The following is a 72089-nucleotide window of genomic DNA, read 5'->3' as shown; positions in this document are numbered from 1 at the left end:
CAAGAGGATGTCTAGCCACTCATAGTAGTGATGATCTAACCCTTAAGGGCTAACTCCATGGCTGCTCCTTGTTGGTGAAGATCTCCTCCAATGGTGCTCTAGCTTCCCTCCTTCCTCCTCTCCAAGAAGAGCCTCCAAGATGATTTTCAATGTGTGACAAGAGACTCCCTCAAAAAGTGTATCATATTCCTTATATAGGTAGGTCAAATACACCCCATGATGAGCTGTGGTCGTGCAAGGTATATTCTCCAATGATTGGATGAAGGACGGAATAAATGAGCTGGACTCTAACTTTTTCTCGCTGGAGGAAGTTCGATCAATCGAACCTTAACTTGGATCGATCGAAAATGGGTTCGATCGATCGAACTGCATCTTGGATCGATCGAAGTGGTCTGACTCCTCCGGATAAGGACAAGGCTGGGATATTTTCAAGATATTTATGTGGAAAAAGACAAAAGTGGTTGGTAGGCGTACAGCTGTGGATAAGATCAATCATTTGAATAGGACAAAATAGGGTTCGATCAATCGAAGGTGATGTTCGATCGATCGAACTTGGAATTTCAGCAAAGGCCAAGGTTGGATCTATCGAGAAATACTGTGATCGATCATAGATGTTCGATCGATCGAACTCTAAGTTGGATCGATCGAACTCTAAGTTGGATCGATCGAACTCTAAGTTGGATCGATCGAACTTTTCAGCTGCACAACTTTGATTCCTTTTTACTCCTTTCTTTCTCCACTTTGCTCCCTCCTTTGGTTTATCTCAGGATTGCTTCAATTAAGCTCTTATTTGGCTGAGTTAGCTCAATTTTGAGATTAGTGCCTGAAAATATAAATAACACGTAATAAATCTAAAACGGCAAAGTAAGATAGATAAAGGTACTAGAATGCTTAAGCTTAACGGGTTTAAATGCGCACTTTTCAGTGCTCATCACATCCCTTCTGAATAGCCTTCCACATCCTTACTCCTCCCACCAGGGTAACCGGACGTGTAGACCAACCTCCAGCTTCTTCTCCAAACCGACAAGAGACTAACCTGCGCCATAGACGATGTCTTTCCCTCCCATATCTCTATAACCATTCACCCAAGAGAGCTTGATTGAAAGGAACTAAACATCTTATTCCAAGTCCACCTTATTTCATAGGGTTACAAACTTCCTCCCATATGACAAGGTGGCACATAATGATCTTTCAAAACCATTGAAGGATTTTGGGCTTATTGCTCTACTTGAGCTCCATGATTAACTTGAACAGTGGGAGGTAGTGGGACAAAGAGTGGCCTTGGCATTCCAAGTGGAACTTGGCCAATTGGTTGAGGAGGAATAAGTGGTCTAGGCATCCCTAAAGGAACGTGCATGTTATCATGTTGTTGCACATTAGGGTGGTAGATTCCTTGGTTGTTTACATGACCGAGATCCTCAACATGATCATTCATTGATGTAATGGGGTGATCAAAACTAGAGAGAATAGCACTAGAGGTACCTCTACCCTTTAGATTACAACTCAATATTAGGATTCAACGGAACAAGAGATGGATGAAGTGACCTCCTACTAAGCATACACAATTAAGCAACAACAAAAACCATAACTCCTCCATAACAACAAAGAATCAATCAACAACAAACCTCTACATACATGGTTCCCAAACTCCTATGCTTTGAATAATACAATAAATAAATTGGCCTCTACACGGGCCAATGATTTAAAAATATAAACAAGGCCTCCACGTGGGCCGATGATCAATTAAATATGAGGAGTTTAAGATACGCTCACGTACATAGGTCCTTAAGCAACTTCAAAAAAATTTATTCTTTTTGCTTTGCTTCTTCTCTTTCTTTTTTTATATACTTGCTTGCTTTTTATGCTTGCTTCAAGGCCCAATGCTTATTTTTTTTTTTGCTTCAAGTACCTAATTGACAATAGTAATTGTGACGACCCTGGTTTTTAAACCAGTGCGTCCTGTGATGAACCGAAGATTGACCCAATAACGGATCCAACTGCGAAAGCGGAAACAGAAAACATGACCCTAGAGATGCAATGCATCTCTAAGAAGCCAGAGTGACCTTCCATGAGGCCATGGATCTCAACAAGAATAATCCAGAAATGAATGATAAAAAATAAAAATAAAAATAAAAAAATAAAAAAAAAGGCCCCCGAGGGCATAATAGTCTTTTCACATGGAAGCAACGTCCTTAGGAATGTACATCATTCCTAAGACACATACGTGACTTCCCATGAAGTCATGGGACTCAAAAGAAAGTAGCAAAAACAAATTAAAAGAAAACTGGACAAATTTAGCCCCAAGGGCAAAATATTCATTCTAAAAATATACAATCGGGTGCTACCGAGCACACCACTGAAAAGACAGTGAAAATTTAATCAATTTAGACCCAATAATCACTTGATTCAGAGTCCGAATGAAAAAGATATGAAACTCCAAAGTTTCATAAAATCAAACTTTTGGGTTTGAAATCAATGCGGCAAGGGTACTTTACAAGAGGTAAAATGATCTTTTCAGATAAAACTAGATGCAACTGAGCATACAATTAGATAGATAAGGAAAAATTAATAAATCTAGACTCAAGAATCACTTGATTCGAAGTTCGGATGAAGAAGATATGAAACGTCAAAGTTTTAAAAAAAACCAACTTTTGGGTTTAAAATCAGTGCGGTAAGGGTACTTTACAAGGGGTAAAATAGTATTTTAAGATAGAATTGGATGCAACCCTGCATACCATTGGATAGATAAGCAAAAATTAATAAACTTAGACTCAAAAATCACTTGATTTGGAGTCGGGACGAAGAAGATATGAAACGTCAAAGTTTCAAAAAAAAACTAACATTCCGGGTTAAAAAAAAAAAAAAATCTGGGCAGGAATAGTGTTTTGATAGCAAGCACCCTTTGATTTTTTTCCCAGAACTGAGGCTAAAAACGGACTCTTAAACGAATTTTTCTAGAAAAACACAAGGAAGAAACCCCCCCTTAAAATCATGTTTTCTACCCGGCTACGTGAAAGGAAACAAAAACAACACGCTGTAAAATTCCTAAAATGCCCCTAGATCAGCATAGGGCAAGAGAGTCCAAAAAACTGCTACATAGATTTTTTTTCAGAATCTGTCCACAACTGAGAGCAAAAACAGGCTATCAAATGAATTTTTCTGGAAAAACATGAAAAAGACACCCCTACCGAAATCGAGTTTTCTACCCGGCAAAGTCAGAGAAAATGAAAAAAAAAAAACACACTGTGAAATGCCCAAATGCCCCTAGATCAGTAAAGGGTCAAAATCTCAGAAAATGCAACTTTGCACCAAGTATGCATTTGGCCCTAAATGCATTTCTAGGTTGAAAAGAATGTGCACGCAAGTATAATAGATGATTCTAAGCACGCGGGAATGGTCAGCGACTCCCGAGAAGCCCCGACTCAAAATCCGACCCCCCGACGGCCAAATATGAGAAAAATGGACTTGAAATGAAAATTTTGAAATCCAAAAATAAAAAATGGAGTCAAATTACCGTTTGGCTTTTAGCCACACTTCAAACATGATTAGCAAGACCCTATGGAAGAATAAAATTGGAATTCCCACACCCGATGCAAACGTGGTGAAGCAATGACTTGGCATTTTTCAATATTTTCATAATATTTCATGAAGTTAAAAGTTATATAGGATACATGATACATATCTTGGCCTCCGACCTCATCTTATACATGTCAAATATATCATAAAAGGTGTACTTATGTACACGTTACATATATGGAATCAAAGATACAAGTTTTGGCATATAAGGCAAAAAAAAATGACATTTCAAGCTAACATTTGCATAAATGGAAAACTTTAAAGCTACAAGTCGTCCAAGGAAGGATGTGCATCTCAAACCAAGGTATCCATACCTAAAAAAAATCCCCAGTAACTTTAGGGTGAGTAATATAAAGCTACCGTGGGAGATGAGCATGCATAGACGTAGCATTTTACAAATTTATCACTTTAAGGTAAAACATGTTAAAGGGGTTCATGCCACCTAACGTTTATGTCAAAGTGAGACTCAGGGAGCATCCTAAGCTACCTTCGAGTATTTCTAGCATAAACCATATCATCCATGCAATTTAGGCAACATAGAAGCATGCGATACACACAACAAGATATTCAATATACAAGTATACGTACACAAGTATACAATCAATATTGAAATGCACTTAAGAAAAGTATACAAGACACAAGTATACTAGGTAATCTAGAAAGTAAATCATCAATATGCAAGTGTACATACTAAGTGCGCTAAGCAATATTGAAGTAGAATACAACATATATATTCAAGTATACATTTCTAAGTATACTAAGCAATATTGACATACATGGCATACAAGTATACAAAGCATTTTTGATATATACAAGGCATACAAGTATACAAACACAAGTATACTAAGCGAGAAATGAAGTACCATGCGTCCAAGCACAAGTTAAAAGTAATCCACAATTACAACTAGGAACTAAATGTGAAATCAACCAATGGCGGAAAAACAAAGGACATATGGTCTCAATGACCAAACAAGTGATCTCGGGTTACTAGCCCGCAAGGAACTACCTAGTGCGCACTATATGTTGTAGAGGGAACTCTCATCCCCCATACTAGAGACATACTCTATGTGACAACCCTAGATTTTTCAACCCAGTGTGTCCTGTGATGAACCAAAAGAATGACCCGATAACGGATCCGAAATGCAGAAACGAAGGAAACTAAGTGACCACTAGAGATGTACGTCATCCCTAAGGCATCAAAATGACTCCCCATGGCATGATAAAATTGCATTATATGCTATTGTGTGATGATGTGAATATACACGCAAGTGTAAAATGGTATTTTAAACATGCTACAATGGCCCATGGCCTTATTACAACTCATTTACAACATTTGACATGTCAAACCTCCGAGTTAGAAAAATTATATTTCAATGGCAAACTCAAACATGCAAACACTTGCATGTGTACAAGAATGCTTCTAAAGAAGCTCAACTCAGCAAATCACCCAAGCAATTGCAATCTCCAATCTTGTATCCTGTACTTGAAATATGCCCCAGTATCGTAGGGGTGAGTAACATAAAGCTACTCGTAGGAAATTAGCATGCATTGACCTACATTTTACAAGTGTACATGATTTAATCATTGTGGTTCATTCCACCTAACGTCTATATCAAAGGTGAGACTCAGGGAGCACCTTAGCTACCTAAGATCATTTCTAGCATAAAACACATCATTTATGCAATTTCAACAACACAAGAGCATGCTACACATAACAATAAGATATAACATGCTTACACAAAGCAACTAGTTAGAAACATGCTTACACAAAGCAACCAGATAGAAACATGCTTACACAAAGCAACTAGATATAGATTCTCAAAGTTATCAACTTGAAATCTAAATGCTAAATCAACTAAATATAGCAATTTAGTATGGATGTACTTAACAACATCAAATCGCCAATAGCCAAAACCACAGTCACAATATGAACATGATTGATAACTTGGAATTGAATGCGAAAACAAATAGTGGGAGACTTGGACATCACGTCTCAGACTAAAGCAAGAACAAATTGGTTATTCCGGGCATTAACCCGCTAGGAAGACCACCCTAGTGCGCACTATCTCAATTGGGGATAACTCATACCTCCCGCACTAAAGCCGAACTTTAGCCATATCACAGTAACAATGTCCCAAGACTCCAAAATAATCAAATAAGTTCACAACTTATACGTAATTTATATAATGCACTAAGTCACCTTCCATGCACAAGTAGATTGTATCCACACAACACATGCTCTAAATCCACAACTACTATAGGATGACAAAGTCGAATCTTCAAAGTGCGATTCGTTACAAGGTATAACAATATAATCCAATATTGAAAACATAAACTCATAAATTCATTATAAGTCAAAAGTTATGTTTTAAACATACTATCAATGTCAAATACATGAGTTAATCAATAATACCATAGAAACGGAATTTAATCTATAAACTAATTAAATTCCCTAGGTTTCAAATCTCAATCAAATGGCCTCCAATTAATACATGATAAACACTATAGCATGGTCATTACATACACCACATCAAAACTCGATTAGGCCATAAGAACAATAAAGTGAAATTTAATTAAATCATAATAATTAAATCCCTAACTTCTAAAATAATATCAAATGGTTCCAAATTAACATATGCTAGAACATAAGTCATAGTTATCACAAATATCAAGTTAAACACTTAATTAGGCCAGTGGAACCCTTAATTAGATTTTCATTAAGCATTTTAATTAAAATCTCTAGATTTTCATACTTGTCCAAATGCTCTCAAATTAAAGTATGTTAAACAACATGTCAAGACATAATTTAAAAGTATATCACAAGTCAATTTCATGCAAGGTACGGCCATGGGATTTAATCTTTCACAAAAGATAATTATTAAATAAAATATGCAATTTTTATTCAATCAATACCAATTTAATATATGTTAGCAAACATATTAAAATATAATTTTCTAGCATGCCACAATTCAAATCAAAATTATATATCATCATGAATTTTAAATCTTATACAAAGAAATAAAAATTACCAACTTTCTAAATTTGATACAAGGTATACATATAAGTTGTATAATCATGAGAAACACTCAATACAATACATATAAATCCTAAAACATTTCCTACCTCAATTGGAATGAAAATCCCAATTACCACTGAAATTGAATCGCCCTAAATTGTTGGTCCGCAAGACAGATATTTCAGCTTGTTACCTTCAACTTGGTAAATTCATAAAAAATTCAATTCTAATCCACATTGAATGAATCCAAAACCCAATGAAAGCTTAAACACTTTAATTTTATAATATCAATTTAGTTTAACAAAATATTTTCCCAATTGAAACAGTTTTGACCCACAACTTTGAAACAAATTCTGCCCAGAAAACATATTTTCAGCCTGTAGCTTCCAACTTTGAAAATTCATGAAAAATTCATTTGACATCCAAATTAGGCAAACCTAATTTATTTTAGAAGTAAACATATGAGAGTGTAAAATTGAAAATTTAAACCATGATTCAATGTCAAAAGGTTAGTGAAATAAATCATCTAAAAATATATTTTTCAGCTGCAATAAAAACATGGATAGCAGATAGTCTCGGATTTTTAAAAAAAAATTAGAAATGCTCTAAAATCATGAAAAAATTCTATGTAGTGTAAAATCCAAGGGGAAAGTACCAGTAAAATTTCAAGGTAATTGAAGCACCAAAGTTCCATATAAAAATTCGTTTCCAGACCAAATAAGAAAAGATTTAAATTTCCAGCAACTAGCTTACAACTTCAAAAATTTATAACTAATTCATTTTAAATCCAAATTACATGAAACCAAAACTAAATGAAAGCTAATTGATTATATTTTCATGTTATATATTTAATTTGATAAGATTTATTTTAAGTTAAAACAGTTTAAGGGCAGAATACAAATCCTTCTCTTCTATGCATGTAAAACACTCAATAATGACATAAAAATTACTTCAAAATAATAGATCAATACCTCACTAGAGAATTGAATCCCTAGATACCAAAGTAAAACTAGGAGTTAGGCTAGATCCTTCAAGGGTTTTGAAGAGGAGGATGAGAGGAACAAAAAGTATTCCAAGCTTTATGGTCTAAAGTAAATGGAAGGGTCTCAAAGATCAAGGTCAATGCCTAACGCTTCAAGCTCCATCCATGGAAGCTAGGGTTTTCTTGTAAGGAAGAGAATGAAATAATGTGGTTAAGTGTGAGTGAAGGAAATAGAAATCCTCCACTCACTGTGTGTTTTTACATCATGGTCAACACACACATCTATGATCAATTGCACAAAAACCCTCCTTTAAAACCATAATCCCAAAGTGGCCCAAAGATATTTGCAAGACTAAATTGTGAACCTACACTTGTCACCAATCCATGGCTCCTTCCTAGGCTTAATCCCACACCTACACTTGTCAACCATCCAAGCCAACAAGCGCACCAATCCTAGGCCAACAAGTGAGTGAATCCTCACCTTCCAAATGTCATCATCCAATGCATTAAAGTGTTTCCACACAAATATCAACAAATGGACTAATGAGAGTATGACACTTGTCACACTTTTCAAAAATTGCAAAAAGGTCCTTTTTGAAAATATCTTCCGAATTTAATTGTAAAATGGTCCCCAAGATGAAAAATAATTACTTTATTTAATTACAATAAAACCACACAAGTTAAGAATAATTACACTAAAATATGCATTAATGCCCCTTTATGAAAGAAGTAAACAATCAACATGCTTTTCTAGAAAAGTAAAAATACCACTATCATGGAAATCAAATATCATGAAAACATGCATAACTGGAATCAAATCCGAGCACAAAAAGTGAGGTTGTGTAAGGAAAAAGGATAAACAAGAAAAAGACAAAATGTGAATAGTGTTCGGAAAAATAAAATATGGAAATGACACAATCCCCAAAGGAAGTTGTCAATTCAAGGAAAAGAGCCTCGGAAATCATTCCAGAACATTCGAGAAGACATCAAGTGATGAAAAACCGAACCCAAAAAGGAAAAGACAACGGAAAAAAAAAATATTCGTTAACATCTGAGAAAAAGAAAAGGAAGAAAAATGACCGGGTCATTATACTTTAACCTTAACATATTACAATGTCCATACAAGCTTTTCAAAAAATATCAAGTTGTGCAACAAGTATATCACATATACACAATGCACATTGTCAATTACCATGCACAACCAAGTCATGGAATACACACAAGACATGCTCTAGGCCTTCAAGCTATAATGGCATATTAAATGTCATACAAGTATAATGTGTATACAACAAGTTAAATCATAACTTCGACTCATGGAATACCATTTTGTAATTATACACCAAGTTGCAAATTATAAATTAAGCAAGAATATAACATCAATACTTAATTACTTCAATGAAAGCATACAAATGGAATTTAATTAAATTAAATAATTAAATTCTCAAGATTTCAAAGCAACTCTAAAAATTCTAAATATAATATATGTTAAAGGTCATAGTAAGGCCTAATTTAATTTCAAGTTACAAGCCAATCATACCTTAATTACAGCAAGGTAAATTAAGATCAATGCCAAGAAAATAATTAAATAAATTTCTCAAAACTCATTCAAATATCCTCTATTTAATATGTATGAAAGAACATGTCAAGACATTGTTGAAAATCAAGTTACAAGTTAATTCTACACTAGATACAACTAGGTGAATTAAATTTCATAAAAAAAAATAATTAAATAAAGTTTCCTAAACTCATTCAAATATTCTCAATTTAATATATGTTAAAGAACATACTATATTCATTACATATATCAAGTCAAATGTCAATTTAAATGAATGAAACACTTGAATAGAAATTAATTAAACTAACTAATTAATTTCTCTAGAATTTAAATTAATTTCAAATGACTCCAAATAATTATATGTCAATGGTACTATCATGGTAATCACATATATCAACTCAAAAACTTAATTAAGTAAGTGTAGCAATTAAATATAAATTAATTAATTCTAAATAATTAAATCTCTAGATTCTAAAACAACTCTAAATGACTTTATACTAATACAAGTTATAAATCAAGTCATGGCCTTCAAGAATATCATGTCCTATCTTAATTTCATGTAAGGTACTACAACCTATTAATTTAAAAATTAAGCATAAGACATGTAAATAATTTATTGTAAGCTATAAAAATAATTAAAACACTTAGATTAAAAACCTAAATCACCCCCTACCTCACAAGAGGATTGTTTCTCTTGAATCCAAAGCAAACAAAGGAATTTTACAATTTCCTTCAATGGTTATATAAAGGAAGGTGAGGCAAATGTTTTATGTTCCAAGCTTTTAAGTCTAAGGTGAGTGGAAGGAGATCAAAACCAAGGTTTTAAGCCTAGGTTAATGGTTTCCTTCAATGGTGGTTAGGGTTCTAAGTGAGGAAGAAGGAGTTTAATGTGTAAAATGAAATAATTAAAAACACATTAGTGTATTCCTCCACTCACTTGGTCAATGGAAGTCAAACACACCTAGTCTTGCACCATCCCCTCACACACACAAAAGCTAGACTTTAATTAAAAGCCTACATTTGTCATTAATTTAATGGTTTATTCTAAACTTAATCTAAAGCCTACACTTATCAACAATCCAAGCCAACAAGTGCACCAATACTAGGCCAACAAATGAGTGAATCTCCACCCTCCACATTTCATCATCCAAAGCTTCCAAATGTGAACCAATGAGATGCTTACAAGTGGACCAATGAGAATGCGACACTTGTTAAACTTTTAGGTAATTACAAAAAGGCCCTTTTTGAAAATATCTTTCAAAAAAAATTACAAAAGGATCCCTAAGAAATAAAATAATTACTTTCTATAATTACGAAAAATACCCCAAAAACAAATAATGTTTCCAAAGAAACTATGCATCCATGCCCTTTTTCGTAAAAGTAAACAACTAGCATACTTTTCTAGAAAAGTAAAAATACACAAAGCATGTAATTTAAATATCATGGATGGATGCAAAATTGGAACCAAATCTGAGCACAAAAAGTGAGGTTACGTGAACAAAATCATTATCGAGAAAAAGACGAAAAGTGAATAGTATCAAAAGAATGAAAATGTGGAAATGACTCGGTCCTTAAAGGTAGTTGTCTATCCAAAGGAAAGAGTCTCGGAAACCATTTCCGAGCACTCGAGATGATACTAAGTGATGAGTAACTAAACTCAGAAAAGAAAATTCAATGGAAAAAATTTATCCGTAAAATTTCAAAAAAAGGAAAGGAAGGAAAATGATCGGGTCATTACAATAATAAGTAAGAAAAAAAAAAAAAAAACAATGATCAAAAGAGTACTAATTCCAATTCAATTCCAAATACGACGTTGGCAATCCCCAGCAACAGCGCCAAAACTTGACGTGATCCTATTGCTAGTTGCTTCACAATTGTCAAATTGGGAGAGTGGTTGATTCAATAAGACTTTAGTCAAATTTAAATTTATAAACCACTACAACTACTACTACTAATGTAGCATAGAGAGTAGGGATCGTCCCAACAGACCGCAAGTGTATTTTGGAATCAAATTCGGATTAGTAGGTCGAATTATCAAAGAGAGGTTTGTTTTGTTTAATTAAACTACAATTGAATTAAAAACATGCAATGAAAATAAGCTAAAATAGGTTAAGGAAAGAGAATAAGAGAGAGGTCTTAAGGCATAGGAATCACCACTAAGCTCTTCCTCTAAACAACTAGTCTTTGACAAATTTGGGAAAATTTAATGTTGTAAACTAAGTGTGTGCTAGCAATTGAAATAATAAGTATGGAGGACTAAATAAGTGTGAATTGTCTACTTATGCTAGTGTGTAGCACAACCCATCAAGTAAAAACATTAACCATTCAATAAACCCATAATTGTAACATACAACAATCTAGATAAATGCACATCATGGGATAACAAGCATGAGTTATCAAATACAAGCATGGATTATCTACCTATCTAGGAAATCAAATGCAATTACACTACAATTACACTAATGACAAGAAAATTAAACTAATTGACTAAGGTTATAGAACAATTCATCAAGCATAAGTATAACCCATCAAATCAATTACAAGTATAACCATTAAGCACTATGCATGACCATCACTAGATTTACAATCCCAACACACATAGACATGCATTAAATTTATAGAATCTAATGTAGATACATAACCATCCATTTCATCACACAGACTTGTAAATAAAATTAGAACATTAATTGGAAGAATTAAATCATGAAAATCACAAAATTTATTTAATCACAAGGTCAATACATTATTTACAACAAAAATTCCCAAATAGGTCAAAAAACTAGAGCTTAGAGTGCAAGCCTAGGGCTTCTCCTAGCCCCGAGAAGATGATCTAGCCACTCATGGATGTGGTCTTGCAACCCTCAAGGGTTATCTTCATAGTTGAATTTATCTCCATCTTCTTCGTTTTCTTGGTAAAAACCCTAGAGAGAGAGAGAGAGTCTTTCCCAAAGTGTTTAATATTCTCTAATCTCTTGCCAAAAATGTCTAACCAACCAACCTCCTTTCCAAAAATGGCTAATTCCCTTATATAAGTAGCTCAAATGACACCCCAAATGGTCAAACCTTGTGCACTAAAACCTCCAAATGATTGCACCACGAGCATACCTTCAATTGGGCTTGAATTCTGTTCTGCACGATTTTTGAGGCAGTTCGATCGATCACACTGTTGCTTCGATGGATCGAAGTATAGCGGCACATTTATTTGGATAAGGACAAAGGTTGAAATATTTATACGGAAAATGACCAAAGTGGTTATGAGGATAAGATCAAAAGGATCAATCGATCGAAGAGAGGTTGGATCGATCGAATAGGAAATTTTCCTAAGGATAAGGACAAGGGCTCGATCCATCATGGCAGGTTTGGAACGATCACAGTGTGATCGATCACAGTATGGTTCGATCGATCGAACAGAGACAATTTCTATCTTTTTGCTTCCACTTTGCTCCATCTTTCCACTAGACTTTGGATTGCCTTATCCAATGCTCTAATTCAGCTGATTTAACTCATTTTGGGATTAAGAACCTGAAAAAGGAAAAAATGTAAAATAAAACTAAAGCGGAAAAATAAGATAGAATAAGGTCTTAAAATACTCAAGATCAAAGGTTTAAATGCGCAATTTTCAGTGCTTATCAAATACATTTCGAAGAGGCTTGTATATCCCCCAGTTTCCTAAGCCCTAGACCACCTCCAGTTTTAGTTCTAGTAATCAAGTCCCTACTTAAAAGGTGAATCTTTTTAGCACGTTCCCTGTTGCCCATAAGCAGTTGGTTTATAGCAGCGGTAGGAACATTAAAAATACTTCACTTTTTTTTTGAGCTTTTAAAGGATAAAGAGACGGAAATATTATTTTAGAATGAGGCAACCACAATATTTTGCGGATGTTTTAAGGGTGTCTCCTAGCATAATTATCTCACGAATCTCAGCGTTGTAAACTTGCATGGAGCCACTATCAAAAAGAGTATTTTCAAAAATACATTTGAGGAATACTCCAAAAATCATATTTTGTGAACTTTATATTTTAAGTTGACCTATAACACTAAAACCCAATGTTAAGTAGCGACTCCATAAATTTCTATTAAGGCCCTGCATCAAATAATTTTGTCGCATTAAATTAACCTTTCAATAAGCATTGTTCCATTTTAACCATCATTTTTTCCAAAACAACCCATTGAAACGTTGCGGGTCGAAAATCGGGGGGGCAGAACACAAATGAGTCATCCTTGTGGGTGAAATGGATTGCTTTCTACCACATTAAAGATAGAAGTATAAGGTATGCTAAGCATTCTAGTAATGCTTCATGGGGATGGAGAAGTGTTGAAACAGAGGGAATAATTAGAATGTAATTCAGCCACATTAAAGGGAATAGATAAAATACATCCATAAGGTATGACAATTGGCTCCCTAGTAGGCATATTGCTTTAAGAGTTATTGTCCATAGTTCCATGCCCTTGTAGGGATGATCAGGTTGTCTGGGTGCCTAATGAGTGTTAGGAGAATATTATCCAAACGAATTATATGTTCAATGGAAAGACATGGTTTGTTTAGATGTGGTGTTCCGAGGCATTGCCTTACTCCCTAGATAGCTGTTGAGCAAGAATTATACATTCGAGATGGCTAAATTTGGAATGATTTTCAATATTAATTTGGGTAAATTACACTGACCTCCCTTGAAGTATAATCAATATACATAGACCGTCAAGCATATGTGATGGAAAGAGTGAAATTATGAGTTTGTCCTTGTTATATTTATTTGTATTTTATTACCCCTCCTATGTATCATGTGCGAGCAGTCTCCGATCATCACCCTGTCACGACTGCTTTGTAAATCCATTTGTTGAGTATTATGAAATCGGAGATGAGGTCCCGAGATTCCTTACTAGAATCGTTGCCGCCAAAAGCCACAGTTGTTTCCCAAGTAGTTGACGTCGTGTTTTCGGTTACATTTATTCCATCTCACACTAGAGTTTTGATTTGTTCTCTCTAGAAGTTGTAGTGTGATTCGGAGATGGGGGACCGAAATCGACGGCGAGAGGGGAGGTTCATCCGCCTGGTGCAAATCTCTTCTTCCCACTATGTTATAGGCATTTTAGGAACTAATAAAGAAAGCTTACATCAGCAATTACCAGGATACCACTAACGATTGTTAATGGATGGCTGGTATATGTTATAAAGATACAAATGTTAAGGTAGGTACGTGTAATTTGGAGAGGTCCGTGTATGTTGACAATAAATTAAGAGAGGTTAGTGTAATTTATCCTGTTAGTTTTGATTTTTGTTGATTGAAATTTTTGGTCACTTATTTTAGTTATTCTCAATTTTATTTTTTGACCAAAGTTGTGGGCGGCTTTATTTAGTTATTCTATTTTCTCATAATTGAAAACAAGAAAATTGTATAAAAATTTGTTTGATCTTTGGAGAACTATTTTATGAAAGCTTGGCTAAAAAAATTGTATGTTTTTATAGAACTATCTTTTATAATTCTCTAAAAATAATTTTTTGTTCTGTTTTTATATAATTATTTTTATAATTCTTTGAAAACGGTTTTATGTTTTTTTCAACTCTTAAGAATCAAAAGTGACAAATCAAGCAAACTTGTAATATTTATTGGTGTCCAGTCTTCACTCTGACTTTATTCATCTTAATTAAATCCCAACAAGTGAAGTGCTAAAAAACACTCTTTAGTTTGAAAAGTGTGTAAATGACGCCCATCATTTTCAAATCCCACAATGTGGTATGAAAAGTGCACAAAGAAAGGCTTATTGTTAGTTAAATAAAGTGAGATAGGCAAATATATGAAAATGCCCCTTAAGATTCTCTTTACAAAAATAATAAAAGATAAGTATGAAGTTGAAATTACTTGAAACGGCTTACACAAAATTAGAGAATAGAATCAAATGAAATATATAATAATGTAAAAAATCAATATATATATATATATAGTCAAGGTGCCAAATTAAATTCCAGTGAATAATTATTGAATAGTAATACAAATAAATATAAAAATACTATATATTTTCGGAACAGAATAAATTATTTTCTTTTATACCGATGACAAACCCTAAATGCTTGACAAAAGATTTCTTTCTTAAAAGCATATAACAGGCTTAGACATTTAGGTGTATATACATTCGTCAAAGACATTTATATTTATTTTTATTTTTTAATAAATTAATATTTAATTATTTGATCACATGAATATTGAAAAACAAATTACTAACATAATATGTAAATCACTTTTATGTTTTAAAAAATATTATTATTTCTATATATATATTATTGTATATATACACACATGGACATGCAGAGAGACACAGATACACACTAGAATATAGGTAGAATTTTTGAAAAAATTCATAAATTTAATTTATTTATTATTAGTAGCATTAAAAAAATACAATTTAAAATGCGGGAGAGAGCCGTTAGAGTAAGATTGAGAATGAGAAAGAAAAAATATACATATAAATAAGAGTATTTATAGAGAGAAATAATGAAATTAGGGTACTATATATAAAAAAAAAAAAAGGGAGAAATGAATTACATCAGTTTGAAAAGCACAAAAGGTTAGTGTTGGTTTTGAAGTGTCTTTTTTGGTTACATGACCGCAAATGTTACCTTTTGGGATCAGAAACCCTTGTTTGCTCATTTTTGAAATTTGAACATGAATGGTATTGTATGCACACTATTCAAACTATAGGGTTTTAATTTTCACTTCAGGCCCTAAAGTCCCAGCATAATCTTTGACATTTGGGCTATAATTAATGGCAGTTTAAGCTAGCACCCGTTTTAAGCATATCATCTCATCTTCTCATGTCAAAGAGACACGTTTGATTCTTGCAAAGGACAGGTACTAATTTTCAGGTGTGTTTCGTATTTAACCTCCGATATATTGTCTAAAATATTACTTACTTTCTGATTGAAGATGAAAGCAGAACCATGTCATCTGCTCCATATCAGTCCCCTAGTAAAATAAAACACCACAGCAGTTGAAGCCGCTCTGCTTCAAGTCTTCAATATCCTTCAACAATAATACTATTACATGCCAAACATTGCAGTACCAATTGAAACAAATAGAGCCTTGCCTCAGGTTCTTCAACTAATCTGCGGACTAAAGATAAATATATGGCTATATTTCAGATGATCAAATTTAGGTTAGGGGAACAAAAAGTCCTATCAGGACTACTAAACATGCAGCGCTGAAAATTTACTCTAACACGTGAGCTAGACAACAGTACAAATCGAAGGTACTGAACATTGGGTTTTAAATGTTCTATTAAAGACGGTGAATGTTTAGAACTTAAATTTCTTAACTTAAGTGCAAGAACTGGAACATAGTCTTTATTCCTGTAGAAGCAAATGCTCCTCCCACAAAAGCCTCAAACAATTCCTACAGTTTTGCTCCAGAACTATAAAAGTGACTTCTTTGCTGCTTTAGAACTTTCCCCTTAAATAGATTGGACAAAATGCAGACAACAGTTATCACTTCGGATCCCAATCATTGTCCCCAAGCACACGCTCTGAATCCACGGCATGGAAAAAGAATAATATGAGCATAAGCATCGTAAAAACATGAATATAACCACAATACAAGGTAAAGCACATTTTAAATCAACAATTTATGAGAAAATGCTTCAGAATGAAGGCCTACCACAAAAGAGAAAGTAATATACTTCACCAATTTAGCAATTTAAATTGTCAGGTATCCAAAGCGAGGTCCTCAATAAAACAACATTTAGCAAGAAAATGAGAGGACTTCCAACATTTAGCAAAAAACAGGAGCTGACAATACTTTTTAGAATCATTAATTTGTCATTTATACGAGTGTCTACAATTTGTTCAATTCATATTTTGACCAGATACTACAGGATTTTAATAGCAAATGCAGAAATTAGAATTAGACTTCAATGCTACTTAAAGTTCTGCAAACATGCCGCATAGCCTTCTTAAAAGGTTGTCTTATGACACTAAAGTTGAAAGATTTAGAAACCATCAGATCTGTTATCCTTTCTAATTTTATTTTTTTTCTAAGAAAAAGAAAATTGACAATACATTGTCCATGTACCACTTCTGTGGTTCCATGCTATTTAACTACATACCAACAAAAGGAGTTCGTATTCACAGGAAAATAGAAAAATGTCATCACCCATCCAAACACAAAATAACAAATAAATTACAAAATCAAGAAAGTAAATCAGTAGCAAAGGTTGTCCAATAAGACACCACGATTGCGAGAGTAGGTTAGCACATAGGACCTCAACGTTTGGCTTGATTTACTCCAAAGTTCAACCAAATAGTCATCATACTCTGAGATCTCAGGGGAAAAACATAGCTTAAATCACTTAAAATTTGCTCGCTTATGTTAACCACCATCTACTTAAAAAGCTTAAGATGTTAGACAAAACTTTAATATTTAAATCGTCTAACACACTCCACGTGTAGCCTTCTTTTAATCCAACTTGTGTTTCAATTTTAACTATTTGGGTGACGGTGAGAATTGAACTCAGCTGCTCTGATATGTTAACCACCATTTACTCTAAAAGCTTAAACTGTTAAAAAAAACAAGAAGATAAGGAAACTTTTAAAGGGTTTCGCTGGTACTAGGGTTTGAAACCGCGAGGAAGACCACTTCGAGCAATGGAGGAGGGTCAAACCTCCTCCCATACACAGCAGGGAATGGCTCCAGTCCTTTCTAGGTCTTCTCAATGCACTGCATGGCGGAATTTGTTTGATAATTCTAAACACGTTCCCTGCAAAACTCAAGTTTTATGAAGGAATGCAGGCAGCAAGAATCGATTGTGATCACAGATGAAGATGTCCAGGACGACGTTGAGTATTGGCGTAACTCTCTGATTGGTTATGTCAACGGAAAGTGCCGTATTTCCCACAATTCCAAGGCTTTATTCAGAGAAAATGAGGGAAGGATCTGAAGATCATATCCTTGAATGAGGGCTTTTTCTTGATCAGATTCAATGCCGTGTGTGATATGGAGGAAATACTAGAACATGTTAACACCTTTGAAGGCCGACCTATTATTTTGAAGAAGTGTAAAAAAGCCAACTTGGAAAGAGATCTCCTAGACTCGGTTCCAATCTGGATTAAGATCCATGGTTTGCCTATTCATTGTTGTAATAAAGTGGTGGCATGTAAGATATGCTCATCTTTCCCAAAACCCCTTTTTCTAGATGAAGCCATGGCTAAAGAAAGTGGACAATTTATCAGGGTTATGGAAGAAGTTGATGTGCATCGAGTCTTGCCTGAGAGTCTTTCGATCAATGTTTCATGGTGAGGATTGTAAGTTATCCGTTGAATATGCCTGGAAACCTCAGATACATAAATGCCCCATAAAACACAGGAACATTTGTAAAAAGAAAGTTGCAGAGAAATGGGTGGTGAAAAGGAAGGGAAATATGATTGCCGTTGAGGATTGTTCAGGAACATGATACTGATACACTCAATCGTGGGAATCAAACTCGAGAAATTCCTTCTTCGCCTAATCCATTTAATGTGTGAGCTATTATTGGGGACGGTGGGACGAAACCAGTCCTTCCTCAAAACGTGACAACTTCTTTGGTGATAGAGGAAGGGGCTGCCAGTCATGATAATAGGGCTGACGGTACTGAGTTGGAAGCTATGTTACCCGGACCCGGGTACGGGTGTCGGACACGGATATGTCTCTAGAAGTCGGATCTATCCATCTTCCTAATTATCAAATACAGGGACACGGCTAAAAAGTGTCCAAAGGTTGGACACAAGCACTTGGACACTTCTAAGAAAATACAAAAGTGTACCCTTTTTTATGCATTAGACCTCAGTTTTTTAATGAATTAATAAATAAATTTATCGACGTAAAGATAGGAAAGGAAAAAGTGATAGAACTTATATAATAATATTATTTATTGTTAATTATATATATATATATATATATATATATATATATATATTGTTGCATTTGTTTACCTTATTTGCGAAGTCAAGGCATAAAGGGAGAAAATAACAAACGGCTAAAGATTCTTTCACTATATATATAACGACGATATACATTACTTAAAAAAATAGGTACGGACTGTAGAGTACAGTAGTAAACTAGTATAATGGTTTACAATACAACATGTACCTATTTTTTAAAGTAAATCATTAATCTAATTAAAAGACCACATTTTACATATCTTCACTTCCAAATAGACAGGTGGCATCAACGTGACCATCTATGTTACCTAGACTCACCAATGCAAGTTGAAGTGTCCATGTCGACACGATAGAAACACAGACACAGTCACTCGATCTAAGTTGGATCCTTAATAGCACCTACCGGACATTGCCGATCGACGACAAAAACACAAAAATAAAATAAAATAATAAATTTAAAATTTAAAATTTAAAAATTTTAAAAAAAAAAAAATTTTAAATAAAGAAAGAAAGAATGCGTAGGTTAATATGCTTGTGGAGGATTAGGAAATTTTTTTCATGTTTTATTTGTGAAATAGGCTGAAGCTCACTGGTTCAACAATGGCTATCTGGTTCGAAAATAGCGTCATTTGAAAGGTTGAAGACAACTTGTGTTTGCAGAATTCTGTTTTTTGCTTACTGAGCGTGTTTTCACATGCCTTTTATTACCCTTTAATGGTCACGATGAAGCCACCAATCTATTTGGAAGTGAACATATGGAGATTATGGTCTTTTAATCAGAATAATGCCTTACAGCTGTAAAACAATATATATATATATATCTACAGTTGTAAACTGTAGAATGGTTTACAACTGCAATGTACAGTCTGTACCTATTTTTTTTAAGTAATATATATCGTCCTTCTATATATATAGTGAAAGAATCTTGAGCTATTTTATTTTTTCTCCCTTTATGCTTTAACTTTTCAAATAAGGTAACCAAATACAACAATAAATAATATTATTACATAAGTTCTATGGCTTTCTTCTTTCCTATCTTCACGTTGATATATTTATTAATTATTTTATAAAAAAACTGAGGTCTAATTCATAAAAAAGGATACACTATTGCATTTTCTTAGAAGTGTCCAAGTGCTCGTGTCCAACTTTGGATACTTTTTAGCCGTGTCCTCGTATCCAATAACTGGGAAGATAGATGGATCCGAATTCTAGAGAAACAACCGTGTCCGACACCAGTATCGGGTGGTCCAGGTAACATAGATTCCAACTCAGTACCGTCAGCCCTATTATCATTATTGGTGCTAATGCTGCAGTTCTTGTCGGCTTTGTTGCTGGCAAGGATGATAGGGTCAAGCAATCCAAGGAAAAGAAGGGTTCTGACATCAATGCTGAGTCTCGGGGGAAGCAGATCCAATCGGTTTTCGTGATCAGCAAAGTGGGTATCATAATGGGGATGACATGTCAGATTGTTGTTTCCACCTTCTCACAGGACTCTGTTACAGAAGGTGTCTGCACTGAGAGGATAATTATCAAGTCACTGTCACTAAGTCACCTTACACATCTCAGAACCTGTCATTTCTTGCTATTGATGTGTATGCAAAGCTTGTTGTCCTGATTATGAAGTGCTGTGTGGTGGAGCATGGGCCAACTAAACTCCAACTTTTGCCTAGGATTGTTGTCCAGATAGATGCACGAGTTGAGGTTATCAATCAATATCTAGGATGTTTGATTTAAGTATCTTGTGGTAAACCGTCTAAACATATGCAACTTGTTTTTGCTTATAATGAAGTATGCTTAAACTAGTTTGACCAATCAATGTACAATTAGTTATTCTTCAAAAAAATTCAATAATCCATTTCCATGCGAGTCCATTGATCAAGTTCCTTTAATTCCATATATGTATTCGCTTGAATTTCTTATTCCTTTGTTCAGCTTGTCCATCATTTTCATGCTGATATGCGACAAGAAATTATTTTGAGTAAAAAGAATTATGAATTTACTACATATGCTCATCGTAGGAATCACGAATTTATTAAAAGAGATTATGTTATAGTTCGTTCACTACAACAATATTTTCCTAAGAAATCCTTCAAAACCATTCATTAATTAAGAAATAATGCATATTTTTTTGATTCGTCATTAGATATGAGTACTAATTCAACTTTGTTTTTTTATAAGTAAAGTATATTAGAAAGCGTTCAAAAGGGGAACGCATCCCAAGAGCTATACAGAGGCCGAAGCCAGAGACAAGGTCCTAAGGACCCACCGAACCCAAAAAATCAATAAACTCATCAATGGATATACAATTTCTCCCCAAAACTCAACTAAAAAGAGAGCTAATAATATGAAACTTCAAAGCCCCTAAGGAAGATTCCTCCCCTTCAAAAGATCTTATATTCTGCTCCTTCCATAAGCACCACCAAACACAAAGGGGAACCACCCTCCAACACTCACGGGCGCGGGCTCCCACACTACAGCCTCGCCAAGCATCAATCAAACCCCTCGAGGACCGAGCCATAACCCAATGGACGCCGAAAAGGCCAAAGATAAGGCTCCAACAGTCGTGAGCTACAAGGCAATGCAAAAGAAGGTCATCCATAGACTCACCACTCCTCTTGCACAAAAAACACCAATTGACTGTAATTTATCTTCTCTTTCTCAAATTATCCAGGGTCAAAATCTTGCCCCAAATAGCAGTGCAGACAAAGAAGGCCACCCTGAGGGGAGCCTTGGAACCCCATACCGTCTTCCAAGATAAATTAGAACCATGAAAATCAGAGAGACAACGAAATAGGGAACGAACCTCTAATTCAACTGTTGATGTGGTGTGTCTGTTACATAACCGAGGAACCTTTGAGCCTCCTATTTTGTTAGCATTTGTTCAGGAGGAGTTACATTTTCCTCAGCAACAACATTAGTTCTTCTGCCTTTTTAGCCATTTGAATTGAAGATAATTTTGACTATCAGAGTAATGCTTCTTATCTTGGAGAAATTCAATATTACCTTGTTCGATGGAAAGGTTATCTAGCTTCAGATATTATCAGAGTCTAGATGATGAGCTTTCTTGTGTTAACTCATACTTTTAGGATATGTACATATGCATTTGGTTCTTCTCAAACTGGGGAGAATGGAGAACCAGATATAGTCCAAAAGCTTGAAATGCACGTGATGCACCTTCACTATTAGGGACATGGAAAAGATAGATAGAATTGGGGATTTTTGTCTATTTATTATTATTATTTTAGTTTTTTTTTTTTTTAATAAATAAAATTTGTATAAAAGAAGCATTCGAAGGAGGCCTAATAGGGCCAAACTCTCAAAGAATCCAAAAAATCAACTATCCCCTCCATGGATTTACAATTTCTCCTAGAACCCAACGAAAAAGTGTGTTAACAATGGAGAACTTCAACACTCCAATATGATTCTCCTTTCCCTCGAAGGATCTCCTATTTTTTCACGCCATAAACACAACCAGATGCAGAAAGGCGCAGCCCTCCAGAATTCACGAATTTGAGCCCCCACTATACTTTTTTTTTTTAACGCTTTCCAATTTGGGCCCCCACTATACAACCAGGGCCGGCTCGACCCTTAGGCAACTTAGGCGGTTGCCTAAGGCCCCAGCCAATAGGAAGGCCCAAAAATTTTAAAATCGGTTGCCTAAGGCCCCAGCCAATAGGAAGGCCCAAAAATTTTAAAATTTCCTTATATTAAGTTCTACTATAATTATTTCCTAATATTATTAAACTCTAATAAATATAAAAATTTTATATTAGGCCTCAAATATTTATATCCTAAAATAACTTTTTTGTTTATTCACCACTCGTTTCGATTTTATATTAGGCCTCTAATATTTATATCCTAAAATAACTTATTTTTTATCTTTTTTATCTCTCCTTATTCATTCCGATTTTATATTAGGCCTCAAATATTTATATTCTAATTTAACAACTTCTTTTTCTCCTTTCTCTCTCCTCCCTCATTATGTTGAACTCTAATTGATACATAAATTTAATATTACCCTCCAAAGATTTATTTCCTTATGTGACTTTTTTTCCCTCTTTTTTCTACTCTCATTCACGTTTTACAATAAAACCAATATAGAAATTTAATTTTAGGCCCTAAAAATTTGTATCATTAAATTTTTTTTTTTCCCTCTCTCTCTCTCTCATTCATATTTTTTACAGCAGCACTAAAAACATTTTGGGTAAGATACACCAACAGTAAAATATTAAATATCTATTTAATGTTGTTTGGAAAAATGACGAAATTTTTTCATTATTTATTTTATTTTATTTTATTTTTTATTATGTTTTATGTTTTTCTTTTGAATAAGTCTTCTCCTCTAACTCTCATTACAAGTTTACAGTTATTATGAACGCATTTTTATTTTATTGAAAATTTGTAGAAGTATTGGATTTGGGTTTTCCAAATCAGGTTAAATGGTTCTTTTTCTTAAATTATTTTTTAATTTTATTAACTTTTGTTATTATAAATTTGGGTGTATATATATTTGTATATTTTGTTTTTGAGTTATGACTAATTTTATTTATATTATTAAAAAGGCTACCTTTTTTTTTCCGCCTAACGCAAATTAGATTGTTAAAAAGGCCACTTTTTATTTTTTTGCCTAAGGCCCCAAATTAGATTGAGCCGCCCCTGTATACAACTCCTCCAAGCCTCAATCAAGTTTGTAGAGGAATAGGGCATAACCCAACAACAAAACCCAGCAATCCCAAGCAATTGAGCAATGCAAAATAAATAAAGAAACAAAGTATAAAGAACAAAAGGCAAGGATATATGTGGTTCAGCCGCTAAGACATCCACAGCACACGAAGCCCTAAGGGCTACATCACTTTTATTATAAACTCTCTTTTTCATACTCTATACAATGGTGGAGGCTCCTCTATATAGAAGAAGAAATGATGAGAATGGAAAGAGATAGAAAATAGGAAACAATATCAATTTCATAAGTGTAATACTAGCGGATTTTTCTCTACTGATTCCCCTAGTAACAGTAAATCTTCAGTAATAGGAAAGACCATCAATACTTTCCTCCACTGATTCCTCCAGTAAATCTTCAACACATCCAAAGTCGTCTAATCCACAAATCTCCAACCCCAAAGACTCGAGACCATCCTATTAGAAACCAAGGCAAGTTTCGTTTCTTGCAAACACACCCCATGAACATCCCACTTACGAATCGCCAATGTCACCATCTTCCTCTTATCCAGATCATTTAGATCACAGACATTCCATGAAATAATGCAGCACTTCACGAGCAAACAATTGAGATCTCCTTCCCTCTCCTCCTCCCTCTACCCCTCTCCCTCGTCCCCCCACTCCTCCCCTAGTAATTGACATACGAAATGTGATTCCGGACCTCCCTTTCCCCCTTTTTGGATGGTATCCTTACCTTACCTCCCACCTTCACCTTCTAATTCCTCTTAACATGCCCACAGCCTTACAACACTGTCCTTTATAACACTCTCCCTTATATGTCACTCCAATGAGATTGACCACACACCCAAATTAAACCCTCACCCACACCTCCCTACAATCCCCATCCACTCCCCCTTCCCCTCCTAAAACATCAAAAGGAACATCCCCCTCCCCCTCAGGACCTTCCACTGCCAAAGGCAAAAACAGGCCATCATATGAGAACTTGCTCCCCTCCCATGGAACAATCCCAGTTTCCACAACCCGACAACCCATCCCAATCCTCTAAAATGGAAGCTGACGAAATACTGCCAGCCAAAGGGGTGCCATAGTCCCCATCAGAATCATCACCCTTAACTTCCAACCCATATACCGGCAGACATTTAAGCCCTTTCAAAGCCTTGTGAAGAGGGAGCTTCTTGACTATAACTGCAGCAGACCTGTCACTCAAATGAAACTGCAAATCCTGCCCTGCACAAACAGTGACCCCATGTCCCACCTCAGTGGTGACCAATTCCTCTAAACCACAGGTCAAATTCTGGGAATCCCCGGACAAAACAGAAGCATCATCAGTATTCTCTGTTGAACAGACCTCCAGTTCCACCTCTAGGCAATAACCTCCTTGCATCTGACAACAAACATCCCTTCTCGAACCCCACAACCCTCATCAACACCCTGCAATGAGTAGTAGTAGTAGTAGAAAGAGCGCTTCGAGATCTTGGTTCAGAGAACTTAACAGGATCATGAACTCTCAAATTAGCACTAACCCAATTTTGCTTCTCCAACTTTGACCATCTTCTAGATGAACTGCTGAGAGCTCTCTGTTTTCTCTGTGGAGGAACCAAAGAAGGAGAACTGGAGTTGCATACAAATTGATTATCATCCGACCACCCATTTGGACTATTTTGAAATGGCCCAAAATGATTACCTAAGATAGGCCTTTGATTATTAACTTTATGACATGCAGAGTTGGGCTTCCTTCCCTTACCATCTTCATAAAATGCTCCTTTGTTTGGCCCAAAGAAGACTGGGTCCGCAGTGATATCTTGCCCATTATACTGCATCCTGGAGAAGGGCGATCGCCACTGCTCAACCCAAAGTCCGTCTTTTGAGAGCCAAGTCTTACCCAGTTGAGTGTAATTTTTCGGGACCAAACTTTGTCTGCATAGCGTGAATGAGAACGCAGCCTTGGATCTGTTTCATCACACCCAGCACAGCACCACTAATGCGTTTTAAAGTTCTTTTGGCCTGAAAATGACTGAATTTACTAACCTCTTAAACATTCTGGAGTTTTGCAGACTGAGATCCATTACATGTGACTGTTGAAAGGTCATTTGAGAGGGGCGGAAACAACTCTAGACCGAGCAGCAGTGACTGGACTTTTAAAAAACATTCCAGATGCATGCCCAGGAGGATTTTGATCATTCACTGTTGGCCGACTCAAAACAGACCCATTCATTCTGTATTTGAAATTTAAAGTCCTCTCAGGTGACGTTCCACGTGAAGATCCAGCTGTTTCCCATCGTGAACGTGAAGGGTCTCAATGCTGGATGCATGTAGACCCAGCTCTCTTATGATCGACACGCTCCTCTCGCGCATGAACCATCCTCGGTCCCTGTCCTCTGGATTTCTTTGCCCTGTGCTCATTCGATCTGAAATCACACCAGCGACCATTGCGAGACCGCCCCTTCTCCGAGATCAGAACGCGTTCACAGTCATAACTTCCAATCAAGGATTCAGTCTTCTGCACAATGGGCGGAGCTCTCTCTTCCAACAAAGCAATTGTAAAGGCCACCAAATTGTCTTCAACAATGACAAACGCCAAAATCACACCTCCATCATCGACGATGATGACAACTTTATCAGTGTTGCTCATCTCGTAAGCCTCGACGTCTCGGAAACCTCCACATAAGTCTCCAATTTCTTCAAACAGCTTCTGACATGCAGATGTAATCCGTAAAGATGAATTCTCCTTATCTTCCTCTTTTTCAACAGACTCGAACAACCCACTCTGAGACACCAAGCGTCAATGAACAGATTTGCCTCTCCCCATCTCTTCTTGCCGTCCTTTGACACCCTCTGCGCTTCCATTTCCAATGGAAACCTGAACAACAACAGACAGTCAGGCAAGGTGGCAACCCTCACCCCACTCGAAAACTTCCATATCTTCAATATGCCCATTCCTCAATCCTTTGCAAACTTCCCACGTCTCTGTCAAATCTTCCAACCAGGCAAGATTTCAGCGCCACCTCGCACACCATAGTGTTAGGGTTATCCACCATCAACACACGACCCCCTGCTTGTGGGTTTGCTTTCCACCACTCTGTTCACAGCAAGACGAGTCAGTCTCACAAGTCAAGGAAAGAACAGTTCTCTCCTCAAAAGCTCTCATAACTTCCCAATGGAGGACGGACATAGAAAAACCCGAAAGAAAAGAAAGAAAATGGAGATCAGAGTACTCCGGAGTAGATGACTCTGGCATCCGAGAAGATAGAAGAGATAGAAAATTTAGAGAGAGAAATAGTCATGCTTAGTATTAGTTCCTTGGCATAAATAAATTCATTTAGTAAAGTTTTAATTTTAGGATATTTTAGTAATTTAGTATTTTAGAGTTTTATTTTTGGTAGTAGTATTTTATTAGGGTTTTCCTAGATGCTTATAAATATGTGGGTTGGTAACATTGTGAAGGACCTTTTGATGATTATTGATAATTGAATACATTGATTATAGATTAATTCTCCCTCATTCTTCTTCCCCATTCTTGTTCTCTCCTCTCTTGTTCTCTCATTTTCTCTCTTATTCTCCTTGAATTTTGATATCACAGCGCCCGCCATCACGCGGTTATCAATTTTGGTTGGTTGTTCCATGTTACGAGGGCTCAAATGGATGAGCAAAATCCTTGGCAGATCCAATAAGCAGTACATTTTTTTTATCACAAATTTTAGCTTTTTATTTTATTTTTGATAAGATCGTAATAAAAAGCATTCAGCTGGGGAAAACAGCCTACGAAACAAAAGAAGAACCAAATAGGGGCCCTAATCTCGCAATATATCCAAAAATTCAACTATCTCCCCCAAGGAATTAGAATTCCTCCCAGCAACCAAACATGAAAGAGAGCTAAGAATTGAAAATTTCAGCACCCCAATACGACTACGAGTCTCCTCACCGTCAAAGGATATCCTCCTATTGCATTCTCTTCATAAGCCCCACCAAAGACACAAGGGTGCCACCGTCCAAAAGTCACGGACTTGGAAGCCCACTATACAACCTCCCCAAGCCTCAATCAAAACTAGGGCTGTAACTCGACAGGTTGGAGGTATAGCTTGAGCCCAACCCGACATATGAAATGCTTAACCCGAGCCCAACCCTAACCCTACCTTCAACCATAACTACTTAACCCGAGTCCAACCCATCCTTATACTTTTAAACTCGAGTTTGTAACTCGGGCTTAGTTTTCGGGTTAGAAAGTAGGGTTAATTCGGGTTACCCATATGGCCAATCTAATTAAGTTACTCTAAAACAAAAAACAATTCTATCTCTTCTCTCTTCTCAGATTCAAACCTATCGAAGTCTGAGACATAAACAAGTGGAACCCAAACAAAGAAATAATCAAACCCCAACTGTCACAAGCAACCGGACAATGCAGTAAAAGATGATCATCTTTTCATCCCTATTGCAAATACAACACCAGTTGAAAACAATCTATCTCTGTCGTCCTATTTTTTGTAGATTTGCTGTATCGTCATATTCATATCGTGTCGTACCCATGTCCTTTGTCCATGTTCTTGTAGGAAAGCTGGGTGTGGTGAGAAATGAGGTGATGGGAATTTTTCATGAGTTTCATTCTAACGGAGGTTCAAAAAGTCACTGAGCGCATCTTTTATTGTCCTTATTCCGAAGAAGGGTGGAGCTTCTAATGTCAAGGATTTTAGACCTATAAGTTTGTTGGGGTGCATTTATAAGCTTATTGCTAAAGTTCTTGCGTTGAGATTGAGTGATGTTCTGGATGGAGTCATTTCAGAGTCCCAGAATGCTTTTGTTGGTGGCAAGCAGATTCTTAACTCAGCTCTTATTGCCAGCGAATGTGTGGACTCCAAGTCAATGAGTGGTGTTCCTGAAGTCCTATATAAGTTGGATATTGAGAAAGCTTATGATCATGTTAGCTGGATCTTCCTGCTGTATTTACTAGGGAGGTTGGGATTTGGTGAGAAGTGGAGGAGATGGATTGAGGCTTGCATATCTTCTATTAGATTTTATGTGTTGGTAAATAGGTCTCCATCCAGTTTCTTTGGTAGCTCTTGAGGATTGAGACAGGAGATCTCCTTTCTCCTTTCATATTTCTTATTGTTATGGAGGCCCTTAGTAGGTTGATGAGAAGGGCAGTGGATCTGGGATTTATTAAGGGATTCAGGGTGGGTTCAAACTCCTCCCAGCATATGGAGATTTCTCATTTGTTGTTTGCTTATGATACACTAGTCTTCAGTGATGCGGAGGTGTCCCTGAGATATTTGAGGTGTGTTCTGGATTGCTTTCAGGCAGTCTCAGGCCTAAAAGTTAATGTGGGCAAGAGTGTGCTTGTCCTGTTGGGGGAGGTTCAGGATATTGCTTCTCGTGCTGCAGTTCTTAGATGTGAGACGGGCTCCTTCCCTATTTCTTATCTGGGTTTGCCTTTGGGCGCCTCGTCGAGGAGGTTGAAAGGTTGGGATTCAGTGATTGAACGGTTTGAGAGAAGACTGGTTGGGTGGAAGAAGCAGTATTTTTCGAAGGGCAGAAAGGTTACTCTCATGAAGAGTACATTGTCGAGCCTTTCAACTTATTTCCTTTCTCTCTTCCAGATTCCCTCATCTGTAGCTAGAAGGATTGAGACTCTTCAACTAAATTTCATCTTGTCCGTTGGGACCAAGTTTGCAGGCCTCTTCCGTCGGGTGGTCTTGGCATTAGGAGGTTGGTCCCTTTCCTTGGGAAGTGGCTATGGAGATTTGGTAGTGAACAACATCGTCGAGGGTGATCGTGTGCCACTTTAAGGAGGAGACAGGAGGGTGGTCCTCTGGTCTGGTTAGATTTGCTGCTGGTGTTGGAGTGTGGAATTCTATTCGGAAAGGCTGGGACGAGTTTTCTAAGCACATTAGATTCAGAGCTCAAGAGGGTAGGGATGTTCGGTTTTGGGAGGATTTATAGTGCGGGAATTGCCCGCTATCTTGTTTGTTTCCCAGACTTTTCAGGATTGCTGTCGATAGACATGCCATGGTGACCGACTGTTATCGGCTTGATAGGGTAGATTTCATAGGACGTGCGTTTTCGGCGATCGTTTCAGGACTGGGAGGTGGAGGATGTTTCTTGCTTATTGGATTTCTCATATAGGCAAAAGGTTCTTTATTCTTCTCTCTCCGAGACTCATGGTTCTATCTTCCCGTGGAAGACAGTGTGGCGATCCAAGGCTCCTCTTAGAGTGGCATTTTTTGTGTAGACTGCAGTTTGGGGGAAGATATTGACCATGGATAATCTTAAAAAGAGAAGACATATTACTATTAATTGGTAATGTTTGTGTAAAAATAATGAAGGCTTACGATTGTTGGAGCCTTATTTTTGGTTTGTTCAGCATCCAATTGGTCATGCCTCGATCTGTGACGGAATTGATTGAGGTGTGGAGACGATGCAGCATTGAGGCCACACCCGTGTCTGTTGGAGGGGGGCCCCTCTTTGCGTTTGGTGGTGCATTTGGAAGGAGCGGAATTGTAGATGTTTTGAAGGGAAAGAATCTTCCATTGCACCCTTAAAATATGTTATTATTTGTTCTCTTTTTGGTTGGGTGATGGGTAGAAATTGTATATCTATACAGGAAATCATTAATTTTTTGGGTTCTTTGGGTCCTTAGGACCTCTTTCTTGGCTTCGTCCCTTGTATAGCCTTTGGGATGCGTTCCCCTTTTGAACGCTTTCTAATATATCTTCACTGATCAAAAATAAATAATTCTTGCATTATTACATGCATAAAATCTTTGACACAGATCGACTAAAAATCATTTTATTATGATTTGTATTGATCCTTCACATTCGAGAAAGCTCGACCTCAAGTTTTATAAACTAGGAACATAACTCTTGCACTATTACATGGATAAAATCTTGATAACAGATCTGGAAGCTACAGGAACAGTACCAACATCTTTTGCATCTTATTATTCAAATTTTTCTAAATTCGAAAATCAATAATCGATACGGCTTGCAAATCATGGATAAGCTTATAGTGACAAGGAATCAAATTCGGTCATTTCTTCATTTTCTTTGACTTCTTCGGCTATAGCATCTTGATCACCACTTTCCTTTGTGTCTTATTCAAGTAGCACAGAAGTCTCAACTTTTCATCTTCAACCGCTTGTCAATTCTTAGCTTCAATAGAATTGGAGACCAAAACAGATGGTAGACTAGAATTAGAGGATTCTAACTCTTGATTTGAATCATTTTAGGAGAACTTTTACCTAAAAGAGCAATTGCATTGGCTTTCAAAGTAGGCTCAAATAAATGCTTCAAACTCAATGTTTATACCACCAAAGAGGAGGTTGAGGGTTTAAGCCCCAATAGGGGCGTGTGTATGCAAGTGTACTTACAGATATAATTTTTTGTCAACCAATCTGAGTTACCGCCCAGGATCTATAATTGCCTCAAAAGGTCCAATATTTACATTATTGGACCTTTTGAATAATGGTCAAGAAAATCTTAAAGAAAATTGAACATTTTCACATAGTTTTGTAAAAAAAATAGTGGGGATTCTAGCAAAGCAGTTCGCAAGTGAATTATTGAAAAATAAGTTTTCAAAAATCAAAGGTCAAAATGGATCTGAATCTTTAGCACAATCCATATTTTCGGAATAGATCCAGATATTTTATTCACAATGGAATCAATTTATATATGACCAAAAATTAAGGATTTATTAATAGGTAATGTTGCACTGATTCCCAACCAAACTAAAGGGGTATTGCGATGCCAATCAAAAAGATGATTGTCGCTACTAGACAACAAAATGGATTTTGGAATTTGTTAGCATTCTCAAAGAAAAAGGTATTCTTAGTACTCCTGCAAGTACTGAAACCATTAAAAGAGTGCCCAATAACTAATTGGGTACTGTACATTCCTGTTATATTTCCAAAGGGATTGCTGGTGATGAACTGTTCATCCTATCCAATGTCTTCAATGTTCATCCTAGGTTTGGGAAGTTGTTAACCTAGAGTAAGCTTCTCTCATAGTGGATTTAATTTGTCTGGACTAGGTTATGTGGTTTTTCCCATTTGGGTTTTCCACATACAAATTGAGAATTCATGTGTAGTTGCATGGTTTATTTATTTATACTCTATATTTAACAGATTCATATCGATGTGTTTTACTTTTAAATATTATTTACAGTTTAAAAATCAGTAATTGCTAGTTAAAATTGGACAAGATCTCAATCACACCCTCTAAATTTGTTCCAAGCCTCATGCTACTCTTGTATCAGAGCCTTGGATAATGATCAAACATACTTTCACTAAATTTAATAGTTTGGAAATATGCTGCACAAGTTTTTTTTATAAACATGACATCACTAAAAGGTGCAAGTGTTAAAAGGTAGCATAACAACAGTAACAATGGCCGGCATTAGTTAGTATGTGTGGGTGGGTGGGTGGGTGGGTTAGTTTGAGGCATAACATAAACAAATTTTTAGTTGAGAAATTAAATTTAGGTCCAGACAAGATTTTGTCATCCGGAAAGATCATCTCCCCAATATGTCAGTCCTTCATGACAGAGGTAGCCAATAAATTATTCCTTCCAAATTTACCATAGTCTAAATGTGAACTTCACAAAGGTAGTCTTGCATAATTTACCATAGTCTAAACAAGAACTTCACTAAGGTAGACCTGCATGAAATTGAACAAAGTAAAATGTAAGGCACCTTTACTTTCGTTGCTTAGAGATAGAGAAGATAAGATTGACATTTAGGGACTGAATAAGGGTTACATTGGTTGTGATATAAGGTGATTTAAGGCTACTTTGATAGGAAATTAAAATAAAAGGCTTGATAGATTTTCTGGACAGCAACATAAAGTCAGGGCTTATATTAAAAATGCTACGACAATTAGGATGAGGTTCACGCTATCAAAAGGTTATGGGATTGACTTCCAAGTATAAAAATAGTGCTATTGAGAAGCTACTTATGGATATTATTTATTCACAACAGCACTGAAATTTAACATAAAGAAAAAGGACAAGATTAAGAAAAACAGCACAGAGAATATAAATTCGGTAGGTCAACGTCTTCTAGGAGTATTGCCTAGAAGAACTCAATGAAATCTCACCATTAAAATAAGCAAAAATCTGCAGAGTTCTCTAGAAGACTTGCTTATATGAAAGTCCAGTCAACCAAAATCTAACCGCTTCCAATCACAGTGAGCAAAAAGTGGGTTCAACCAGACTCTATTGAAAGTAGTTAGATGGGCTTTTGGCCATTAAAACTTATGGCAGGTAACATTGCTTCAATAGGCGATTTCAAGATTGAAAGAAAATCTGTATATTGCCTTCCTTTGAATGGTTTACAATGCTTTAGTTAAATAGGACATACAAGGGGCTAAAAAAAGGAAACTACAAGCTGACTACAAGCTGTGACAGCAAACTACAGGCTGTAATTACAGGCTGTATACTAACAGAAGCTACAGGCTGTGCACTAATAGAAGCTATAGGTTATACACTAAAATATCCCCTAAAATCTGGTCATTGACTATCTATATTTACACGCCCATCATATCCCCTAAAATATGGTCTTATTAAAACCAAATATCTCTTTTTCAACACTCCCCCTCAAGCTGGCTTGTAGATGTCTTCCATAGCTAGCTTGCTTCTTAAAACTTCAAACTGTTTCTTGTGTAGTCCTTTGGTAAGGATGTCTGCAGCTTGTTCAGTAGTAGAGACATAAGGAATGCAAATCATACCACAGTCAAGCTTTTCCTTGATAAAGTGTTTGTCAACTTCCACATGTTTGGTTCTGTCGTGGAGGACTGGATTATGAGCAATTGAAATGACAGCTTTGTTGTCACAGTAGACTCTCATTGGAGGAGAAACAATAACCTTCAAATCTTCAAGGAGTCTTTTTAACCATATAGCTTCGCAAATCCCATGGGCGAGTGCTCTGAACTCGGCTTCTGCACTACTCCTCGCTACTACATTTTGTTTCTTGCTTCGCCACGTGACTAAGTTTCCTCCAACGATGGTGCAATATCCTGAGGTAGATCGTCTATCAACTATACTGCCTGCCCAATCAGCATCTGTGTACACCTCCACTTGTAAATGACCTTGTTTCTTGAACATAAGTCCTTTACCTGGTGAGCCCTTTAAGTACCTCAGAATCCTGTACACTGCTTCAAAGTGTTCCTGTCCAGGAGAGTGCATAAACTGACTCACCATACTGACTGCAAATGCTATATCTGGGCGTGTGTGAGATAAGTAAATTAGTCTTCCCACCAATCTCTGATATCTTTCACGATCAACCATATTCTCGGGTTCGGCAGCTTCTAACTTCAGGTTGACTTCAATTGGAGTGTCAGCAGCTTTACACCCGAGTAGTCCTGTCTCATTAAGCAAATCAAGTACATATTTTCGTTGATTCACGAAAATTCCTTCTCTTGACTTGGCAAATTCCATTCCAAGGAAGTATTTTAATGCTCCCAGATCTTTGACTTCAAAATCTTTAACAAGTTTCTTCTTCAGTCTGGTCAACTCTTCAATGTCATCACCTGTCAAAATTATATCATCCACATACACAATTAAAATGGCAATTTTCCCTTCCTTTGTAGAACATGGTATGGTCTGCCTGACTCTGATGATACCCATGACTCTTCACAGCCTTTCCTAAACGTTCAAACCACGCTCTTGGAGACTGTTTCAAACCGTACAGGGATTTTTTGAGTTTACAGACTTTGCTCTGACTGTGTTTTCCTTCGAACCCAGGTGGCAAGCTCATAAACACTTCTTCTTCCAAGTCTCCATTTAAAAAGGCATTTTTTATGTCCAATTGATGTAATGGCCAATTAGAATTGACTGCCAACGACAATAAGACTCGGATAGAATTTATTTTTGCTACAGGAGCAAACGTCTCTTGGTAATCAATGCCGTACGTTTGCGTAAAACCTTTCACCACAAGTCTTGCCTTGTACCTTTCCACACTACCATCAGCTTTACACTTAATAGTGAAAACCCATTTACACCCAACAGTTTTCTTTCCTTTGGGTAAGTCAACTATCTCCCACGTTCCACTCCTTTTAAGAGCATTCATCTCCTCTAACACTGCTGATTTCCAATTCGGATCATCTAGTGCTTCCTGAATGTTTCTTGGAACAAACAAGTGAGAAATATTTGAAGTAAAGGCCCTATGTTTATGGGAAAGTTTATCATAAGACAAGTATTTGGCAATGGGATGCTGGGTACAGGTTCGGATTCCTTTTCTAACAGCTATAGGGATATCAAGGTCTACAGGAACTTGGCTAGGTGTCTCTGTACGATTAGAAATAGTAGGGACAACTGTAGACAAGTTAAGATTTAGAGTACCTTGAGTGTTCAGGGAGTCATTGCTCGGGACCTCTGATTGGCCTTGCTCAGGTACAATAGTAGGCTCTCTACTCTTTTGATGAGTCTTTTTTCTGTTATAAACCAGAAGCTCAGGATTCGGTTTTTTTGGAACCGTTGGTAGGATTTCTCCCCCTGTTGGAGATACAGTAAGGCTCGGCAGATTAGGACTAGGAGGCCCCGGGTTTCCTGATTCTAGAACATCATTTTCTTGTTTAAAAAGATCAGTGTTTGGAGTAGAGTGTGAGACAATAGTTTTAGGTAAGGGAATATTAGTAGAAATCTCCCAAAAATTTTCTTCACTCTCTTTCTCCCCCTGAAGAAAAGTTTTCTGAAAATAAGGATGATTTTCTAGAAAAAAAACATCCATACTGATAAACATTTTTTTTGTTATCGGATTGAAGCATTTGTACCCCTTTTTATTCGGGGCATACCCAACAAATACACATTTTTCAGCCCGAGGATCCAATTTAGATCGAAGTCTACTAGGTAAATGGACAAAGACAGTGCACCCAAATACTTTCAAAGGCAGGTTTAAATAAATCCGAGTTTCAGGAAAAGATTTTTTAAGGCTTTCAAGGGGTGTAAAATAGTTAAGAACACGAGTAGGCATCCTGTTAATCAAATATGTTGTTGTTAAAACGGCTTCACCCCACAAATACTTAGGAACATTCGTTGAAAACATGATGGCACGAGAAACTTCAAGTAAATGTTTATTCTTTTTTTCAGTAATTCCGTTTTGTTGGGGTGTGTCAACACAAGTGGATTGGTGAAAAATTCCTTTTTCTGTTAAAAAACTTCCTAAAACTTCATTAAAGTATTCGGTGCCGTTATCAGTATGAAGAATGCCAATTTTTGTTTGAAATTGATTTTCAATCATCATATAAAAATCCTTGAATAATTTTTCAACTTCAGATTTTTCATTCATTAAATACACCCAACACAAACGTGTATGATCATCAATAAAAGTCACAAACCATTTTTTTCCAGGAAGAGTTGTGATCCTAGAAGGGCCCCAAACATCGCTATGGATTAAATAAAATGGTTTTGATGTTTGGTAAGGTTTAGGAGAATACGTAGTACGATGACTCTTTGATAAAAAACAATTCTCACAATAAAAAGATGAACAATCCAATCCTTTAAACAAAGAAGGAAATAATTTTTTAAGATAAGGGAAACTAGGATGCCCTAGTCTAAAATGTCATAGCATTATTTGTTCTCTAACAGGGATAGAACGAAAACTACTCAAACCTTGAGCCTTTTTATTACTTGAAATATCATCTTCAAAATAGTAGAGACCATCTATCATCTTAGCACTGCCAATCGTCTTCCCCAAGCTCTAGTCCTGAAATTCACAATAGGATTCAAAAAAGATAACACGACAATTAGAGTCTTTGGACAATTTATTAACTGATAAAAGGTTACAAGCAAGCTTAGGGACATGAAGGACAGACTTAAGATCAATAATTTTTGAAAGTTTCACTAAACCTTTGCCTGCAATGGGAGAATAAGAACCATCAGCTATTCTGATTTTTTTTTCAGAGCCAGAACAGGGTGAATAAGTTTGAAATAAATGAGAACAACTTGTCATATGGTCAGAAGCTCCTGAATCAATGATCCATGGGGTAACACTGGAATTTGAACGACAAGATAAGGCCTTCGGGTTGTTACCTGTTTGAGCAAGAGAAACATTAGGAGTACCAGATGAAGAATTGAATTTCAGCAATTTTAGAAGATGATCCATCTGTTCTTTGCTGAAGGGAAGTGCCTCGGCTTCATGAGCTGATGGGGCTCGGTTGAATCTGCCTTCCTGGTTGAATCTGTCTTCCTGCTTACTCTTCCAATTCGCTGGTTTACCATGAATTTTCCAGCAGGTTTCACAGGTATGGTGAGGCTTGTTGCAGTGGTCACACCAAAGACGGGGCTTTTCATTATGTTTCCTGCCAATATTCGCTTCAGATACGACCAAGGCAGAGGTCTCAACAGCACCATTTGATAACTTTTTTCCAAGCATGACCAGCCTGCGACTTTCCTCTCTTCGAACCTCGGAGAAGACTTCACCGATTAAAGGCAAGGGTTGTCGTCCAATTATTCTGCCTCTCACTTCATCAAACTCAACATTGAGTCCAATGAGAAACTTGAAGATGCGGTTGTCTTCCACCTTCTTTTTGTAATGGTTGCAATCTTCAGGCGATTTCCACTCATAATCGCTGAACAAATCAAGGTCCTGCCACAAACGTTTCAGAGAGTTGAAATATTTTGTAACACTGTTATCTCCTTGACGGATCTCTCCGAGTTTCAGCGTTAGTTCATAGACTTGAGACTGATTTCCTAGGTCTGAATACATTTGGTTGACATTGTCCCAAAGTTCTTTTGCTGTGTGGTAACATATATAATTAGAACTGATGTCCTCCTCCATAGAATTCACCAACCAGGTCATCACCATCGAATTCTCTGCATCCCAGGTCGAGTAGGATGGATCTTCAGGTTTTGGTTCCTTCTTTTCTCCTGTTAGGTAGCTGATTTTGCCTCTGCCTCGGATATACATCCGCACGGACTGGGACCAGCGAAGGAAGTTTTCACCATTTAGCCGAATTGTGGTAATCTGGACCGAGTGTGTCTGAGAGTTTTGGACTTGGGACTCAAAGGTCTTGGTCTTGGACTCAGGTATGTCATCAGACATGGTGATTTGAGTTGTTTGGAAGAGAGAAAAAAAAGGAACAGGTAGGGGTTTTTTTTTCAGAAGAATCGGTAAGATGCTCTGATACCAAATAGGCGATTTCAAGATTGAAAGAAAATCTGTATATTGCCTTCCTTTGAATGGTTTACAATGCTTTAGTTAAATAGGACATACAAGGGGCTAAAAAAAGGAAACTACAAGCTGACTGCAAGCTGTGACAGCAAACTACAGGCTGTAATTACAGGCTGTATACTAACAGAAGCTACAGGCTGTGCACTAATAGAAGCTATAGATTATACACTAAAATATCCCCTAAAATCTGGTCATTGACTATCTATATTTACACGCCTATCATATCCCCTAAAATATGGTCTTATTAAAACCAAATATCTCTTTTTCAACAGCTTCACTACTGGGGCTCACATGACCTTTTTCCCCTTTTCCTCCTAGGATATATGTGCAGGGAATGGTAGCCATCATTGTGATTCTTCTCAGAAAAATAAAACTACACAAACAAAAATAACTATGTATAATCTCTTTTGACGACATAAATTAGCAAAGACACCAAAGGACCAAATGGCCCAACGGTATCACCCCTTCCTCCCTAAATGGAAGGTCGGGGGTTCGAACCTCGGTGGAGGTAGGTAGGGTGTGTACGTAATTGCTTTAACTTCCAAAAAAAAAATTATATATTTAAATTAGCAAAGACATGCGTATTTAACTTGTCCTCTTGTCTGCATTTTAGTGACACGGCATTCGGAACACCACATCAGCGTAAACAAATTACTGATCATGTGCATTTAATCAAACCAAACCATGAAAAAGTAGGTAGTGATGTCCATGATACATTAGCAAATAATGTTAAAATAATTCATTTTTTTAAAAAATTTAGAAAGCGTTCAAATGGGGAACGCATCCCATAAAAACTACACAAGGACCAAATATGGCCCCTAACCTCTCAAACTATCCAAAAATCAATTATCTCCCCCGGAGATTTACAATTTCTCCCAAGGACCCAACAAAAAAAGAATTGATAATAGAGAATTTCAGCGCCCTGATAAGAGTCTCCTCACATCTCTTATTCCACTCCCTCCTTAAGCACCACAAAACACACTAGGGCGCCACCATCCAAAAGACACGGGTTTGGGAACCCGCTGTATAACCTCTTCAAGCCTCTATCACGTGTCTTGATGACCAAGGCATTACCCAATGGACTCCAAACAACCCCAAAAGCGTAGCCCCAAGTATCCTGAGCCACTGGACAATGCAACAGAAGGTGATCTAACGACCCTCCATCCCTCTTGCACATGCAATACCAATTGACAATAGCCTATATTATGACCCAGTCATTTTCCTTATTTTTCATTCTCTCAAATTTTACGGATATTTTTTTTCCGTTGATTTATTTTTCCGAGTTTTCGTTTTTCGTCATTTTTCACTGTCTTTTCATTTTGCATAACCTATCGGGTCATGCTCGAATTTGATTCTGGCCTTGCATGCATCCATTTTACTTGATTTCTATGTATTGCACATTCTTACTTTTGTAAAAAAAGCATGCTAGATGTTTACTTTTGCCCATAGGGATATAAATGCTAAGATTCTTGAAAATTGTTTTCTTTACTTGGGGTGTTTGTCGTAATTATCTTTTGATGAGATTTTGTATTTAAAGTTCTTTTAAATATATCTTTTGAATGCCACTTCATTTTAGGCTTTTTGGGAAATTCACTTTTTGAGTTACCTAGTGGAGGGGCATTTGTGTAATTTTGAAAAAAATTCAGAATAATTTCTCATTTTCGGTTCAACCTTTCATGAGGGGTTTATTTTCACCTTTTCTTGACTCTGGCACTTCCAAAATATTTTTCGGATTTTTATTTCATTTATTATGAATTTTCGAACCCCGTTAGTCGTCAAACTTGTCCGAGGCATATCTCCTCGCTCGGGACTCGGTTTTTGACCCCGTTTCTTCCAATGATCTTAGAATTCCATTTCGAAACTTTTTCGTTCACAGACCATCTTCATTTGAGCGCGTCTTCATAGATTTCACTTTTTGGACCCGGACGGGGCCAGTTCAGATTATTCGAGACACCTTTTTGACCTATTTAGGGTAGGTGGATGAGAGAGACAGTCATTTCATCTTTTTCACTCTCCAAAAGCAGCAGCTACAGCCGCCACTAGAGGAGCTTGGAGCTGCCTTCTCTCTCTCCTCTTTTCATTTACTTCCTCTTTGATCCGGCTCTTCGCAATTTAGACTTTTTTTATCTCCTCGACGACGCGGTGATTTCTATCCGATCGGTTTTCGATTTGCAGCACTTTGATTTTTGGGGTGTGAGTCCAAGCTTGGATTTAGGTCTTGTCACTAGAGGATTTCTTGCTCTCCTTATTGTCCCCGTCATAACCAAAATTTTATCGCATTTTGTGGAGTTTGATTTTGGTGTGATTTGAGATTTTCATCTCAAAGTGAGGTAGGGGGTGTTTCATGTTTATAATCTAAGTGTTTTACATATTTTTGAGGTTTATATAACTTATATGTATGTTTAAAGTTTAGATCTAGAAATGGTTTTTATTTTAATTAAATGATCATTTAATTTTATAGTTGAAGTATGCTTAAATTTAATTAAGAATATGATATTTGGAGAGTCCATGACTTGTTTGTTTATCATATATTATTTTTAAAATTTTTGGATAACTTTTGAAATAGAGAGATTTTTAATTAATTAAGTTAATTAAAAATTAACTAAGTGTTTTAATAACTTAATTAGACTTTTGATTTGATATTTGAGTTATTCATGTTATGTTACTTATTATGTGTTAATTTCATGTCAGTTGGTGATATTTTGCTATTTAGATAAATTAATTAATTTTTATTTAATTAGTTTCCATTTAATGAAATTATGATTTATTTGCACTTTTGATGTTTTTAAGGCCTATTAAGTTATATGCCATAGTAGTTGAGAACCTATGGCATGTCTTGTATGTTTTCACAATTTGATTGTGTATGATATTTGATTAAGTGCATTTAGTATATATGTATATACTTGTTGTACACTCTTTGTTGATTTTGGAAGCTTGAGGATGTCGTAAAATTGACTATGGCTAGGGCTCAGCTCTAGTACGGGGGATTTGAGAGCCCTCTATTTTTAGTGCACACTTAGGAGCAAGCACCCACAGGCTAGTAACCCAAATGATGCTTGGTGTCGGTTTTATTCCGGCGTGACGTCCAAGTTTCCGTTTGTTTGATTTCGCATTTTAAATTCCAAGTTGTTTACTTTGTAAATTTATATTTTGTTATTTGGCATTTGATATTTCAATATTGTTTAATTGCTTATATATTGTGATTTATAATGTGGATGTTCTAATGTAGCTTAGAACGATCCCTTACTATCACCTTGGACATAGACGTTAGGTGGCATGAACCACATGGATTGATTTATATCAACTTATAAAGACTTGCAAAACTTTAGGTTATAGCATTTTCATTTTCTACGAGTAACTTGTTTACTCACCCTCGTTGTTTGGGACATTTTTCAGGTAAAGAACCGTGTTTTAGGGATACACAACATTCTTAAACTTGCTTGTGGCTTGATGAGTTTGGCGTATTTCCTATCATGCACTTACTAGCATGAATTTTGTTTTATTTTGGGTTAAATATGTCAAAACTTGTAGCTTCTATTTAGGATATGTAATAAGTACCTAAATGTATCCTTTGAAACCTATTTGCCATGTATGTGATGAGGCCAAGGGCCAAGAACCTCATGCTTCATTTTTATGCTATTTGACATTATGTTTAAAAATGAGAAAAATTGGAAAATGCAAAGCTTTAGCATGTAAATTTCAGTTTGGATGGTGGGAATTGTGTTTTATCACTTTTCCTAGTACTCTTTTATTATATGTGACATGTGGTCAAGGGTCAAACGGTTCTTTGAATGCATCTATGATGATTAACTTCAAAATTTGCTTTAAAAGGCCATTTTTCATGATTTTTGGGGTTTAGACATGTCATATTTTGCATATGGTGTATTTTGAGGTCATGGACCATTGGGACGCATTTTATTATGTATATTACGTTTGCGAGAATGTTTACTTTGCACAAAATATCATGATTGCATATTATGGTTGATGGTAGGCTTCAAACTTTTCATTTTTATGCATTTTTTAGGTTTAATGGGTCAGATTTTGCATTGGGCATATTTCGGGGTCACGAACCAATCCCGCATGTTTTAAAACCCTTATTACGTTTGCGTGCACAATCGTTTTAGCACAGAATTTCATATTTGGTCATTTGAACACTTGAAGAAAACTTGCATTTTAGCATTTTTCGTCAAAACTAATCTCAGGAGTATTTTGAGCATTTCAGGTCAAAAATAAATTTTTCTTTCGACATGTCAGCTTGGAAAAATTATTTTAAGGGAGGTTTCTTCTTCATGGTTTTTCAAAAAAGGTCGTTTTGGGGTCCAAATCACACTCGGTTCTCGGCATTTTCAGTGTCAGTGCCCAGGTGTCAGCAGCCTTGGCCGCGCGCGCCTGGTGCCCCCTCGGCCGCGACGACGCCCATTTTTGTTTTTGGTTTTTCTCCTCCATCCGGACTCCGAATCAAGTGATTTTTGAGTCTATCTTCGTTAATTTTTCGCCGTCTATCCAATGGTATACTCGGTAACACCCATAACTTTCTGAAAATTACCGTTTTACCCCTAGGGCCAAAATTATCCCTATTTTTAAATTATCGCTTCTCCATTTTGTTTTCTTTTGAACTCCGTGACTTCATAGAAAGTTACTCTAGCGTTCTTGGGATGCCGTTTATCCCTAGGAACCTTGTTTTTTTTTTTTTTCCGCTTCCGCATTCGGATCCGTTATCGGGTCAACTTTTGGATCACATTAACTATTCGGGTTTGTGAAAAATTGGGACGTCACAGCCTATATCCTCCTCCTCAGGTTATCCAACATTATAATCCTCCCTAAAACTGCAGTCCAAGCAACACCACTTTCCATAGGAAAGCAGACCCTGAGCGTCCGAAAGGCTCCTATAGAAAGAGCGAACATCGAACCTCCCTAGACTTGGGAATCAGGCCCTCCACCATCCACCTCCTAGCAAAATACAGCAACTCCAAGAACCCAATGGCATCCTCCATTCCCAATCATGAAAATATCTCAAAAAGCACACATCCCAAGGCATGTCCATCAAAAGCAATCTGGTAGAGTTTAGGTAAGGTTCACGCCGGCAACGAATGGTCGCCACACCAAATATTGTACATAAGGGAATACTCTCACTAAATAATGCTTTCTTCTTATGCAATGTTTTCCTAATTATAACAAAAGTGGTAATTTACCCATTTAGCTAAAACATTAATTACCATGGGAAGTACTGAAATTTGTTTGTGAACTATTAGTTTCACAAATCAAATATAAGTTCGATCTTTTGCAATGCATTGTTTACTGCCTTATAACCTAAGTTAGACCCCTAATACAAGTTGCAAATCAAGCAACAGATTTTTCAATTCTTTAAAATCTCAAATATAACACGGAATTAGAATGAACAAAACACCAAAAAGTGAACAATCTACATAATTAAATATAAAGACATGAATAATGAGGAGCTAATACAATAGGAGAAGGTGATAGAATCACTTAAAAACCACATGCTTCAGATGACAAAGTAAGTGGGAATTGAAGTGTAATGAGTAGTACCCGAGATTAAGTATGCCATTTATAGGATCCAGAAACTGCTGCTGCTGTTGATGTTGTTGTTGTTGCTGCTCCTGCTGTTGCTGCAGTAAACTAGCACTAGTCACTGCCACAGCTGCTGCACTCGAAGGTGCCCCCTTGTTTTCCACAAACCTCCACATATACCACGAGCCAACAGACCGATACGGCCTCCACTTCTCACACAATTGCTCCATCTGAGAAGGCCGAGGCAACTCGTCAAGGCTGTAGAGAAGCTGAACGCCTTTGCGAACACCGAGGTCATTCACCGGAAGAACATCCGGTCTGTGGAGAGAAAAAATCATAAACATATGAACCGACCAAGAACCAATACCATTGACCATAGTGAGCATTGTAAAAAGTGACTTATCATCCATTTCCACAATAGCTGAATCGGATAGAATTCCATTCTGGTACTTCCTTGAAAGGTCATGGAGGTAACTAGCTTTTCGCCCCGAAACACCGATTTGCCGGAGTTGGTGAGGGGTTAGGGCAAGAACGGTATCGGGCATAACGCCTGCCTCGCCACCACAGAGAGAGACGAAGCGAGTGTAGATTGAGGTACCGGCCTTGTACGCGAGTTGCTGATAGAGAATGCTTTTGGTTAGGGCAAGAAACGGGGCGTGGAAGGAATCGAATGTGGGAGGGTGATGGTGATCGATCAAAGGAGCGAGTAATGGATCGGCGATTCGGAGGTGTCGGAGTGCGATTTCTATTTCGCCTTCGCAGGACAGCGATTTCGCGACGATTGTTCGGTTGGGTTTGGGTTGTGGAGGGACAATCTTGTTCTTGGAGGCTCTAGTGGTGGTGTTTGTGGTTTTGGGGGTTTGCGAGGCGTCTTTTTTTGGGGATTTGCCATCATCGGTGGTGTCGGGAGAGACCTTTCGGATCTTCCGTGGGCGGAAGGGGATTTTGGCAGAGGGAGGGGGCTTTTGGGGCGGAGCATTGGCTATGTCGGCGATGGTAGTGGTGGAGGCTAAGTCCGCGGTTGTGGTGGTGGTGGTTGTCGTCTCGGGCTGGGTCTGAGTCTCAAACTCGGTCTTTGTTTTTGTTTCTGTTTCTGTTTGTGCTTCTGTTTGGGTTTGGGTTTGGGTTTGGGTTTGGGTTTGCTCACTCATGGGTGGTGATGAGTGAGATTTGTGGCTAATGTCGGAGGTGGGGGTGGGGGTGGCCGTGGCGGAGGCGGAAGAGTGGTGGGTCATAATGAAGGACTAAATCGAAGCCATGGTCGATCGATATATTCGAATTTACAATGTGTGACTCTCTGTATATTTTGGCATTGTTGCTGCTGTTGTTTGTGGTTTTTAGTGAGAGTGGATATTGACTGTTTAAAGAGAAGACTTGTGCGCCTGACTTGGAACACCAAACAGACCAATGTATATGTAAGCTAATGGGGTGTTTCCTAAATCTTAATTGGAATTTTCTTACACTCAGTTCCGAGTTCCAACAAGTGGTGCCTGGTCTTTTACACTGACCAGTGACAACCATTCAAGCTCCTATAGATTTGGTACGCACGTGAATTATATCCATCTGTGTTGTCCAACTATGATAGACTTGGATACTGCTAAGTAAAAAAAAAAAATTAAAGGTAAAATACATAGACAACTCTTATGCTACGTTTGGTATGCATGAATGAAATGAAATGAAATGGAATGGAATGGAAATTTGGAATGGAATGAGTATTACCATTCTAATGTTTGGTGATATGGTGAATCGTTATAGAATGGAATGATTATTACCATTTTATTATTTGATTGACTATCATTAAATCTGGAAGGGAATGCCTTTTCTCAAAAATGCCTTTTTCATTGGAGGAAAGAAAAATAAAAAAATTATAACTAAACCAACTCACCATGATTAAATATTTAATCTAAGAAATTGATGTAAAGGCTAAAAAATAATATATATATATATATATATATATATATATATATGTAATGATATATCAATCTTAATAATATAAAAAAAATCGTGCACCATAAGATCAACTCAAATAAAGTTAAGGAAATAAATAAATCATCAACCCAACAAAAAACCTGGTAATATTTCCAAGTACTTGTGTAATTTCTTTGTGTAATTTCTTTTGTTCTCCAATCATCCAACGATGAACTTGACTAAGGGTCCAAAAGTCAAACTAGTCCACTTTTGGTTCCAGATGATTACACAAGTGTTTCAACACAAAGATACAAAAAAATAAAAACAAAAATAAAAAAGTGATATATTCAGAAGAGATTTAATACCTACCTATCAAAAATAAATAAAAAAAGAAATTAATACTTGTAATTTGGTTGAAAGTCCTGTAACTTTTTTGTCAATGGCAGCTCTGGGTATATTTAGAAGAGAGGGAAGATGAAAGACAGTTACCATGTCTAATAAAGAAGGCCATAAACATGAAAAATGGAATGTGAAAGATTTTTGATGAATGTGAAATATTTTTGCCTTATTGGAATGTGATGAATGGCTAATTGGGAATATTACAAAAATATTTTATCTTACTATGGAATGGAATGGCCATTCCATAGGTTTACTAATAGAATGGATTTTCATTCCCTGGAATGAATTTTCATTCCTTCGGAATGGTCATTCCATTCCATTCCTTCACACCAAACAACTGAATGGTTGGAATGAGCATTCCATTCCATTCCATTCATGCACACCAAACGTAACATTAAGGTTTGAGATAAGGATAAAGAAATGAAAGTTTGTCTATTTTGAGACAAAGACACCCCTTGAGATTTGATAAAGCTATCAAAAACACCCCAATGATAATGAATTGACATTTTTAACCCTCTGACTTTTATATTGATTAAATTGACTGTTGAATTGACCTTTCTACCCTCAAATTCATACCCATTTCTTTCCTTTTCTCCTCCCTATTCTTTTCCTCCTCTTACTTGAAGGTATTTTGGACAACAAATACCTTCAAGTACGTACGTGGGTAATGATAAGCGCTGAAAAGTGCACATTTAAACCCGTTAAGCTTAGGTATTCTAGGACATTTATCTATCTTATTTTCTCGCTTTAGATTGATTTCATGTTATTTCCGTTTTCAGGCACTTATCCCCAAAATAAGCTAATTCAGCCAAATAAGAGTATAATTGAAGCAATCTTGAGATGAATGAAAGAAATGAGCAAAGTGGAAGCAAAATGAAGCAAGTGATGGAAGTTCAGCAAAGTTCGATCGATCAGAGAATTCCTTCGATCGATCTGACATAGATCGATCTCTGCACTCCAAGATGGATCTAAGCTCTTTTGTCCTTATCCAAAGATCCAACAATATTCGATCGATCCAACATTTATCAGATCGATCGAAAAGATTCCATCTTATCATGTTGTACCACCCCACCTACCACTTTTGTCTCTTTCCCAAAATATCTCAAAAATATCTCAGATTTGTCTTTATCCAAAAAGGCGTCGCCATGGGAGGATCGATCCAGCCAAAGTTTGATAAATCTCAGCCAAGTTCGATCGATCTCAGCACAGGTTCGATCGATCGAACCCTCTCAAGTGCGAATTAAATTAATTTCCAGCTCATTGAAAGTTGTCTCATGGTGCAATCATTAGAGGAGCCCTTGTGTACGAGCCTAGACCATTGGGTGTGACATTTGAGTTACCTATATAAGGATTATGAGCCACTTTTGCAAGAGGAGATGCTTTAATGTTTTAGATACAACATTTTGATATTCTTAGAGAGGAAGAAAAAGAGAAAAGGAGGCCAGAGACACATTCTTGGGAAGTTTTCCATCTACCTCAAGAAGAAGAGCATTTCTACTATGGAGATAGCCCTTGAGAGTTGGAGGACACCATTCATAAGTGGCTAGACATCCTCTTGGGGCTAGAGTTAGCCCTAAGCATGCTTTCTTTACCTTGATTTATGTATTTTTGAGGGGATTTGTATTGTAATACATGTTTTGACATTTTTATATACATAGATCTTGTTTATTCAATGATTTGTGTGGTTTAATTCTTCCAATTGATCATTTCATTCTATCCATATGTCTATGTATGCTAGAATAGATGTTTATGTGTTTATCTCTAGCTATTGTGTTGTTGATGCATGTCTAAGTGTGTTAATGCTATAGATCTAGAGATTGTCAAGACATAGTGCTTAATAGAATGCTCCTGTGATTTATTTGATGGTTCATACTCATTTCTTGATGGATTGTGCCTCTCCCTTAGTTTAATTAGTTTAATTTTCATGTCATTAGCTTAGATATAGTGTAGTTACTTTAGTTGTTAAATGGGAGGACAATACATGCTTGTTGTTTGATGTTTCATATTTATGAATGCAAGTAGTATATTCCTCTAATCACGTGATGTGTTTAGATTGTGAGCTTAAAAGAAGGATTAATGGCTTAGTTTGATATATTGTACTATTCATTGTGTTGTTTAGACAATATATTCTTAATTGGTCATCCATGCTTGTTGAAACAACCACACACACTCACTATTGTTGCAACATATGTTTTCCCCCTCATTAATTATGAATTGAGTGTATAGAAAGGTGATGCTTAGTGGTGACCTCTAAGTCCCAAGACCTCTCTCTCTTGTTTTCTCTATCGTTTAATTACTTGTTTTATATTAAGCTTGTTTAGTCTTAATTGTAATTTAATCAATCAAACCAACCACATTTTTATCACTCGACCTACTAACCCTAATCTTGTTTCCATAGTAACACGACCCACCAATCCCTTGGGACGATCCCTACTTACCCTAGCTATATTTTAGTTAGAGGTACTAGTGGCTTTTATAAATTTAAAACTTGGTCACATTGCACACTCACACTCTTAGTTCATATCTTTGCAAACTTTTGGTGGACCACGGGTTTCAAAAAAAAAAAAAAAAGGAACCACCAGGAAACCAATATGCATTGAACCCATTTGCATAGTAAGGACTACCATTCAACATAAGTTGTACTCCTCTGCTTCCAATGAACCCATCCTCTGCTTCTACTTGGAGAAATATCCCCAAGAAAAGAACCAAGAAAACCAAACTCCAAAGCTTCATCTCTCTCTCCTCCTTTCTCTCTCTAAAGGCAGATTTCTCTCTCTAAATAAACTCAATATGAGAATACATCTCTCCTAATATAGGAAGCAAGCTCTCTATTTTGCAATAAAGGAGTTCATAAAGTTTGTGATTGTAAATTACCATTGCAATAAAGGAGTTCTATTTTCCAAATGTATTAAATAATGAAATCCCCACCTTCTTTTTTTATAGGTTAAGAAACAGTTGCATGCTTTATTCATTAATTAATGTATTCATGTTATTTGCATTCTAATATTTTATTAGATTTTTTTTTTTTCACCCTTTTTTAAAAAGAGTACTGATCAATTATGACCTATTTGGTTAAGGGTTTTTTTTTAATTGAGTTTTTAAAATATTATCAATAAAACAAATTCTGTATTATTTTTTATTCTTTTAAAATAGAAATTATTTTCAGAAAATTAAACCAAATAAATGGTATACATTTAAAATAAAACTGTACCGCTTTTATGCTAATTTATGCTTATTTCAAATATTAAAAATTAAAACAATACCTTATTTTATCTTATTTTATTTTTTAAAGGTAAAACAAGACCTTATTGTAGATTGGAAAGACAGGAATATTTATTTGACAAGTGCCTTCAAGTAGTCACCTACGTACGTACTTGAAGGTATTTGTTGTCCAAAAATAACTTCAAGTAAGAGGAGGAAGAGCACAGAGAGGAGAGAAGGAAAGAAATGGATATGGGTTTGAGGGTAGAAAGGTCATTTCAACAGTCAATTTGGTCAATATAAAAGTCAGATGGTTAAAAATGTTAATTCATTATCATTGGGGTGTCTTTGGTAGCTCTATCAAATTTCAGGGGGTGTCTTTGTCCCAAAATAGGCAAACTTTCCTCTCCTTGTCCTTACCCCAAACCTAAAGAGGAATCTTTGTACTTTACCCAAAAAAGAAAAAGGCAAAAGTGCAAAAAGAATACCTAATTCTCAAATTACCCAACTATAAAAAGTGAGCGAGTTAATATCACAACTTTCAAAGTGGGTAAGTGGGCCTGATGACCAATTGGCTGAAGAGTTAGGTCCAACTTTGCTTCCTCAAAAACAACATGGCCAGGGTAAAACAATCGATGATAGGCTTATTAAAAAGCGGGACTACTTGCTGTTTGGTAGATAGTGACAGATTATTTTCTCCCTATTGTGCAGTGGGCTTTTGTTCACAATATTTCTGCTCAGCCCATGAGGCAAATAATAAGTTACGTTCGCACAAAATGAAAATATCTCTCGAGCTAGACCTAAATGACGTGTCTCGCCAGTGGCCTTGGTGTTGTGCTACCCATAATTTGTTTTGTCTTGCGATGCCTTGGAAGGCTTGGATTGTTGTTGTTGCTGTGCAGTCGTTGTGTTCCCATCAGTTGATGATTTTGCTTGTTGACTGTTGTTTGTTGGCTATCTCTCGTGTTAGTAAGGGATGCCCTATGTAATCTTGTTATTGACTAGTGTTGTTTTGATTGCCTACAAAAAATAAAAAATAAAAACAAAATAAAAAAAACTTACCTTCGTTACAAATACAGGAGGCTACTTTTCGGCGATGTCAATGTACAATTACTAAACTATCCCGTATAATTAATATTTTTAATAAAAAATTTATATATATATATATTAAAAAAAAAAAAAAAACCTTGAAAAGGTGAAGTACCGTAAATACCCTCATTAGTTAAATGCACACTTGAAATACTAATTACGTTTGCGCGCACAATTATTTTAGGCGACAACTTCAGTTTTGATTAAATGCACACTTGAAACAAATTGCATGTTTTGGGTTTTAAGTCCCTATCTGATCTAAGGGCATTCTGGGAATTGGACATCAAAAATTAAAATTTTCTTTCAACATGGTTAGCTAGAAAACTTGATTTTAAGAGGGGTTTCTTCTTTGTATTTTTCCAAAAAAAATCGTTTAAGGGTCCAAAACAGCTCTCAGTTCTGGAAAAATCAACAAAATCAGCTGTTGTCAGCCAAGCCTTGGCCGCGCGTGCATGGGGGGCTTGCTCCTAGGCCGCGTCGACTCCGAACTTCATTTTAACCTTATTTCTTCATTCGGACTCCAAATGAAGTGATTTTGGAGTCTAACTTTATTATATTTTTGTTATCTATCCAATGGTGTGCTCGGTAGTACATATATCTTTCTATAAATTATCATTTTGCCCCTAGGGCTAAACTTGTTCATTTTTAAAATGCCGCTTCTGCTTTGTTTTCCTTTTGTTTCCATGGCTTCATAGGAAGTCGTGATTATGTCTTAGGGATGACGTACATCTCCCAAGATTTTGTTTTCATGTGAATAGACCATTTTGCCCTTAGGGGCATACTTGATCTACTTTTGATCTTTTTCTTCTGCGTTCATTCTCGTTGAGTTCCGTGGCCTTATGGAATGTCACTTTGGCGTCTAAAGACTTAGTTTCTATTTTTGCTTCCGCATTCGGGATCAATTATCGGGTCAAACTTCAGTTCATCACAGGACGCACTGGTTTGAAAAACCAGGGCCGTCACAAACTTGGTCATATATATAATGCCTTTACATCAAATTTGCAAAATAAGGTCATTTTCAAATGATCATTCATCTATTCTAGATTTGATACAAAAATGGAATCAGAAAGGGTCACTAGTCTGTGTCTAAGCTTGTGAAGGCATGTCATCCACCACTTTCTTGTCGGTTCTTGAAAATATTAATAAAGGGGTGAGCACGATGGCTCATGCCTAAATCATACACGTTGGACTCCCTTGAGCCAAACACCCACTGAAAGCACACTGATAGAATAAGGGTCATTCTTGGAGGGGAAAACATAATCATATACAAGTACAATACCAAGGCAACCAACTTACGAAAACAATAAAGTAATCAATACTAATGATCATGAATCGTGCAATGGTATGCAATCCCAACTCCAACCCAATCTTACGTAATTCACACCAAAACCCTTAACCATCTTTATTGAAGCGAAGTTGAGTAACTATCCTTGCCCTATCACCGACAACCATTTAGGGTCTAGTTAGTTCAACCATACACATCGTACCCGACACGTACTCCCTCTAGATTGAATTAGCCACCAGATCGCGACTTCCATCCTTTCTTTTCTTAAAAAGTTTTTTCTCAAAACTTTGGGAAATAAATTCCCAACCTTGACCATTCAACCCCATTCCCACTCCCATGCCAATGTCATGAGTGAGTCATGCAGTGCCACCAATTCCATAGATATATACATGTATGAAATCATCTATTAAAAGTCATGCATTCTTGCTACAATGAATAAGCACATACATTGAGGCATATAATCATACAATTCATAGGCATGGTAAAGACTAATCATATATAAACACAAGGCATGGTTAGATATATTAAATTGGTAAATTAAGCATACTTTTCATCCGTACAAGGACGTAAAGATCATATACGCATCTTCAAGTTAACAAATTAACACATAGTGAAATAATCGAGCAACTAAGCATTCAAGTACACAATTTTCAACGAAGAACATAATTTTCTCAACTAAAGGTGTAATTAGGGAAATTATTTCATAATCTCACAAAATAAACATGCTCACATATGAAGTTAGAGTTAAATAATCTCACAAAGAGACATTAATTCTAAGCAAACCAATCATTATCCTTTTGATCTCACGTTCATTGATGTTAAATTTGATTCAATCTTATAGTCCTCATGTTCGACCCTTACTCACTTTGCTGTACCTAGTGGTAGTAGTGTATATAAATATAAGGTTGTTTGTTTCAACTCTCTACCACATTATTTACCAATCTAAATCTAATTTAAATTGAAAAGAGAAAGAGTAACGCATCACCTATACAAGTGGCAATGTAACTTTGATTGATGGTGTAGATCTTGATTACTTAAGCTATTTCAATCTTAGTAATACACTGAAGGAGTTTGGGTATGATAAAATCTATATCCTATATTATAGGATTCCAATGGTGGCTACTGATAAAGTGCTAAAGACAATATTCATAGATGAAGATATATTAGACATGAGCAAATGATATAAGAGTTCCAGTCTTATTAATGTATTCATAGTTTACCCCAATACCACAATCATTGAAGATGTTGATTTTGCAAAGTGGGAAGATGAAATACTAGAATGGCATTTGAGGCGCTAAATGGTAATGTTGAACTGCCAGTGGAAAATGACGAAGTGGAACATACTGGAATTGCTAAGATGGACCATGATGCTAATGAATATGGGTCTGCTAAAGCTTATGAAGATTGATGAGTACTGAAAAGTGCGTATTTAAACCCCTTAAGCTTAGGCATTCTAGTACCTTTATCTATCTTACTTTACCGTTTTATATTGATTTCGTATTATTTCCATTTTCAGGCACTTATCCCGAAAATAAGCTAACTCAGCCAAATAAGAGCTTAATTGAAGCAATTCTGGGATTAATCAAAGAAAAGAGCAAAGTGGAGAAAGAAGAAAGCAAATGAAGCCAAAAGTGGCAAGCAGCAAAGTTCGATCGATCCAAGTTCAAGGTTCGATCGATCGAACAATGATCGATCTCAGCACTTCAAGATAGATCCAAGCCTTGACCCAAAAGCATAAAGTTCCAAAAGTTCGATCTATCCAATACCATCCTTCGATCGATCGAACACTTTTGTCCTTATTCAAATGATTGATCCTATCCACAGCTGTACCACCCACTAACCACTTTTGTCCTTTTTCAATAAATATCTCAGATTTGTCTTTTTCCAAAAAGCTCAGCCAGTTGGATCGATCCAGCCTAAGTTCGATCGATCTCACTTACTTTCTATCAATCGAACTTCCTCCAGTACAAAAAAGTTAAAATTCCATCTCATTGAAAGTTGTCCTTTATCCAATCATTAGGGAATATTGTGTGCACGACCCCTGCTCATTTTGGGGTGTCATTTTGACCTACCTATATAAGGATAAGGATTGCTTTTTTAAGGTAGCCAACATTTTATTCATATCATCTCTTGGAGAGGAAGCTTAGAGAAAGAGGAGGCTAGAGACACCATTGAAGACTCTTCATCAACAAGGAGCAGATTTCAACTATGGAGTTAGCCCTTGAGGGTTAGAGCATCATCACCATGAGTGGCTAGACATCCTCTTGGGGCTAGAGTTAGCCCCAAGCATGCTTTCTATATCTTAATCTTGTGTATTATTGAGGGATTAGTGTTGTAATTAATGTTTTGACACTTTTATACATATAGATCTTGTTTATTCAATGATTTATGTGGTTTAATGCTTCCAATCAATCATTTCATTCTATCCATATGTCTATGTATGCTAGAATAGATGGTCATGTGTTTACCTCTATTTCTTGTGTAATTGATGCATGTCTATATGTATTAATGTTATGGATTTAGGGATTGTCAAAACATTGTGCTTAAAAGAATGCTCTTGTGATTTTCTAGATGGTCCATGCTCACTTCTTGATGGATTATGCCTCTCCCTTAGCTTAGTTAGTTTAATTTCATGCCACTAGTTTAATTGTAGTGTAGTGATAGCATAATTGTTAGATGAGAGGACAATCCATACTAGTTGTTTGATGTTCCATACTTTTGAATGCAAGTAGCATATGTCTCTAACCTTGTGGTGTGTTTGGCTTGTGAACTTATTTAAAAGATTAATGACTTGTTAGATATGTTGTGCTTCTCACATGCTATTTAAATAATATATACTTAATTGCTAGATATATTGTGTTTTTCACATGTTGATTAGACAATGTATACTTAAATTGGTCACCCCTGCTAATTGAATCAACCAAGCACATACACACAAAAATTGCAACACACTTTACCCTCATTAGTCACTAGTTGGAAGTGTAGAAAACATTGCTTGGTGGTGACCTCTAAACCCCAAGATCTCTCTCTCTCTCTTGCTTACTCTTGTTACATTCAATCACTTAGTTTAATTTAGTTGCTCTCTAGTTTACTTAACCAACCAACCATTTGTTGATCACTCGACCTACTGACCCTAGTTGCATTTTCACATTCAAGTACGACTCCAATCCCTTGGGATGACCCCTTCTCACTCATACTACATAGTATAGGTGTTAGGCGGTTTATAAATTTAACTATGATGCCCACTTGACACTAATTTCCAAACTCAAGGTGTTGTGCATTATTTTGTGCACACCTAGGGGAGAGCATCACCAAAGATGCTAATGAGGTGGATAAATATGCGGAGGGGAAAAATGATATCTCTAATGAGGGGGATGTGTTTAGTGAAGCATGGGTCTGTTGAGGCTTATCAAGATTATCCCGAGGTGGAGTTTAATTTGCATGCAAACGAATATAATTATTCTGACATTGACTCAACATATGCACCAAGTGATGACCTACAAAGCTTAAACAACTCTGATGATGAGGATTATGAGGAGGAGTAGCATGCTCCAAGAAGGGTTAATGTTATCATTAGAGCGTTCGAAGTGGGTATGAAATTTGAATCTGCAGCAGAGTTTAGAAAGGAATTAAGGGATCATACTATTACTCAGAAATATGACTTCAGATTTACTAAGAATAAGGGCAAAAAAGTTACTGTTATATATACTTGTAGATGTTGGTGGAGGATTCATACATCTATTTGTTCTGATGATAATAATTTTGAAATTAAGACATTTAACTCAACTCATCACTGCATATCATCAACTTACTTGGCAAAGAAATATTTGGAGACTTTAAGGGATGACCCTAAATGGAAGACTAGAGCAATAAAGAAGGCAGTCTCAAACATTGATGGTGACCATGGGATGCAATTCATGTAACGACCCTGTAGACACTAAAATTTTAGTAGGCTTTGATTTTGACAAATGGACCCATTAAATATGGGCCTAATGTTTAATTAAGTTATTTAATTGGCCCAAGTTTGGTCCACTTAAATTATTTAATTAGCCCAGCCCAGATGGTTAAATATAAAGGTAATTATTCCTAATAAAATATATTTGGAATAATTATTTTTAAGGATAATTATCATAATATAACCGGCCTACCCAGTTATAATATTTTCCTTATCAAAGAAGACACGTGTCATCATCCTATGGATCCAAAAAGCCTATAAATAGAGGCCTGGAAAAAGGAGGAAGGGACAAAAATTCAAATTTTAGAAGTCTAGAAATTCAGAGACTCAGAAATCCAGAGACTCAAAAGTCAGAGACACAAATTCTGAATTTAGAAATCTAGAATTTTAGAGAGAAATACAGAAGCTTTCATCCCCAACATCCAAACCCAAAGGCGAAGAACACCAAGCACATCAAATCGTGCCGGTCTTCATCAAATTCCACGATGATCAATAACAAGCACATCAAATCGTGCTATTCCTCATCCAAATTCCACGGCGATTCAAGAACAAGCTCGTGTAGCCCTTGGATCCAACCAACAACAAAAAGGAGATCGAATCAGAGAACCATTCTTTTTGTAAAGAATATTACAAAGGGTTGTACTCCATCATCATAAATTAATAAATTATTATTTTGTCCATAATTTGTTTCTATTTGCAGGATTACAAAATTTATGTGTACAAATTTATGGCACGCCCAGTGGGACATCCTTTTCCTCTCATCTCTTTCTCCTACCATCAAGTTTATTCTCTATCAGATTCTATGGCCCCCCTAAGACTCAGACAGACAAGAAAGCCCAAAAGAACATCGTTACTGCAAAGGTCGACACCAAAGCCACCATGAAAAGTGGCATGAAGGCCAAACCTAGTGATGGAAGTACCTTGGTGGGTCCTATGACATGTAGCAAGTTCCAGGCAATCGCGTCCTCTAAGCATCAGCAAGACTCGGTGAAAACCGATCCTACAAAGCCGGCGAATGTGAAAACTCAACATGTCAAGAACCATGACGTTGTTCCAGAGGAGATTCCACCACCAGATTTACCTCATTCCGTCTATGATGCTCACTCTAGTGTCGGTTCACCCCCAGAATCACTATGTCAAACTTCAGAGCAATTAATCACTTCAAGGAACGTTGACTCTCAAGGCCTATTATACTCAGATGTGGTCGCTGCTATGATGACTGGAGCTGCCACGATGAAGGAACAACTAGTAACTATATCTCGTGCCATTGAGAACTTCACAAAGACTGTTGAAGAGAAGGACTTGCAAATCGCTACAATGATGAACAAATTGGAAGTTCAGACCTTTGGTGAATCACCAATGCCATCTGGGAATCGTGCAAATTCCATGCCACCACCATCTGGGAATCCTACATCTTCTGCAGTAGTGCCGACAGAGAATCCTAATTCTACCGCGCAAGGTATTCACATGAAGGACCCTAAACAGATACCATTGATAGAACAGGTGGCTAGTCAAAACCAGACACCGGTGACAGAACAGGCAACTAGTCAAACCAATCAAGCTTCTTCAATCTCTTCATTATCTGTCGAACAATTACAAGATATGATAACGAATACAATCCAAGCCCAATACGAAGGCGTCTCACAGAGTACTTTCATATACTCAAAGCCCTATACAAAGAGAATCGATAGTATGAGGATGCATGTAGGATACTAACCTCCGAAGATTCAGCAATTTGACGAAAAAGGTAACCCTAAGCAACACATTGCCCATTTTATCAAGACTTGCAACAATGCCAAAATTGATAGGGATTTACTAGTTAAACAGTTTGTCCGCTCCCTTAAAGGAAACGCGTTCGAGTGGTACACCGACCTAATGTCAGAATCAATTGATAGGTGGGACCAAATGGAACGAGAATTCTTGAACAGGTTCTATAGCACTCGTCGTACTGTTAATATGATAGAATTGACTAATAGGAAACAATGGAAGGATGAGCCTGTAATTAACTACATTAATTGGTGGTGAGCACTCAGCCTTAACTGCAAGGATCGATTGTCAGAAATCTCTGCTGTAGAGATGTGTATGCAGGGAATGCATTGGGGCCTTCTCTACATTCTTCAAGGCATAAAACCTCGCACATTTGAAGAATTGGTTACGCGTGCCCATGACATGGAAATCAGTATGAAATCCCATGACGGCAAAGGTCCCGTGGCCATAGACCACGCAAGGATAAGAAAGACTTAGAGAAGAGCGACAAGTCGTCAAAGAATACTGCTAAAGAATCCATGACTATCTCAACTACTGGTGCGACCGAGCGTGTGCACAAAATAATGCACAACACTTTAGGTTTAGAAATAATGTCAAGTGGGCACCATATTTTAAAATTTATAAAACCACTAAACACTTATACCATGGAGTATGAAGTGAGCAGGGATCGTCCCAAGAGATCTAAACAATTATAGGTTTTCCAGAATTGAATTATACTTTAGTGCTTCTGTGATTGCCAAAAGGGTTTTGTTTGTGATTAAAACTAATTTTAAACTAAATGATTGCAATAAAGAAATAGACTTTAAGAGATTGGAAAGAGACTTAGGGTGTAGGATTCACCACTAAGCACATTCCCTAACTCACTCACTTTCAACTAATTGGGGAAATAATACTATGTAATCTATATGTGGCTAACAAGAGCAATGAAAAGTGTAAACCATCAATTTCAAGCATGAATCAACTACCTAATGACAATTAAACTAAGTGTAGTGCAATTCACCCATTCAAAGCATGATTTATCAATCCAAGTTACAAATTTAACACACATTAATCTAGAAGATAATGCAATTGTGACAAAAAGTATGGAATTCAAACATAAGTATGGATGGTCTACTTACCTAATAATTGAATTGCAATTAAATTAATTAAACTTAAATTAAACTAATTAAACATGAATTTAAAACTAATTAAACAACAAATTAACCTAAACATGTAGTACCATCCATCAAATGTAAGCATTTTTCATCAATTTGAAACACAATTACAACTAAGCAATACCATGCATAGCCATCACAAGAATCAATTAACAAAGAATTCGTGTGTAAAATTTGTTTATCAATCAACCGCACATAAGACAATATGAGATTAATACAGATAATCAATTGGAAGAATTTAATTCATAATATTCAAGACTATACACTAATTACATAAATTAATCCCCAAAAAGTATGAAAAGAGAGAGAGAGAGAATAGGTTACATGCTTAGGGTTTATCCAACCCTAAGTAGAAGAATCAGCCACTCATGGTTGATGGAGTCGAAGACAGGACAATCCCCATCATCTGCTTCATCTTCTCTGAACTTTTCTTCCAAACCCTAGCCTGTTCTTCCTTTTTCCCTTTCTTCGCGTGTTTTTCCAGAGAGAAAATACGATACTACGATACAGAAAAAATAAAAATAAAACTCTTTTCTTTTTTTTTTTCTCTAATAATCTTTACCTAAATAAAAACTAAAACTAACCCTAATCTAATGGCTCACTGGGCCTTAAGTAACAATCTCATTAAAGCCCAACAGTTCCCAAAATGAGCCCAAAAATTAAATAAAAACTGTAATGTTGCTAAGTCCTGGGGGATCGATCCCCCACCCTGGGGATCGATCCCCCCAGAGTTAACAAATTCCTTTAAGCCTTATTCAGCTCCATTTTTGCCCCGGGCTATTTGGTTTGCTTCTCCATCTTTGGGAACATCATCAAAGGCCCGAAATTGACCGCTTTGTGCCATTGTCTGAAAATCTTTGCTTAACTCCAAAAAGGCTTAATTGGACCGTTCTTAGCTCATTTTAACTTTATTGCCCTGAAATACACATAAACATAAATTAGGACTAAAATATAAAATTAAGATAGATGCAAAGACTGAAATACCTTAGCTTAGGTGCTGAAATGTGCAACATTTAAGCACTTATCAACTACCCCAGTCAAGATATCTGTTAAAAATAACAAGAAGGATGATAAAAAGTCTCGCCAGTTTCAAGAAGGGGAAAGACAGCGTCCTACACTAAAGGAATTAGAGAAGAAGGAATACCTATTTCCTGATTCCGATGTTCCTGGCATATTGGAATACTTACTCGAAAGTAAAATTATAGAACTCCCTGAAAACAAACGCCCTTAAGAAATGAGACGTGTCAACGACCTAAAATACTGTAAATATCATCGTATTATCAGACATCCAATTAAGAAGTGTTTTATCTTCAAGAAGGTGGTGATGAATCTGGCAAAACAAGGAAAAATCTTATTGGACACAGACGAAGTTATAACTTCAAATCATACTACTGCTACTTTGACAACCTCTGTCGTATGGAGTGATCGTTCTCAACCTTCAACTTCTAAGGTATACTGCACAACCATCCAGTTTGGCTCATTGGAACCAATCCCCATCTATCTTGCCCAGGTGAGTGTACCAGACGTTTCAACATTTGGAAGGGTCTTGCCTCAGGATGATGAAGAAGGATGGACTCTGGTGACAAGAAAGAAACCACGGAAGCAAAGAGCTGACATTTTTTAGACTAGTTATTCTAACAGGGGGCAAAGGAAGAAGAAACTTCAATATCGCCATAAGTAGTCAGGCTATAACAGAAAATGGGTCAAGAAGACACAATCATCCAAACACGCCTCTATGAGCAAAGGGCTCTAAAAGTCTATTACTTTGCAAGAATTCTTTCCAGAAGGATATCTAGATGACGAAGTTGTGACAGTTTACATGGTTTCAACTGAGAAAACGAGCCCTGATGATGAGAATAACGAGGATCAAGATGAAGCCCAGACTATAGAGAACCATGCAAAGGATGCAGCCATTATTGAAAAGTCCGATGATGATAAAGTAGTAGGAGGTACGCTTGATTCATGTTATGCACTAATTGTTTTCACTGACGAAGATCTTCAGTTGGGTTCGAAGCCGCATAATTGTCCTCTTTTCGTTTCCGATTACATAAAAGAACAAAAAGTTACTTGAATGCTTGTTGATGGTGGATTAGTGGTGAATCTCATGCCAAAATTTACGATGAAAAATCTCAGCATCACAGTGGACGAGTTATCTCATAGCCGTCTTATTATTCAAGGTTTTAACCAAGGAAGACAGAGAGCTATTAGCATGATTCGGGTAAAACTAACTATTGGTGAGCTCCAAGCTGAAACCTTATTTCACGTTATTGATGCAAAGATGTCCTACAATTTATTGTTGGGAAGGCCTTGGATATATAGTAATGGTGTCATTCCATCGACTCTTCATCAGTGCTTTAAATTCTTCAAGAATGGTGTACAAACGGTTGTGGCGGACCGTAAACCATTTACAGAAGCAGAATCTCATTTTGCCGATGCCAAGTTCTATATTGATCCTGATACACCTTCAAAAGTGCCCATCCCAAGCCATCCGTCTACCCAAGAGATTCAATCTACAAAAACAAAAGAAGTCTTAAGTGATCCATTAGATGTTTCAGTGACAGACATTGTAAAGGTAGCTAAAACACGAGGGGTCTCAATAAAAGCACATCGGACGAAACCTATTCTAAAGTATGTTCCAAAATCTCAACGACAAGAAGAGCAGTCACCTGTCATTGAGATAATTGAAATCAAGGAATTTAAATTGAAGATGTCACAAACCAAAGAAAAAAAAGATATGCAAAAGCTGCAAGTAGAATTAACTCTTCCTTTCACCAAGATTCAAAAGTCTTCGCCTTCCAAGCCTCCGTTAAAAGGGTTCATGTGGCCTTCTCAATCTCTGGTCGATCATGGATCACTTCCAAAACAAAGGATTGATGAAGGATTCGATCCTAAAGCATACCAACTCTTAGCTAAGTCGGGATATGATTTTACAAATCCTGCAAGCCTTAAAAAACTAAATTTTGAGGTCACTGGTGAGAAAGTGTATGGCCTTAATGAGACATAGAAGAAGTTGAAAGATCAAGGGCATAAAATCATTTCACCCAAGTCTGGTCTCGGTTTCGTAGCTTCCGAGCCACTTCGAATTCAAATCACAAAAAAGGATAAGAAGTCAAACACCTTATACGTTAGGTTTGAAGAAGTTAAGGATGAACAAGATCAACAGACTATGAATTAAAAATTGGTCTTCGACTGTATTGGAGCTCCATGTGATCGAATATCTGTATTCAATAGGTAGTCGAACCAAGAATCAAATGTTTCAAGTTCTCATGTCAGTAGTTTGCCTCGTGCCTCTGTTTTAACAGAATGAGCTTTCGTGACCAAGGAACAAAATCTCCACAACCTCAATCTCGAAAGTCAATATTTTCTTAAATTGGTACTATCAACGATATGCCGCTAAGAAGCAGCAAGAGTGGAAAGTCAAAGAAAGCTAACATCGACGTGGTGAATAATAGTGAAGTTCAGAGCCTAGTGCCCTCGCGAATGAAATTAACGTAAGACAGAGATAGATGTCACCAATGATGTTACACTAAAAGCTCGAAAGCAAACAATTGTATTCACTAATCAATCAGAATAAGTAGATAGAGTAAAAGACACTGGCGAATCATCTTGGGTTACTTCGTACAACATCACTGTTGAAGAAGAACCTGACTCTGAACAACCAGATGACATCGAGAAAGCTCCACAAACACTAGAAGACGGGGGGCAGGCTACTGTTGATCAACTCAAGAAAATCAACTTAGGGACTAATGATCAACCTAAACCAGTTTTCGTTAGTGCATTCCTAGGCCCCTCAGAAGAAAATGATTACTTTCAATTGTTGTCTGAGTATAAGGATGTCTTTGCTTGGATATACAAAGAGGTGCCCGGTTTTGATCCTAAAATTGCAGTGCACAATCTCGTTGTCAAACATGGGACACGTCCGATTAAGCAGTCTCAACATTTCTTCCGTCCAGAGCTAGTTCCTAGGATAAATAAAGAACTCAACAAATTGATTAAAGTAGGATTCATTCGTGAGGTCAAATATCCAACATGGATTTCAAGCATTGTTCCAGTAAAGAAGAAAAATGGACAGATTCGAATTTGTGTGGACTTTCGTGATTTGAATGAGGCATGCCCAAAAGATGATTTTCCTCTTCCCATCCCCGAGCTCACTGTAGATGCAACCACGAGCATGAAGTTCTCTCATTCATAGATTGTTACTCTGGGTACAATTAGATAAGAATGACTCCGAAAGATGAGGGAAGTGAGTCCGAAAAAGAAAACAATATACTTCATAACTTGGATGACGAAGTAGCTCCAGCTTTCATTATAAGCATCATCTCAAAAGACTTGTATCAAGAAATGCACCATATTACAACAATGACTTCAACCAAAAGTGCAAAATCACAAGGGGCATTAAGTCAAAGAAACCAAGAAGAAAATCCTCAAAGTGACGATGAGATAGTCCGTGCCCTTCAACGTAGGTTTGGATTGTCGTCTGATTCTTGCAAAGTAGAAGAATAATTCACGTAGGGTGCTCCCAGATATGAGCCTAAACTGTCGATGACACTCTTTGACATGAGTTTAAACTGTCTACCCAGAAAAAAAATCAAGAATTCCTTGATACGAGTTTAAACTGCCTCCCAAATATATAAAAAAATGACATTCCTTAACACGAGCTTAAACTATCTATCTGAAAAAAAAATTGACACTCCTTGATATAAGTATAAACTGTCTATCTGAAGGAAATAAAAAATAAAAAAACAACACTCCTTGGCACGAGTATAAATTGTCCGCCTGAAGAAAAAAAAAATCAAGAACTCTTTGACATGAGTATAAACTGTTTAAAAAAAAAAAAAAAAAACTCTTTGGCACGAGTATAAACTTTTTCGAAAAAATTCATGTCTTTTGAACTACGTGATGACTTGATCCCTCGTTTGAGGGTACGTAGGCAGCTTAGAATTTCATTCTAAGTTTAGTATGATGGAAAAATAACTCACTCCTGGCTGCAAGAGTATAAACTATGAATGGAAAAATAAACAAATCAAATTCATTACTTTGTCATAATAAAATGATATTTTATTACAAGGTGTATGAAAAAAAAAAAAAAAAAAAAAAAAAAGAACAAAACAACAACAACAACTTCTTATTAAGGTAACAAAGGGAGATCCTTAATTTCATTTTAAGCATTTTGTAATAGTTTCTCCAGGAACTTCAAGGTTTTTATATCATCATCAGTGACAACAGAGGTTTCTTCGATTGAATTTTATTCCTCCTTGAATTTTGCAATGTTAGCTTTTCTTTGGAGAATTCGGTTATTAGTTTATTCAATGGTGGCTTTATGTCTTTCCATACAAGCATGAAAAAGTTCGACTTCTCTTTCACAATTATGTAGAGCTTCTTGAGCTGATTGAACTTGTTTCACGTCTGTACAATCTAAAGCAAGAGCTTCTTTAAGGTGAGAACCAACTTCGGCTAGATGTCGAGAGCATAATTGTTCAAATAAGGCATGATCATGCTTGAATCGAACTTTGTTATATTCTTCACCATTCTGAATGTATGCATCAATTCTATGGCGGAACTCCGAAAAATCCACACATTATTTAGAAATTTCAAGAAATATCTCGTCAAACTTTGGTTTAAGAGATGAAATCTTCGAAAGCGGGGTACACTTCACTTTACTCTTAATGATATTTCCAAATGATTTGGCCGCCGTGTGCTTAATCTCAGAGATGGCATTCCTCGGGTCAAAGGTAGTTGCAAAAGGTGTGATTCGGTGAGATGTCTGGGCATCCCCAAGGTGATGTCTCTTAGTTGATAAGGCAGTAACAGTTGCAGGAATCTCTTCAACATTCATAATCATTTGTTGGCTTTGGACGTCCTTCTCAACCAAAGAGGCATGGGGTTATGACTACCTTTTAAGGGACTCCACCTCTTGTAAGAGAGAGTTGTTCTCATCTTGAGTAATTGCACAGTTTCTTTTAGCTGCTAAACCAAATGCATATGGTCCATAGGTAGATTCCCCACTGCATACATGATTAGTAACCATAACAACATCTTCTCCAAGAAAGCCTTCATTGCCTTTTGTCTGGGAAAAAAAAAAAAAAAACCCTTTACTTGGATGGGTTCTGAACTGCTATTAACTCCCTCAAACAAGCGGTCTATATCATAAGGAATAACAACCCGATCACATGAGAAGTTATTTACACCTACATGTTTCCAGTTACGATCTTCATTGTCAATTTCTTTATCTGAATGGACTAACAATTGAGAACGGTGTCGAGATTCTGCCGGTGATAGAAATTGCTCTATTAGCGTGCTTGCAATGATGTTATTGGTGTTGTGATTTGTAATAGCTTCTTGTCTGCAAAGAGGATTTGACTTTGGTCCATTAATGATGACTTTTCTGACTTTGTTTGGTGGTTCCTTTGGAGAAATTGTACGCTTGGTCGATAGTGAGGTCGGTCTTTTATTTTTGAATGGATCAATATATACGTTGGACCACCATTTGGCATATGCTTTGGTAACTGAGGACTTCTGGTGGCTAAAGGTTGAGGGAAGCAACGCATCACAACCAGAAGAATATTGGATGGATGAGTTCCAATGCTTTAAAAACTCTTCTAAAGTGTAACTACGAAAGTCATTCTTTAATTTTCCGGGAATATCTTGGTGGTACCCAAATTGTCGGCTAAATCTATGTGGACTATACGGCTCAATGATGAGACGGTCATTTTGGCGCAATGTCAAATAACATGATTGAAGACTGATTAGGGTGTCAGAGTCGGCCTTTATCATATTGCCATTATCCACAATGAGTCACTGTTTTGCAGATCATTTAGCCATACGAGTTAAATTTATTCCTTTACATAATCTGAACAAATTTTGTGTTTCAAAATCGTCAAAGTACCTTGCTCCTCCTTCACCTGCATATAATGTCATTCTAGGTCAATAGTTGATATTAGGAACGGTGAAATTAGTTATGAAATATTCACTCAACCATCCGAATACATAGTGTATAGGAAATATTGCAGAGCAGTTTCCAGGATTTGTTGAGGAAACAATCTCGTTCAAGCCTCTGTAAATACTGGCTAAAACCAGGATGGAAAGACAAATGTTGCCGCCATCTGCTAACATGCTTGCAACCTTGAAAGTTCTAGGATGAATCATGTTGCCAAGGTGTGCAGGTAAGACAAATTTGCAAAGCCAACATGCTAAAAAAGCAGCTAGACAAGTGGTGTCTCTCGATACTTCATCTACACCAAGGTTGATAAATACTTCCTTCTCTTTGGTGGACATCAGCCGGACAGGAGGGATCACACCAGATGGGTTTTGAGTCCTCATAGGACGTTGAACTTTATTTTTTGTTGATCTCTTTGAAGGTTTGACATGTCTTGATGCACCTTTAAACCAGAAATTAATCTAGTCAAATATCTTCACATTCTGATCTCTTCTATACTTCTTGGAAAGTCTGTGGAAGGCCAAAAATAGGTGTTGACAACTCAAGGAGAAAGAATTTTTGTTGTTGCCAACTCTCGAGAGTTCGTCTGCGCAAGCAATAACTTCATCATAAATTGTTCTTTGATGAGGGAGACTGCCTAACATATATAAATCTCGAAGGGAAATTGATAGCTCGCTAATAGAACAATGAAGAGTATTAGTGGCTGGGCACCAACATTCAAGGAATGCTTTGAATACATCTTCATGGTGATCATAGGAAAATAGGAAGGCAAATAGAGCACCATATAGTTGTTGTTTTTATAGAAAGTCGTGGAAACGCGCCAAGACATCTTCTAACCACTCCCAATATAGTTCGGTGTATGGCAATTCAGCAGAAAGTTTATAGGGAATACCCCATGATATTTCCTTCGCCTGAACATTGAGACCCAAGAGTGAAAACTGGTTTTCCTCGACAACTCTCTCATGAAATGAAGAATTTAGTATCAAGGCTTTAGAGACAATAGATTCTTCATTAATATGATCAAGATCAAAGTTGGTGAGTTCGCATGTGGCCGTGCAGGTCCAATGAGATGAACAATGTTTATTGTCAAGATCAGGAACTTGAATGGAATTGCGACCAAAAAGTGAGTCATATACACTTAATGTCGTTCCTTGGACTCGTTGACTATTTTCGCTCTCTAAGATAGTCATCTTTTGTTTTGCGAAACACTTGAACACCACCATGATGGAATAACAAAGCTCGATCGGTGTTGTTTAGAAGGAGGTTTTCAATTTCTGCTATGGCTGGCAAAATCAAATTGTTACCCAATCAAGCCCTTAAAATAAATAAATAAATAAATAAATAAAAAAGAAAGAAAAAGAAAAAGTAGTCTGAGGTAATCCAACACAATCTTCAAAGGTTGCAATCTAACAAGTAGTCTGAGGCCTTGGAATTGATGTCTAACCCTATAGCATGGATAGGTATATATAGGCAACAAAATACCTCCTATTTGTACTGGGATTTATATAATTTAGTTCAAATAGGAAAGTAAAATTTCATTCCAAAGTTGGATAGGAAAGTAAAAAAAGAAACTTTACAATCCTATTTTACAATCCAAAGTTAGATAGGAAGGCCAAAAAAAAAAGGGGGGGGGGGAAAGTTGGACACTTCAAGTCCAACTTGAAAAAGGAGACAAGTTCTGTCAAACTTGTGACTCAAAGTGTGGGTAATTTGTAGACACTAAAATTTTAGTGGACTTTGATTTTGACAAATGGATCCATTAAATATGGGCCTAATGTTTAATTAAGTTATTTAATTGGCCCAAGTTTGGTCCACTTAAATTATTTAGTTAGCCCAGCCCAGATGGTTAAATATAAAGGTAATTATTCCTAATAAAATATATTTGGAATAATTATTTTTAAGGATAATTATCATAATATAACCGACCCGGCCCAGTTATGATATTTTCCTTATCAGAGGGACACGTGTCATCATCCTATGGATCCAAGAAGCCTATAAATAGAGGCCTGGAAGAAGGAGGAAGGGACAAAAATCCAGAATTCAGAAGTCCAGAAATCCAGAGACTCAGAAGTCAGAGACACAAATTCTGAATTCAGAAATCTAGAATTCTAGAGAGAAATACAGAAGCTCTCATCCCCAACATCCAAACCCAAAGGCAAAGAACACCAAGCACATCAAATCGTGCCGGTCTTTATCAAATTCTATGGTGATCAACAACAAGCACATCAAATCGTGCTGTTCCTCATCCAAATTTCACGGCGATTCAAGAACAAGCTCGTGCAGCCCTTGGATCCAACCAACAACAAAAAGGAGATCGAATCAGAGGACCATTCTTTTTGTAAAGAATATTACAAAGGGTTGTACTCCATCATCATAAATTAATAAAATTATTATTTTGCCCAAATTTTGTTTCTATTTGTAGGATTACAAAATTTGTGTGTACAGACCCAAGCCCGGGGGTCTAGATCGTTAATCGGGTCCTAACCCGACCCGGTGACACACATGGGCAAAATGGTCATTTCATGTGAAAATATGGAATGAGACCAATATCATTGGAAAGATGGTTCAAAATTCATCAATCTAGACTCAAGAATGGCTCAATTTAGATTAGAAATGACCAAGTTATGAATAATTGAAGTCTGGTCAATCTGAGTGATTTCAACATCATCAGAATTTTTGTAAGTCTGGAAATCCGATTAATCAGATTTGAAGTCCGATTAATCGGACCGAGAGCAAGTATACAGGAACTCTAAAAATAAATCTAAGTACGGGAGTCCGATTGATCGGATTTGGAGTCCGATTAATCAGACTAAGAGTAGGTTTTGTAAGAAACTCGAAAAATAATCAAAGTAGGGGAGTCCGATTGATCGGATTGGAGTCTAATTGATCAGACTGAGGGCAGGTTTTTAGGCCCTGAATGCACCCAAACTCATTTGTGAGCCTAATATATGGTAAACCTGTCCCAACTCACGACAAATATGTTATAGCTGTCCCATAATCTTAACATCAAAATAGGCATTTAAAAATAGTTCATATTCCATTCATGCTTAAACTTAAATAAAATGAATCTCGATCCAAGTCTTACATCCTTTCAAAATATACATGTACATGTTCAAAAGAACATAGATAAATTTACAATGCTACAGTTTACAAGGCTCATACATGTTATACGAAACTGCTTACAAAAATGAGAGTTTTGATTATAAAAGATAATAAAAATAATTCCCTAGTCCCGTCTAAACTTATGGAGGAATGTCATCCGCCACTTTCTTGTCGTGACCTGAAAATGATAATGAAGGGATGAGCACAACAGCTCAGTAGGAGGTGCCTAAAACGCACTTCTTAATGACCCCGTAAATCCAAATAAAGCATAAAAAACAAAGAATGTGATCATACTATTTTGGGGGAAAATATGCCAATAACCAGATCGACCAAACCATACCATATAATGCAGTGCTAATGGGATGCAAATGAGATGCTAATCTCACTCTCCATTTACAAAACCTTTTCTATTCATCTTTGCCAAACTGTTAATGCAACCTGTCCCATGGTAACTCCATAGCGCCACGAGAGAAGGATTGGCTAACTATCCTTGACCACATGGCAACTCAAGGCATCATTTGGGGTCTAGGTAGCTCATCCACGTTAGGGCAATCTCCCTAGTTCCCTCTAGATCCCATTAACGCCATGGGCCCTAGGTAACTGCTAGGCGATTGGGTTTTCGCAAACCTCTTTTCCCCAAATCAATTTTTTTTTTCTCTTCAAAAACAATTTTCCCATTTCTTGCCCAATGCCATGCATGAATGCTTCATGCATTTCAATGCCATGACACTATTAACATTTTATACATTATAACCACATCATGCTAGCATGATTTGGGAGTAAATTTATACACACACCTCACATTCTCATTATATCAATCATGGCCTCACAAGCAAATAAAGCATATAAGAAAATCGACTAAACATATATCTTCACAACAAGTGTCCTAAACATGCAATTCAACACATAGTATCACAACAATCATACTTCTTACAGATACCCATACATCTAACCCTAATGGCCATGAACAATTACCACAATTAAACATGCTAGAATGTAAATACAAGGGAATTAACGCACTAGAATCAGAGATTGAATGGTTTAGAAACCTCTACCTCAATTATTGAAAAAAAGCCCCAAAATCCCCAAATCTCAAAAATCCCAAGGTGTTCCAAATGAAGATTTGATCCGATCAATTTGAAGCTCTCGTCGTACTCGTCAACTTTGTCTTCTATGACAAAGTCGAAATTCAGAGGGAAGATAGAGAAATGGAAGCTTAAAGCTTCAAAAAGACAAAAGAAAAAGAAATACAGAGAGGGAGAGAGAACCGCAGCTGAGAGGGAGGAAAATAAATGGGAAAGAAAAAGTGTTTAGCCCCTTTGTCAAAGTCTTGGTCAGTGGGGCCCACATGTCTCAAAAAAATCTTCTTTGCCTCCCACATATACATATACAGAGGCTACAATGATGTAATTAACACATAGCTACACAAACACAAATATACTCCTAATAAAACAAATGAAGTGCCATGGTGTCAGAAAAATGGCCCATGAACGAAAAATCTGAGTGCGGGTCCCACCCGGGACCTCCTGGCTCGAAAGTCCAAAAAATGTCAAAATGACCAACAATATATTTCTAAGAGTCCTAAACTCAAAGAAATGCTCCAATCAACTTTCGGGACTCACCCGGCACACCACACGGTGTTCGACACGCAAAACGAGGCAAAAAATAAAATAATCCCAAAAAATTCGAAAAATCCCTGAAAATTGGAAAATATTACAATTCAGTAGAGTTAGGGACTACTACCACCTAATTCAAAAGACTAATCTTGGCAGCATTATTGTTACCATTGTGAATAGGGCAACACTTGATGACCTTGCAAGGTTTGAGTAATTATTCATTTGCTTTGAAGTAATGAAAAGAGGTTTCTTGGAAGGGCGTAGCCCATTTATTAAAGTGGATAGTTGTTTTTTGAAGTGGCCCTACAAAGGTTAATTGGTAAGTGCAATTGGGAGAGATGGAAACAATTAATTGTTTCTAATTGCCATTGATGTAGTTAGAGCTGAAACAAAAGAGTTTTGGAAGTGGCTTATGTAACAACTTGAAAATGCATTGGGACCATTACAAATATTTACATTTATCTCAAACAAACAAAATGTATAGATTGTGCATATAAATTGACTATGTAACTTTTTAAAGAAATTTTTTTATTTTATTTTTCTAACACATGTTTGTTTGTTTCATAGGGTAAAGTACATATTTTTGAAGATATGTTGCATGCGAGTGACCATAGATACCGTGTGAAGCACATGTATGAAAATTTCAAGAAGAAATTTAAGAGGTCAAATTAAGGAATGAGATGTGGAATGCATCAAGGGCACTTACTCAAAATGTGTTTGACTATTGCATGAAGATTATCAAGGACATTAATAAGGATGTATATGATTGGCTTGCAAAAGTTCCCGTTAGGTTATGATCAAGGTCCAAATTCAACGATAACTCGAAGAGTGATTTGAGTGTTAACAACATATGTGAAATATGGAATGACAACATTCGTGAGGCTAGGCATAAGCCTTTAATCACTATATATGTTGGAGTGGATCCGAGGTTATTTGATGTATCGTTTTCAATCAAAAAGGAATTGGATTCAAAACAAGAATGGGTTGTTAATGTGTATGTTTTTCACTGATAAAACCACTTGTAATACAACAAATCCTTGTAGGATAAGTCTATGATGAGCGCTGAAAAGTGCGCATTTAAACCCCTTAAACGAGGGTATTTTAGTCTATTCATCTATCTTTATTTACCCGTTTTAGTACTTATTTGTGTTTTTGTCTACTTCAGGTCAATAATGTTAAAAAGGGCTAAAAATGGTTTCTTAAGGCCTTTTTGGAGTCAAACTAAGTCTTGGTGAGAATTTGGAGCAAAAGGAGGTTGATCTGGAGCAAAAAGAGGCTGATGCTAAAAAACTGCCAAGTGAGATCGATCAGAGATCGATCGAACCAACTTTGATCGATCGAAGAAAAGTGAGATCGATCGAACCCAGATCAATTAAAGAAAAGTTGGATCGATTGAAAATGTGCTGGCAGTGAGCTGTCTTATTCCCACGCGCCCGAACTCCACTTACCAAAAAGTTGCGGGATTAGATATTTTTGGAGCTATATTTCTGACTTTGTGACTAAGAAAAAGACCTTGTATTTAAAGGGAATTGAACCATTTTGTAAAAGAGCTTTTTATCATTTTACTTTTACATTGTAATTTTATTTTCTCTCTCTGGAAAAGTTAGAGATTAGGGTTAGAAGAAAAGAGAAAATTAGAGGCTCCAAGAACACATCTCAATATCTACATACACACTCTCTTTCTAGAATTCAATAAAGAAGAAGAGGAAAAAGATGGAGCCATATTTAGGGATTGCCCTTGAGGGTTCCAAAATCACATATACCTCCTCCATGATTGGCTAGACTTCTCCTTAGGGCTTGGATGAGCCCCAAGTTTGTAATCTAAACCTCTATCTTTTTCATACTTTTTGGGGAATAATATCTTGTGATTAATGTTCTAGCTTTGTGAATTTAATGAATCTTGGTATATTTCTATGATTTCTATGGTTTAATTCTTCCTGTTAATTCTCTAGTTTATTTACATGTCTATGTGTGATTAAATTGGGAATTATGTCTCACATGATTCATATGGTTTAATTCTTCTTATTGATTCTCTTTGTGATTACATGTTGTCTTACGTGTGATTATTTGGGAATTGATCTCAACACTAGTTTTTCTACACTAATTGCATGTCTATGTATGGTTGATTGAGAATCTAGTGATGGCTAGACATTGGTTTTATTAGATGGGTTCGTCAAGTAATTTGATGAATTATTCTTATACTTGATGGGTTGTTCTACAATTTAATTCATATTTGTAGGTAGGTAGACAATCTATACTTGATTCGATATTCCATGGC

General features: G+C 36.6%; 1 protein-coding gene across 3 annotated transcripts; it reads right to left on the bottom strand.

The window, feature by feature from the left end:
• Positions 1–16235: 16235 nt before the first annotated feature.
• On the bottom strand, positions 16236–44863 carry LOC132279770 (uncharacterized). 3 transcript variants are annotated; one of them, XM_059781812.1, is made up of 2 exons: positions 43417–44856; positions 16236–16643 (listed from the first exon to the last, which is right to left on the bottom strand). In XM_059781812.1, exons 1-2 carry the CDS (start codon positions 44631–44633, stop codon positions 16622–16624), a joined length of 1239 nt encoding a protein of 412 aa, XP_059637795.1. In that variant the 5' UTR covers positions 44634–44856; the 3' UTR covers positions 16236–16621. The 3 variants fall into 3 exon arrangements, with proteins under 3 accessions (XP_059637795.1, XP_059637794.1, XP_059637793.1); XM_059781811.1 differs by lacking the exon at positions 16236–16643 and adding an exon at positions 32211–32356 and having other exon boundaries at positions 43417–44863; XM_059781810.1 differs by lacking the exon at positions 16236–16643 and adding an exon at positions 36248–36399 and having other exon boundaries at positions 43417–44863.
• Between the last annotated feature and the right edge of the window lie 27226 nt (positions 44864–72089).

Source organism: Cornus florida, unplaced genomic scaffold (assembly GCF_030987335.1).
Source record: "Cornus florida cultivar Cherokee Brave unplaced genomic scaffold, ASM3098733v1 CherokeeBrave_3.0.0_Hap2_Chr10, whole genome shotgun sequence".
Taxonomy (NCBI): domain Eukaryota; kingdom Viridiplantae; phylum Streptophyta; class Magnoliopsida; order Cornales; family Cornaceae; genus Cornus; species Cornus florida.
Note: the sequence above shows the minus strand (reverse complement) of the source record. Positions and strands in the feature narration are given on the sequence as shown.

Coding starts and splice junctions, on each gene's coding strand:
- LOC132279770 (XM_059781810.1), bottom strand. CDS start 44,633: ATGACCCACCACTCTTCCGCCTCCGCCACGGCCACCCCCACCCCCACC. Junction 36,400..43,416: donor AATGGCATACTTAATCTCGG/GTACTACTCATT, acceptor TGTGAATTTCAG/GACTAGAGCTTGGGGAAGAC.